General features: G+C 41.4%; 2 protein-coding genes, 3 non-coding genes and 1 pseudogene across 6 annotated transcripts in view; 4 read left to right on the top strand and 2 right to left on the bottom strand.

Annotated features, from left to right (window-relative positions):
- Nucleotides 1-4,614: 4,614 nt before the first annotated feature.
- On the bottom strand, nucleotides 4,615-4,686 carry TRNAE-UUC (transfer RNA glutamic acid (anticodon UUC)). Its single transcript has one exon. It is a non-coding gene; the product is annotated as a tRNA-Glu (tRNA).
- A 984-nt stretch (nucleotides 4,687-5,670) lies between these two features.
- LOC112813266 (myomegalin) lies at nucleotides 5,671-50,919 on the top strand. 2 transcript variants are annotated; one of them, XM_025858309.2, is made up of 8 exons: nucleotides 5,671-5,944; nucleotides 29,404-29,621; nucleotides 40,411-40,646; nucleotides 41,714-41,765; nucleotides 42,590-42,777; nucleotides 47,719-47,952; nucleotides 49,260-49,391; nucleotides 50,684-50,919. In XM_025858309.2, the coding sequence occupies exons 2-8, from the start codon at nucleotides 29,503-29,505 to the stop codon at nucleotides 50,773-50,775; spliced, it is 1,053 nt and encodes a 350-aa protein (XP_025714094.1). In that variant the 5' UTR covers nucleotides 5,671-5,944; nucleotides 29,404-29,502; the 3' UTR covers nucleotides 50,776-50,919. The 2 variants fall into 2 exon arrangements, with proteins under 2 accessions (XP_025714094.1, XP_025714093.1); XM_025858308.2 differs by having other exon boundaries at nucleotides 5,673-5,944; nucleotides 49,254-49,391.
- On the top strand, nucleotides 11,262-11,333 carry TRNAH-GUG (transfer RNA histidin (anticodon GUG)). Its single transcript has one exon. It is a non-coding gene; the product is annotated as a tRNA-His (tRNA).
- On the top strand, nucleotides 13,398-13,471 carry TRNAN-GUU (transfer RNA asparagine (anticodon GUU)). Its single transcript has one exon. It is a non-coding gene; the product is annotated as a tRNA-Asn (tRNA).
- A 368-nt stretch (nucleotides 50,920-51,287) lies between the features above and the next one.
- On the bottom strand, nucleotides 51,288-54,937 carry LOC112813317 (thymidylate synthase pseudogene; annotated as a pseudogene).
- Nucleotides 54,938-71,005: 16,068 nt separating this feature from the next.
- The window catches only part of LOC112813318 (uncharacterized), a 4,475-nt gene continuing 3,735 nt past the window's right edge, over nucleotides 71,006-71,745 (top strand). The window contains exons 1-2 of the mRNA XM_073888443.1: nucleotides 71,006-71,071; nucleotides 71,668-71,745. The exon at nucleotides 71,668-71,745 is cut by the window's right edge and continues 964 nt beyond it. Coding sequence (XP_073744544.1) covers nucleotides 71,006-71,071; nucleotides 71,668-71,745 — 144 coding nt within the window. The remainder of the gene's footprint in view (nucleotides 71,072-71,667) is intronic.

Raw genomic sequence — 71,745 nt, forward strand, 5'->3', positions numbered from 1 at the left:
ATAGTCTTGTAAGGTGCTATTATATGGATATTGTATGGATTAATCTCCTGCGGTAGATTGCCTGTCCTGGGGCAGGCTACAAGTAGGCAGTTTCTCACCTGTCTCCCTGGCGCTGGTGAGACCTGGAAATTTCCACCTTGCCTCCACCCCCTAGGATGTAACTACAAGCTATAAAACGACTTGGCAGCAATATGGAATTGGCTCCTTCATGACAGAGCAAGCCACTTGTGTTTTCTTGTCATCTGATCCCTCCAGTGTGGTGTCATGCTGTGGGATTATGGATGTGGGGAGCTGACAACACACTACACTTGCTTATGCTGTGTGTCTAAGTAATAACTACTTCAGTTCATTTGAGGTTTGGTCTCCTTACTGGTCAATTCTACAGAAGTGTGACAAGCACACCTAGCAGCTGCTAATATACTACTGGCTAGGGACTGCTATACAGCTTGACAAATGTGGTATTCAGTGTGGGGCCAGGAAGGTCACAGTGCTTTCTCAGAGAAAAGACAGAAGGGAGCACATGGGCCAGGTTAGGGGATATGAGAAGGCTTCCCAGGATGATCTCCCCCAAGTGGTGGTTATGAGCCAGGGGAGTTAAGGGCCTTTTGACTGTCCATATGTTCATGGAGAATTGGAGGTTCAGCAGTGACAAGGAAGGATTGAAAGCAGCCACCTAAATGGTGCTTTAGCTGTTGCTAAAAGTTCGTTGAGACTGAGTGGATGACCTCTTAAAACCAAAACAAGTACATGGCTGTGCTTACTGTATGGTACCGCTCCCTCCATGGCCCCCACTCCATCTGTCTCTTCCCCTTATCCTGACCTTAGGTAATAAGAAGATTCCCCACTGCTCCAAGGGGCCTCACAGACTAGTCACACCTCCTTGCTCTTCCTGAGCTCTTTGTCAAGGAGATAAAATGGTCTCCTGGCTGCTGTGTAACCCGTCAAGTGCAAGTGTTCAACTCCTTGGTCTGTGTTCCTGAGAGAGTGTGTAAATTCAAATGACAGAGTGTGGGTAAAACTTGTGGTAAAGAGAAAAAGAAGTTAAAGTTAAGAAACAGACCTCTGTGCCAAATTAATGTATAGTTGTGAAAATGTATAATTGAAATCAATGAGTTGCCTGCTTATACTACGAATGCTCTTAAAGTGTTAGAGGAGATTCTTCTGTTCAGGGCACTGTCCTGCGTAAAGGGCAAATGGGACAAACTCGCCTGACATTTACCACCAATGGGTGGCTCAAAATTTAGCATGAGTGCCTAAACCTTCTGATGGCCAAAGTTTGACTGTACAAATTGGCAAGTCAATTGATTGGCAAGTCAAAAATTTTAATCTAAACAGCTCTGATTGCAGTGCTAACGGATCTCTGCCAGCAAGAGTGACTGATAAACCTCACCAATTTTCAGTAGCTTGCTTGCCAACTCAAGTTTCTTGGGACTATGTAGATAAATCCTTCTGGCAATGCTCAATCCTTCTGGCAGCCAAAAGGAAAAAACCAAACAAACAAAAACCCTGTTTTTTCTCACAAGAACTCTTTATTTCTGATACAGAAGCCACCACTGCACACTAAACTTGTAAGTCCTGCCAAAGTTTGACCTTTTTGTTTTACAGTAAAAATTGTTCTTCCACTGTCCTCGGGCCTCCATACTTTTTGATGAGAAATCTACACTCTGGTTAAAATTTGAAAAGTACCGAAATAACATTAAAGTAATAATCTCCATTGCCTCCAAACTGAACTCTCCAAAATAAGCAGTATTAAAACATGGTGAGTATAATTTCAAAAATGATGAAATTAGAGCACTAACTGGCCGTGTTTGGCCAGAAGACCAAAGAATTCCCAAATCTCATTCTGCCAATAACCTCGGTTCCCTGGTGGATGCAAGGGTTCCTGAAGGAGATGTGCACACAAAGAAAAGTGGCAACATGTATAATATCACAATTTGCTATTTGTAGGGCTTGTGTCACAGTAGAGGGAATCCAAGTAAACTGGTCAATTCAAGGTCTTAAGAGGATTTTCCTCTGTCTAAGCACAAAATAACCTTACCCAAACTTCCCCAAATGAATCCAATGGTACAAGTCCTCTGAGAGGAAAGTGACAGAAAAAAAAAAAGGCAGATAGATGCAGGGTTGGAAGTTCCCCTTGTCACCAGCCAGCTGACAGTTTTGATGCTCAGGTAGAAAAAGGGCAGCAGTAACCACACTCTTTTGTATGATGTTTTATTATAGTGCGTCCTCAACCAGTAGAAAAGGAAGCTCAATATCTGTCCTGGTATGTGAAGAATGAAAAGAGTGTTTGCTCCTCCACTGGGTATTAAGAGTTGGGAAAGAGAGAAAGCAGATAATTTCCCCTTTTCTACATGAATATTTCCCTTTGCTTTTCTGATCTCATTCCAAGTAACAATAAGAGACATATATTAGGTAAGTCCTTCAAAAAGCCATTCCCCCCGTCATGGTCACTCCTGTGTATCATACTGGGCGAGGAAATGGGCAACAACTGGCCAAGGTAGGCCATTTTACTATTATAGCGTAATCCTCTAAAGTATGTGAGAACATGGCATAAATTCAGTTAATCTCAGGGCTACACTAAGAGGTTACACCTTCCCGTTATACTTCATTTTTTGAATTATAAATAGCTGCAGTATGGGGCACCTGGGTGGCTCAGTTGGTTAAGCAACTGCCTTCAGCTCAGGTCATGATCCTGGAATCCCGGGATCGAGTCCCACATCGGACTCCCGGCTCAGCAGCGAGTCTGCTTCTCCCTCTGACCCTCTTCCCTCTCGTGCTCTCTATCTCTCATTCTCTCTCTCTCAAATAAATATATAAAATCTTTAAAAAAAAAAAATAAATAGCTGCAGTATGGTATGTATTACTGCATAGTTGAACATAACTCATCAGGTAGTGTTACATAGTGTGCAACACGACAGCATAAGCCAACTATAGCAACGTGAATAATGTAAGATATGAAATTTTATTATTAAATTTTATTTTTATTATAATTTATTATATTATTAACTTTTATTATCACTAAATTTCCTTTAGAGAAATAAAAATATAGAAAAATTACTTATCCATTAAAGCAAATTCCCTCCACTAATGTTCTCATCAAAACAGATAAAGTGGGGGCCCCTGGTTGGCTCAGCCAGAAAAGTAAGTGACTCTTGACCTCAGGGTCCTCAGTTTGAGCCCCCCACGGGGTGTCAAAATTACTAAAAGAAATAAATAGAAAGGGTGAATACTTACCATTTACGTCGACATGGATGGAACTGGAGGGTATTATATGGAACTGGAGTGAAAATAAGTCAATCAGAGAAAAACAATTATATGATTTCACTCATATGTGGAATATAAGAAATAGTGCAGAGGATCATAGGGGAACGGAGGGAAAACTGAGTGGGAAGTTATGAGAGGGAGACAAACCATGAGAGACTCTTAACCATAGGAAACAAACTGAGGGTTGCTGGAGGGGAAGTGGGTGGGGGGATGGGGTAATTGGGTGATGGGCATTAAAGAGGGCACGTGGTGTGATGAGCAACAGATGAATTATTAAATTCTACATCTAAACAAGTATGTTGGCTAATTTAACTTAAATTTAAACAATAAACAAAATTAAAAAAATAAAATAACTCTTATCTTCCGTCTTCTTTTTAATTTTTTTGAGAGAGAGAGCTCGAGCAGAGAGTTGGGGGTGAGCAATAGGAAGGGCAGAGGAGGAGGGAGAGAGAGAATCTTAACCAGGATCCAGACCCAGCAGATAGCCCTACGCAGGGCTGGATCCCACTACCCTGAGATCATGACCCAAGCAGAAATCAAGAGTGGCATGCTTAACCAACTGAGCCACCCTGGTGCCCCTAACTCTTACCTTCCTTTAAAAAAAAAAATAAAGTGGTCATCAAAATGAAAATTAAATTATTGAAACAACTTCTCTCTGGTTTTTCAAAATCTGCTCTGCTTCCAACCACTGTTAGGTCTTCAGAAACTGTTACCTTCATTTCTTGTGTTCATTTATTTCTGCCAACACTTCCAAAGATGGATTTAGGGACCCTCTTGTGCACCACATTCCCGAAGTTCCTAAAGATGAAGTATGCCCATGAAACTATTCAAGCAACAGCTCCATATCCATAAATTTAGAATCGGGGAGACCACTGCAAACAAAAAGGCCAGGCTTACATTTTTACTGCAACTAATCTTACGTGTAAGAAAAGGTAAACACCGGAGCAGAACATGGAGTCTTCAGTTCAAGACTGCAGAGAAACTAGGCAGTTCTTCCAGTTTATTTGTCCCTTGTGGACTCAAAGTCTATGGGAAAATTAACTATGAAGAGGTTGGCTGGTGGTAAATAAAGTTTGAGATTATATTTAAAAGACTGATCATTTATAGTGTTAGTTTTAAATGGTGGGGGAATGAAGTCTCATACAGGTTTTGGGCAATTAATTGGTGCTTATAGGCTGGTGGGTAGTGTATAGGAGTTTGAAATTCACACTCCATTTCACCTAGCAGTTCTACCTTCTGGAATGTATCCTCAATAAATAGTTAACTCAATTTTCCCGCCAGTCTTGGAAAAGGGAAAAACAAACCAAACAACAGCAAAACACAACACGCTCAGTGCACTCAAACAACCCATTCCCTGACCGGGAATCGAACCCGGGCCGCGGCGGTGAAAGCGCCGAATCCTAGCCACTAGACCACCAGGGAACCACAGGTCAGCTTCTCTTTAAAAGATCCTCTGACAAGAGTTAGCCCCCTGGCTTGCTCTCTAGAAAGTCCCCTGGGTCTGCTTTTACCGTGTCTCCCGCTCTTTTAAGGAACTGTCCCCTAAGGCCATTCCCTACCCGCTTTCTCAAAGAATTCCACAGGAAAGACCGAGAGCTCGGCGGGACAGCGGTCCCGCCCCGAGGCCCGCCGGGTCCACGAGAGTTGGCACCAGTCGCCCGGCCGGGCCGCCGCTCAGAGTTGCCCTGGAGACGCGCCTTCGCGAGGCGGCCGCGTGTGGACACGACGTCGCCGGGAGGACGGGGGAGGGGGAGGCGCCCGGCTTCAGACGCCGGGGTCCCCAACATCACCCGGCGGACTCCGGGGGACGCAGCAGCCGAGGCGGCGCGGACCGAGACCGCTTTCGGGAAGGTTCGGCGGCCCCGAACTGGACCCCGGGTCTTCCCCCTACGACCCGCCGCCCCGCGCTTCCACCCTACCTCCGCCGCGGCTCTGCACGCTCGGGCCCCAACTGTTCTCTTGGACGCCGGCCTTGCTCCCGCCACACAGCCGCTCGGTCGGAAACTCGTGTGTCTTCTTTCGTTGGCCGCGGCCCTGGAGCCACGCTTCTCCTTGCGGCCCGCTTTCGGCAAACGACTCCCCCGGTACAGGCGGCGAGAAGGACTCCACTCGCGAGCCCCGCTCCGCTAACGCTTCAGGCTTTGGGACCGTTAACCTCGGGACCGGGCCTGGGCCGCCGTGGACACTCTCCCTGCGCTCTGCGCGTCAAACTAGCCTCTTCCGCGCCCGGCCTCCAGGGGCAGGGGCAGCGCCGGGCCCCCTCAGCGCGGCCCCTCTGGCCGGTGCGAGCCCTGCGCCCCTGCGTGCGGCCGGCGGACCAGCTCCGGGCGGCGTCGATTCAGTGCGTCGGGGCCGGCGACGCGCAGGTGCGCGATGCGCGCGGACGCGGGCGGCGAACTCGCGGCCCCCCCGCCCCCGCTGCCCTCGCGGCCCCGCAGCCCGCCCCCGCGGGCCCTAACGTCCCGGCCCGACCGAGCTGCCAGGACGCCCAGGCGGGAGGGACCGGGAGGAGAAGGGCAGCCTCCCCTCTCGGTCCTGCCCAGTATTAGGTTCCCAGACGCTCTGGAAGAGACAGAGAGGGAGAGGTGGAAATAGAGCCAAGGGAAGGGAAGAACTCCGTGCGATTTTCCTCATCTGAAAACCGCATGAAGAGGAAATCGGGGTCCTGGCGCTGGTGAAGGTGAGTCGAGTTCCCGTCTTCAGTGGGAGCCAAAGTCTCGGCCTGGCTACCAGTGAGTAAGCACCCCTGTTCCTTTGGCATTTGAACGTCTCCCCCTGGGCTTTCTGTGGATTCTAAGGATGCAACTGGTTAAGTTTATTTTTTTAATGCACTTACTTGAAGTAAAAGTACTTTAAAATCTCTTAGCAAAGGAAATGGTTTCTGGTTCTTTTTGAACGAGGTCTTCCAGGGTTGGGGGAAACTAGAGAAAGCAACTACAGTTGAGAATCACACTTACCCAGGAACTGCACTTCAGCCAGGTGGGTTTGTCTCTTAGGCTGGGCCCATTTTATTTTAAATGCACTGTTGGTTGAATTTAAGCTGAATTGAGGACGTTCGTGATAAATAATTTAATTATAGTTTTTAATTTAAGTACACATTTTAAAAGTCATAGAACAAGCACTTGAAGCCTACCATTTTTACAAAAATGGGAAAGAAAGATGATGTATAAATGAGAAAGCATCATAAAATGGCCTTTAAATATTGGTTGTTTCCACTAACGTTCCCTCCCCCTTGGATGGGTAACCTCTAATTCCTCTTTCTACAAAATCTGACAATCACTGCAAGACCCAGTATTCGACTTTCTAGTTCCAACCTACTCTTCCTTACACCTTTTCTCAGCGTCTCCCCCTCATCTTTTCTAATACAATAAAACTCAATTCTTACTCAGCCTCCAACTTCAGCCTCACAGTCAACTATCTGTCCAGTAAGTTAGAGACCCTCCCTGGACTTTATCTCCCTACAGAGAACAGAGAATTCCAAACCAAATGTTGTATTCATGGTCATAAATAATAGAAAATTTTGTTCTAGCCAAAGGCCTAGAAAATGAACTTTTTTTTCAATAAAAATCTTGATTCATGGTTGAGTGTTGCAGACATTTCATCTCTCCATCAGCTCTAAAGGTAACTGGAGATTTATTTTTTCTGGAAGCTGCAATAGAGGATCTTTGGCTAAGGGATCAGACATAATATGTGAAGGCATAAGTCTTACAATGAAATGAGAGATGTTAAGGGACCACAGATCTTGATTTGTATGGTGGCTACTTTGGTATGTACATATTTCAAACTGTATTGAGCTGTGTGAAAAAGTCAAGCCTAGAAGACTTGAAGACTTTACTATTAAGCTGTTTATTACTATAAACAAGTGTTTATAGTAATATAACTATAACTATAACTATATCTATAACTATATATATATACCGGCCCAGGCCCGGTCCCGAGGTTAAAGGTCCCAAAGCCTGAATATATATATATTCAATATATAGTGTGGGAGTGGCAGAAGGATACATGTATATATAAATAGAACTGAATTGAGACACCTAAAATAGACCCACCTCTGGTCAAATTATTTTCCAAAAAGAGACACTAAAGCAATTCAGTGGGGAAAGGACTATCATTTCAACAAATAGCATTGGAACAACTAGATATCTACTAGTGAAAAAACCTACAGTCCCTACCTTACTATATACGTGAAAGCTAATTTGAGTTGGATCGTAGACCAAATGAAACACACTACAACTACAGAGTTTTAGAAGAAAATATATGAGAATATTCTTATGACCCAGTGGTAGGCAAAGTAAATATTACACAAAAAAAAGTAAAAAGAGAAATGATAAGTTAGACTTTTACACCATTAAATATTAAAATGATAAATTAGATTTTAAAATATTAAACTAATATTAGTCTAATCAAGTATTAAATTAAACTTTAATAATATTTATACTTAAAATATTAAAATTATAAAATAATAAAAATATTAAAAATGTCTTCTCATTAAAGATACCATTCAGTGAAAAGGCAAATCACAGACTGAGAAAAAATATTCACAAAACATATCTGACAAAGACCCTATCTCCAGAATTTAAAATGACCTCCTATAATCAATATTAAAAACTGAAACACCCATTTTTTAAAATGGGCAAAAGCTTAAACAGACATTTCAGAGAGAAAGATATGGCCAGTAAGCACATAAAAGAGTGCTCAATATCATTAGTTGTTAGGGAAATAGATATTAAAACTGCATTGAGATACCACTGCACCCAGTAGCATGGCTAAAATTATAAAGCCTGAAAACACCAAATCTTGGTGAAGATGTGGAACAACCAGAACTCTCACACATTTTTAGTGGGAATGTGCTATAACCATTTTGGTTTTACAGTTTATCATACATTTAAACATAAATATACACCAACATCCCTTTATTCCCATAAATTCTTCACCTAGATATTCTTCCAAGAGAACTGAAAACATATGTCCAAACCGAAAAAATTATAACAAGAATGTTCATAATGTTTTTATTCACAATAGCCCAAACTAGAAACTACTCAAGTGTCCATTATCAGGACACTGGTAAACAGACTGTGGTATACCCATATAATGGGATACTATTCATCAATAAAAAGGCATGAGCTTTTGATATACTCCACAATATAAATAAAACTCAGAGGCATTATGCAGAATACAGCAGCATACACACTCCGTAATTCCATTTACAAGAATTTCTAGAAGCAAAACTAAAGTGCAAAATATCAGCACAATGATTTTCAAAAATAATGAAGAGAATAATGACAATGAGGATGATGATTCTACTGATTATGATATTACTGAGTAGCTACTAAATTCAGGCACAGCCAACAACGACAGAATGAAGTAGCTACTCTTATTATCCCCATTTTACAGAAGAAAGAATTGAGGCACATAAAGTTTAAGTTACTTCTCCAAGGCCACACAAGGGCAGAATCAGATTTATAAACCAGAGCCTGTGCTCCTGAGCACAGATTGATCAGATCTTTCTTCTCAGTTTCTGGTATTTCTGGTTTTCTCAGATGTAGGGGTGAGAAGAGAAGAGAAAAGGAAAGAGAGGGCAAAAGGAGGCAGGAGGGATAGAAACACAAAGATCTGTAGTCAACAAAGAGCAGAGCAGGAAACTATTATGAATGTTTTTACAGCAAAGGTTATAAAAATTTCTGGGAGGTTGGTGATCTGCAAGCAAGTCAAAGATTCTTTCGCCAAAGTGGCTAAGTATTGTGCTGAGGTCAGGAAATTAATCACAAATTTTAAAGCTGAAAACTAAAACATTAAAGTTTCTAGAAGAAAATGTAGGAAAATGTATTTACAGTCTTGGGCAGGAGAGATGTCTCAGAGTAAGATACCTTAACAATAAAAGAAAAAATAAATCAGATTCCATCAAAATTAATAACTTCTGTTCATCAAAAATCACCATAAGAAAGTAAAAAGGCAATCCATAGAGTAAGAAAAGATATTTGCAATATTCTTATCTGAACATGACTTAAATATTGAATGGACAGAGAACTTTTTAGAAATCAATAATAAAAGCCAAAACATTAAAAATTAGCAAAATACCAGAATAGGCTTTATTCACAAAAGATAATTTCTAAATGGACAAAAGACATAAGGAAAGATGCTTATATCATTATTTATTAGGGAAGCACAAATTAAAACCACAGTGAGATACCTTTATGCACTCACAAGAATCGGTAAACTTTTAAAGAGGAAGAACACCAACTGCTGACAAGAATATAGAGTATCTATACCTTGTTGCTGTTAAGGTAAAATCACACATTCTGGAAAACTGTTTGGCAGTTCCTAATAAAGTTAAATTTACACCCATCCCCCGACCCAGCAATTCCACTACAAAGTATATACTCGAAAAATGAATGCACATGTATAAGGGCTTTGTTCACAGTGGCCAAAACTAGAAATTATCCAAGTATCCATCAATAGCTGTATGGTCACACACAGGAATAACACTCATTAAGAACACTGTAGTAATACACTCAACAGCATGGATGCATCTCAAAAACATTATGTTGAAGGGGGGGGGGGGAAAAGCCAGACACACAAAAAAATATATTCACTTCTGTGAGTTTCAAAAACAGCCAACACTAACCTGTGGAGATAGAAATCTGAACCATTTATATCTACTTAATTATATGTTTTTGTTGAACCATTTTAAAGTAAGTTATATCATGATCATTGAACCTAAATACTTCGGCATGCAAATGACTTCACTGACTCCAATATTCCTTAATTCAGTCTTTCAATCCACTAGACTGGGGTCAGCGAACTTTTTTTGGTAAAGCCCAATAGTAAATATTTTAGGCTTTGTAGGCCATATGGTCTCTGTTGAAATTGCTCAGCTCTGCCATTGTAACACAAAAGCAGCCATAGATAATACATAAATGAGTAGTATGGTTGTGTTCCAATAAAACTTTATTTACTAAACAAGCTCTGAGTGGGATTTGGTCAGCAGGCCTTAGTTTACTGACCCCTGCACAAACTCATGCCAGTGGGAATTCCTTCAAGCTGGCTATGTGTTTTTTTAAAGATCCTAGTGGATTGTTAATGAATCACTGCCTTCTGATCCAGGCTTTCCCATGGTCACTCTGTAATTCCCCGGCACCATTCCTGAAAGTAGTCATTTCTTTAAGAAATCTTTATTCGTTTTGTAGGGAATGGTATTAAAGATAAAAACCTGGATACTGTGCATAATCATGGAACTTTGGATGATGTTGCTTTTAAATCAGTTCAGTTCACATTGCTATAGTAGATTGTAACTGAATTTATTTTACATATGTAAAATGTTCATTTGAAAATAACAGTATGATATCTGGGTGGCTTCGTGGGTTGAGGGGCCATTTCTTGATTTTGGCTCAGGTCATGATCTAAGGGTTCTGGGAGCGAGTCCCGAGTTGGGCTCCACACTCAGCCTGAATTCTGCTTCAGGAGTCTCTCTCCCTCTGCCCTACCCACCCCCCCCCTTACTTGCTCTCTCTCTAAAATAAATAAATAAATCTTTTTAAAAAACACTTTAAAAAATAACAGTGGTTTGCGACACCTGGCTGGCTCAGTCGGTAGAGCATCTGACTCTTCAGCTCGGGGTCATGAGTTCTAGCCCTATGTTGGGTGTAGAGATTACTTTTCAAAAAATAATAAAATTAATTAATTTAAAAAATAACAATGATTATGCCTGTTTGGGGCCTTGTAATTTTTTCTTTTCTCTTGGGCTCAAAATCTTGATTGCCAGTTAACAAAGTTACTTATCTAACTTGCTGCTAAAATGTAAATAAAGTCCTTTCAAAACAACAAAAAGAAAGAATGGTTTGCTTAAGCGAAGTAAGTAGGTGGGAATTGGTTGAAAAGGGCTGTACTGATGTTTCTGGGCTGATGGAAATTTTGTATAGCTTTATCTAGGTGTGGATGTTTTTACATCAAAAATATTAAAGGAGGCACGCCAAATGCCAGCGGGTCTATGGCGCGCCGTGATCGTATAGTGGTTAGTACTCTGCGTTGTGGCCGCAGCAACCTCGGTTCGAATCCGAGTCACGGCAGTATCTGGCATCTTTCTTGACAAAATTGGAAAAGTGTTTTAGCCTTGGTTTTAATCCCCTCACCACTTTTTGTGGCCTAAGATCAGGGTTTGCAGTGGCCCTGTAATACTTTGCAGTCAGGAGAACGGGAGGAAACCCGCCGGTGCGCTAAGCTGGGGTCAGGTATTCATTCGGTCTTCCAGAACCGTGCCCTACATCTGAGCATGCGCAGAACTATCCCAAAAGATTAAAGTACTATCTGTAGTTTCCACTTATGTAACGGTGTAGGCATAACCGTTTTTCTGGTTGAGATATTTCAGATGTGGATGGGGCCTTTTTAGACACTATGACAATGTGCTTTTTATGAGTTTGTATTCAACAGGGTATTTTACAATAAAATCTAATAAAACCTGAACTCAATGCCCTTCTCTACCCCTCCAACCCAATTTTTATGCTAATAGTACATATTGAAGTCTAATTCACATAGAATACAAAGCACAATCTTAAGTGCACAGCCTAATGAGGCTTGATGAAGGCCAGATACTGCTGTGACCTAGATTTGAACCATGCTCGCTGCAACTACAACACAGAGGGCTTAACCACCATACCATCACAGCACACAGCAAGGCTGCCAGCAGTTGGTATGTGCCCTTTAATATTTTTGATGCAAAAAACATTCACAACAGTTTCCTGCTTTGTTCTTGAACAACTACAGGTTCTTGCACTTTTCTCTCAGGTCCTCTCTCTCCATTTGTCCCTTTCCCCCCATTCTGATACAAAATAAAAAAACAATTCTCATCTCTCAGGATCTGGCCAGTACATCTCCACCAGCCTCTTGGGTGGTCTCCTTGTCCTCAACCATGCCTCTCCTACTTTTTTCCATTCTCCTGAAGGTTCCCTTTTGGCCCCGACCCTTTTCCTGCTCCCTCACACTGACCCCATCAACCCCACTGAAGATGGAACGCATTTGAATTGAGAGCTCGGCGCTTAAGCTGCACAGATGATACACTGTAGGTCCCTCTGTTGCCCAGCCCATGGGACACTGCAGGCTTCGGAATCAATTGACCAAAATAAAACATTTTGAAAAGAACTTCCCCCTTTTAAAAACATTTTTCTATTTCAGCTCTCAGAGTTCTTCAAAGGATTAAAAGTTTAAAGGTGACAACGTATGGGAAAAAATGACCAACCAAAGGAGAAAAGCAAAGACTATTTATACAGAACTTGCTGAAGCAAGGGCGTCAGCCATGGTCACTTGCATTTAAAAAGAGACAAAAGCTGCAGGAGGAGTGGGAAAGCTTTATAGTAGGAAAAAGGGAAGAGTTAAGGTGTACCCTCTTTGGAGGCTGTTGGCATGGGAAAGCTGTAGGTGGGTAACTAGAAACTGAGCGTCCTGTATGACTGGTTAGGGTGCATATTTGACTTTCTCTGGTTGTTCCTAAGTTGCAGTGGGGATAAAAATTAGGGAAGCTGTAAGTTATCAGATCCTGGCCATTTTGAGCCAGTTGTTCCACAGGTTTATTTTTTAGCTTCTTGGATTGTTACTAGAGTTAAAAGCCTGACTTCTTACAAATCTGCCGACTTCTAGCAGGCTGCTTCCTAGGAGGTGGCTGCAGGTGGAGGACCAGAGTTCATCAGAGTATATATATATATACACATAAACATATATGTGTGTGTGTGTACACATATATATATACGGTTTAGCCTTTGTCCCTTTGTAGTTCAGACTCTCAAATGCATTAATTCAGCAAGTCCTAATTGATTGCCCTGGGCATTCAGCTTCCCTTGGGTCCCCTCAACTCAGCCTAGTGGGTAGAGGGGTGGTGGGGTCGCCCGCCCGGATGTCTCCGGAGGTTCTGGCTTCTGAGGTTGGTGAAGGGCAAGGTGGGGCGAGGCCATTCGGGTGCCCCAGTTTCGGAATCCCCTAATGCATCGGTTTCAAACGCGACGAACAGCTTGATTTGTCACTCTAATCTCTTCGGTTTTCCAAGGCTTTGGAGCCTGCCCAATCACACAGCAGACGTTGGTAGCCATTTGCGTTTAGTGAGGGATCACTCTCTATTACAATGAAGACAGAGAGCACATCGTGTCTCTGTGGCGCAATCGGTTAGCGCGTTCGGCTGTTAACCGAAAGGTTGGTGGTTCGAGCCCACCCAGGGACGGTGAGGGCCTTTTTACATTGGTTTCTCGCGGATTCGCCTTGGCAAAGAGCAAGATACCTCACTTCCCTCTCTTCAAGTGACATAAGGGCCCCTCCTCGAGCTCCCTGACCTCCCAGAAGATCTGCCAGGAAGAAACGTAGGAAATGCGGAAGTTCCTAGAAACAAGGAACAAGAGAGGCTTGATGTAATCTGTCTTCAAGAGCGTGTATTGTGGAATGGAATCTTGTTTCTTGGGGCTAGTAACAAATTTTAGGTACCTCAATTTTTCAGCTGTGTAATAGCCTCTTGCGGGATGTGTCTGGATCTGGTAATTGCTCAATCAATAATGCTATCAGTAGAATCATGAACATTATCATTATCATCCGCATTAGTTTTGATGAAGGCATTTCTTTGTAACATTACTTAACCTTTTATGTGTTATTTTAAAAAATAAGTTGGTCTTATGATAATCAAATAATCCTGCAGTCATCATCTGTGTATCCATATCTTTTGCCATTTACAGAAGTATTTCTATAGGATAGAGTCCTGTAAATGCAATTGCTCTGTCATAGTAGTTACAGTATATTTTTTAATGTAAATAAGAAATCCTGTAAATTTACCATCCATTGTAGTGGTACCAATTTATACTTCAATTTATTTTTCTTACTAGGAGAATTCTTTTCCTCGCTAGTACAACACACTTATCTTTGATCATCAAATAAGGGGAGTGTTGTCTTCCTCACTTAACTAACAGGGAGATACAACAGATGACATGGTGGGCATTAATCAGTAGGATATCTGTGCATCTACTCCTTAACTAAACTGCCAAGATATTTTTATATAACTGTAATTGATTTCTGTGGAGACCTGTCAACCATGTGCAGAGAAGCCTGGCCAGTGTGGGCCTCTTTAATAGCTTTGTGCCAAGCAGCTTACCCAGAGGGAGAAAAAACTCACTGGTCCCAGACATTTGTCCTTCTTCCCCTCTCTCTATAAATAGCAAGGGTGAATTAGTATGTTGTCTGTATTAGGCTTCTACAGATAAACAGAATCAATATAGAACTAATATACACAACATACTAATTCATCCTTAGCACTTCAGATAGGTAGGTAGGTAGGTAGATAGATAGATAGATAGATAGATAGATAGATAGATAGATAGATAGACTGAAAGATAAGATAGTTGGATGGTTTGACTCCAAAGGCGTTCTGCTGACAAAATTTTCTCTTCTTTCAGGAAGGTTAGTCTTTCTCTACTAAGGCCTTTAACTGATTGGGTGAAGCCCACTCCACATTATGGAGGGCAATCTGCTTTGGTCAAAGTCTACTGATTTAAATGTTAATCTCATCTAAAAATGTCTTTACCAGAACATCTAGAATATTGTTTGGCCAAATATCTGGGTGCTGTGACCTCGCCAAATTGACACATAAAATTAACCATCACTCATACTATATTATTCCCTAACAGTTTTTGGCAGCTATTTCCACAAAAAGTCACATACTGAGACACATCATTGTAGCCAAGAGAATTCTGCATCTGACAGGGGCACCTTGTGTTAGAGCCATTGGTTCATGTTCCCTTGATTTTTCTGTTGAACCTCAAGAGCAGAAATTGAGCTCTATGACTTTTACATACTATGTGTAATTCTTGGACAATACTTTTTCTTTCTCATTTGTACATTGTCAATTATTTTCTCCCATCAGTGGTATCAGTGTGGAATTCTGGTTTTGCTTTTATGAAATGAACATCCAGAGAGGATCTCTGTTGGGTGGTGGTTCACAAGGATCCATTCTCTGTTGGATGGTAGATGACAAATAATCTATTCTGTGAATCCTTTATGATTGGCTCTTTGTCCTGAAGTTTTTGGTATTTTCTGGTGTTTGAGTCTACAGTGTTGAGAATCTGTTCACATCTGATCCTACACTAGATACTATGGGTCCAAAAGTGGAATACTATCTATAACAAGAATTATCTCAACACATGGTGATTCTCCCCTAAGAACTCTTGACTTTAATAAATTGCTTTACATAATGGAGATCATAGAAAAGAAAGGAAACTGAATTTCTGGTATCCATTAGTCTGTTTATGTAGTCTATACTGAAGTTACTAAATGATAGAATAATTTCACAACTGTTTAAATCAGGCTAAAGAGAGGAGGAAAATGATATGTATGTCATTATAATAAGCAATTAAGTCAACAAATAGGGCTTCTGGCAGTTATATAAACCAGGATTTAATAATTTCCAGAACTGTTAACTAGTTCATTCTTTTATTAAAAAAAGAAGAAAAATCCTCTTAAAATGGATTTTTAAAAACCAATAAAATTCAGTGAGCATAATGCAAAAGACTCTGTCTGAGAAGGCCCTACTGCACTGAAAAGGCTATCACAAAATTACATAGATTTCCAGCAGTGTGTCTTCTCCATACACTTAATGGTACATAGTTATTTCCTTTTATTTTCCTCACTGATAAGCATTTTTAATAAATGCCATTGCCTCTTTTCCTTTCAATGGTGTTATTACTTTCTACAATTAGTTCTTTTAGAATTCCCAATAGTTTTAGGAGATTTTTCCATTGTATAATTATAAATTGTTTTCTAAGGAAACTAATTGGTATAATTTGTTTTCTTCTAAAGGGTATAGACAGATTAGGTTTCTAACAATTCAAAGGAGGTACTGCCCAGATTGGTTTTTGGATCCTAATAATCACTTACATGAATTGAAAATAAGAGAAATTAAGTATTTCTTTTTTTTTAATTTTTTTTAAGATTTTATTTATTTATTTGACAGAGAGAGACACAGGGAGAGAGAGAGCACAAGCAGGGGGAGAGGGAGAAGCAGGCTTCCCGCTGAGCAGGGAGCCCATTGCAGGGCTCGATTCCAGGTCGCTGTGATCATGACCTGAGCTGAAGGCAGATGCTTAATGACTGAGCCCCCCAGGCACCCCGAGAAATTAAGTATTTCAACCAAAAAAAAAGAAATTTTACTATTTATGCTTAAATTTTCAGAGAGTATTTGGCTCCTTTCAACTTCGATAGGTAATTATTTTGTGCTTTTTCTATGTGATATTCTGACATTATTATTTCTGAGTAATCAAATGACTTTCCCCTGCTCACATCAAAATGCTGCCTGGACCACGGTCATGTGGCCATTCTAACTACTACTACAAAAAAAAAGAAAAGAAAAGAAAAAAGCAATTGCTCATATCTTATTAAGAACCTAACATGCTGGGGCGCCTGGGTGGCTCAGTCGTTAAGCGGCTCAGGTCAAGATCCCAGGGTCCTGGGATTGAGCCCTGCATCGAGCTCCCTGCTCAGCGGGAAGCCTGCTTCTCCCTCTCCCACTCCCCCGGCTTGTGTTCCCTGTCTTACTGTGTGTCTCTCTGTCAAATAAATAAATAAAATCTTTAAAAAAAAAAAAAAAAGAACCTAACATGCTAAGAATTTTACCAGTTTGTAATGTATGAGAATTTCTATTCTGGCTTGTTGTTCTTAAACTAGAACATGTGATTTAAAGTTATCACTGACTTTGGTTCAAATAACAAAACAGCTTAAACTTTAGATACTCCACAGATTAACAAGACTATTCTATTAATTAGAATAGTCCAGAACAGTAAAATTACCCTTTAATAATTTACTGGCCAGCCATACAAAAGCCATTTTACCTTTCTGAGGTGAGGACTTTTAAACAATCAATCAGTCAATTAAAAAGTTCACCTGTTAGCTACGGTTGATCAAAGTGATTCTTGAGCCTATTATCCTATTTAGGCCTCCACTGACTAGAAACTGGGTATGAAGTGCGTTCAGCACTTCTTAGGATATCTGTAATTATACTCATACTTTTTTTTGACCTGCTTCCACTAATACTCATGTGTTTAAATGTTGGTACAGAACCATTATCAGGTGGTAACATCGAATTGATGTATCAAAAAGAAACTGAGCCTCTCATGGTCAAATTAGCTCCATTTGAAGCAGAATTTTGACCAAACACTGACAGCTTAAAAATTCTGAAGAGGAAAAGATACAAATCTGATTTCAACAGATGGACTACTGGTAGGGATAACTTGTCATGTACAGTTTTTAGCTAAACTTCCAATTCTATTCAGAAAACCTCCAAATCACTGAAATTGGTTTCCTTTATGACCCAGTGAAATTGCTCCCAGGGCAGACTGCTTAGTCCTCTTACAGATTCCAGAATATCAGCTTATGGAATAAAAAAAAAGAAGGGGAAAGAGAGAGAGATCCATTATTCTCTGATTGTGTTTTCTTTTCTCCCCTCTCACCTATTTTGTTTTAATATAATTTTTTGGAGAGAGACTTTGTTTAAAGATCAGCAGTTTATGAGAGTGAATTTATGTACTGATAATTTTCTCGTTCACTTCGAATGGGAATGTAATTTGGTGCAACAGTTTTGGAAAATTATTTGACACTATCCACTTAAAGTGACCGTAAATATAAACATAGAAATAGATATAAATATAGATAGGGAAATAAGCATATATGTATATATCCTGTGACCCAACAATTCCAATTTTAGCTAAATAGCCTGGAACCATACTGCTAACCTGATAGTGACACATGTTGAAATGGTAAAATTTTGGATATATCAAGCTAAATAAAATATATTATTAAAATTATTTCACTTAGTGGCGCCTGGGTGACTCAGGTGGTTAAGCATCTGCCTTTGACTCAGGTCATGATCCCAGGGTCCTGGGATGGAGCCCTGAGTTGGGGCTCCCTGTTCAGTGGGGAGTCTGCTTCTCCCTCTCCCTCTCTCTCTGCCCCTCCCCCACTCATGCTCTCACGTTCTCTCTCTTTCTCTCTCTCTAATAAATAAAATCTTTTAAAAATTATTTCACTATTCCTTTTTACTTTTTAATGTGGCTACTAGAAAATATAAAATTACGTTGTGGCTAGCATTAAATTTCTGTTGGAGAACACTGCTTTGGAGAAAGGTATGCATATGTTCACCAAAAAGCATGTAAATAATGTTTATAATTGCTTTATTCCAAATGACTCTAATTTGGAAACAAATCAAATGTGCAACAAGAGCAGACTAAATAAATTGTGATATAATCATATGATGGAATATACACAACAATAAAAACCTATGGAAAAAATATGGATACATCTATACCATAGTTTAGAGTGAATGAAGTCAGATTATCCCCTGCGCGTGGGCGCTTGCATGTGCGCACGTGCACACACACACACATACACACACACACACACACAAACACACACAAAGCCCCAGAGTATTTACTTTCTGATTCCATTTATGTGAAAGCAAAGAACAAGCAAAACTGAATGGTAATAGAAATTTAAGGAAGGCTAACTCCGTGGACTGTTGCCTGGGAAGAGGCATGAGGAAGCTGGAAATGTAATGTACCTTAGTCTGGGTAGTGGTTACTCAGGTGGGTTTGCATTAATCAAGGAACTCTTAACTGCACGCTTAGTGTACTTTACATTTCTTATAACTGAGTAGATATCATTAAAAGGCTCCTTAATTAGCTAAGGTTTGCCAAACTGGTAATGAAATTTATTCTCCTGGGAAAGCCTAGGCTAGGATGCACAGTAGGTTCTCCTTAGGAAACTAGAGAAAGAAGAACAAATTAAACCGTAGGGAAGCAGAAGAAAAGAAATAATAAACATTAGAGCAGAAGTCAATGAAATTGAAAACAGGAAAATAGTAGAGAAAAACAACAAAGCCAAAAGCTGGCTCTTTGAAAAGATCAATAAAATTAATAAACCTCTAACCAAGCTAACCAATAAAAGAAAGAGAAAAGGCACAAATTACTAATCTAAGAAATGAGAGAAGCCATCAGTACTGATCCCATGGACATTAAAGGGTAATAAAGGAATATTATGAAAAACTCTACGGCCACAAATGTGATAACTCAGGTGAAATGGACCACTTCCCTGAAAGACATAATCTACCAAACACACACAAGGAGAAATAGATAATCTGAATAGACATATATCTATTAAAGAAATTGAATCAACAATTAATAACCTCCCAGAACACAAAATATGTTCCAAGTATTTATTATGATATTTTGGGTGTCTTCATACTTTTCGCTTTCTACTTATTTGACAACATTCTGATGACTGTCTCCCTTTTTTGAGTACACTTATGTGAGATAACTCATTCACAGTCCCTTACTTACTACTAATATTTAAATATAATTTTATATTAATCTCTGTATATAAATCATATTCTGAGATTGACACACTTCCATGGAAAGTTTAGCCCCTGAACCACTAGAAGACAACTTAGTCCTTAAATAAAGACGGTTCCAGTCTTTATTGGTATGGTTAACAAATCGATTGTAATTCTGTGTTTAAACCTCTGCTTCTGCATTCTGCTCCTCGTGCCTCACCCCCTGCCTCTGAGGGGTCTTGGAGACCCATTTTGCTTTTGCTTTGCTCCAGGATACTCTTTTGCTCACAGGAGGGACTTGGGGAATGAAGAGGAAATAGTATGTAGAGTCAAAACCCCTGAGGTGCTAGACCTTCCCTGGGCTCAGCCATTTGGCTCCTGTTAAAGGTTGCTTCTCCATCACCATTCAAGTCCTACCACAAAGCTTCATCCTCCTCTGTCCTCTAAGGACATTAGTTCTGTGACTTCCATTCTTACACTGCAATCTTATCTGTGCAATAGAGAGATTAGCTTTGCAAAATGCAGTAAACACCCTTCTTGGGAATCAAATCCAGTGTTCTGGCCATGGGACAAAAATTCTACCACTGACCCACAATGGCTGATATGACTGTCTTATTCTTAAATCACCTAATTAACATAGATTGCCTAGCTTTATGTGGTCTCCCACCCCCAAGCCTGGATTTGCACTCTCTTTTCCCAGGGGCCTTCAAAAACAGGAAAACTGTAATGACCACCACCTCACACTTGGGCCAACACAGTGCTGCATCAATATAAATCAGTTAGTTCAGAGGAAGGTGTGAAGCCACCACCTGGGTAGAACCTGTGACTAGCCAAGGGACCGAGACCCCACCTGTGAGAGAGCAGGACTGGCTGGGGCTCCCAGTCCCTTGGGGAAGGTGTGTGGATCTGATGAGGAAGCAGAGGCAGCAGGAGAGATGGCCCTGGGGCTGAACTGACATTCAGCTTTATCAAGGCAAATAGAGAAAGCCATTCAGAATTGTTCTGGAGTGTAAGATCTTATTAAATCTGTTTATTGCTACAGGGAAATAAAGCAAATGATTTTATGGTAAAATGATTATTCTGTAACCTGTGCTGTCCTGCACTGTAGCCACTAGCCCCATGTGGCTATTTAAATTTAAATTAATTATTATTAACTAAATAAAATCCAGTTTCTCAGTACTAGCCACATTTTAAATGTTCAATTACCACATGTTTCTAGTGGCCACCATATTGGAAACTGCAGACCTAGCTCATGAGGTTAGTCAGTTGCACATAAGATTTTTTATTTCAAAGTCCTGACTTCTCACTCACCATTAAATTGATTTTAGTTGATTTAGTTCATCCCTAGTATCAGCAGCTTTGGGGTCTATACTGATCACTAAGTGGTCCCTGAGCTTTGAGAGAAAGACATTCCTGTTTCCCCTGGGCTAGTAGAGAGGAACCATTCCATGCCCTGGCTACTGCAGGGCAGTGGTAAACCAGGCATGACCAGGGTCTTGCATTGATCATTCCAGCCCCAGCATTGGTTTGGTTACTCTAAAGGCTGCCTCTGCCCACAAAGGAATGCTTGTGGAAGCTCATGAGCTCTGCTTCAATGCTAACCCCTCTGCCACCCCAGCAAAGACCCCTGAAGGGTCCTGACCAGAGACTGATGGAAAATATTCTCTCATCTTCCTCTCCAACTGTGGAAGCCCATTTCAGTGTTGTCATGCACTGTAATCCAACATCTATTTTAAGTCTCACAGAACATGAATTTGGGGGCTTTGGCATACGATAGACTGGCTTGATCTTGCCTCTTCCACTAGCTCTGGCCTGTCAGTCAAATTTTGAGTTTTTTACATTTCAGCTTCCTCCTCTATAACAATAGAGATAGTATTTACTTTGAATTGCTGCAGTGAGAATTAAATTACCTATTATACTTTATGCCAATTTACATTTACAATTTAACTTCTTTTTAAAATATTTTAATGTTATTTTACATAACAGACTACCCAAATACTTTTGGAAAAGTCCAAGTATGTACCAGTAATCTATTTTTGTTGTTTGTAAGAAATCAAAAGAGGAAAATTTAATTTACCTAGAATTTGTAGACCTCCTCTTTCAGTGATGAGGGATATCTGTAGCAAACCGGCCCATACACTGCAAAAAAGTAGATAAAATCCGGTTTAAAGGAATTGTTTGAAGTCTTTGGAAGGCCACCAGTGCAGCTAGGACCCAGAGAGCCAGCAAGAGAGGTGCTCATTGGAATGAAACTAAATTTCTGCCTTTTCCCCTCAAGGCATTGGCCTGGGCAGGAATCAGAGACTGAGAAGCTGGGGAGAAAGCAGCTACTAAGAATCAGAAAAAAATAGCAACACTTTAAATAATCCATGGGAGGAAGCAAAGAGGGGGCGCTGGGAAGACCTGTAGGGCTGTCCAGCTATTTGGACTTGAGGAGTCAAGATCCTGGAGCGCCCTGGGATGTCAGCTGGATGCTTGGTAAAGGTTTCGCCCTTGTTAACCTTAAAAATAAAACTGCCAGTTATTTTACCAACAAAAATGGGTTTATTGGAGAATAGAAGAAAGTTGCAATCCACAAGCAAGCTATAGCAAAACCACTGGCAAGTCCCCCCAACAAAGAAGCAGAAAGTTATTTTATAAAGTAAAAGGGGAAGTTGGGTAGGTGTTCTAAACAAAAAGGTCTGCAGTAAACTGGGAGTTCAAAGTATAGTGGCTTTTCATTGGCTGAGTTGTGACTGTTTTGCTTTGGCTGTACTTCTGCTGGGGAAGGAAGAAAGTCTATCTTTCTACTCTTCCTCCTGCTGGGATAGTAAAGTAATAGCCACTTGCGAGGTCCTTCTCTTCCTCTTGGGTCGACCATTTAGTAGGGTGTGATACCTCCCCCTAACGAATCTCTCCACTCCAGGAGGCTGAATCTGGAGGTTTCCCGTTTCTAATTTTCACACCCTCAAGGCATTTGCAAATTTAGCTACCCACAAGGGAAGAAGCTATGAAGGCAAGCTGAGTGGGACTGAAAGAAGAGCAGTTTCAGTGGTACCATGGTGCAGAGGAAATAAATATAAATAGAAGTTCAGGACCTTCCAAAGAGAAGGAACCTCTCAGACAGCAGCCCTAAAGATCTACTGCCTCAGAATGCAGGCAAAACCAGATCTAGACTGAGACTTCCAATCAGTGCAAACAAACTGAAAGAGCTTAATCATGAGATGAATTGAGATGATTTGCCTCTGTCTCTCCCGAAAGATAACATTATCCAAAGCCTCCATAGTTTTTCACACATCAGGCCCATCATTCAATCACATTTTCCAGGGATACAAAGAAATAAGAGCAAGCAGGGGCGGGGAGCAAACAATAGAAACTGACTCACAACATGATTGAGCTATTGGACTTCTCAGATAGGAACACTAAAATATATATGTTTTAGGGTTTCAAGGACATAGATGACAAGACGGAAATTTACACTGGAGCTTAGGAATCTATTGAAAACTCAAATGGAAATCCTAGAACAGAAATATGTGATAACGAATTTTAAAAAGCAACATACGGTTTTAACAGCAGTTTGGACCCAGTTGAAGAGGAATTAGTAATTGAAAAATAGTAAGTATAAAATATCTAGTTGAAGTATGTATAAGAGCTAAAAGGAAGGGAACTTCAGAGAGGAGAGTTTTTAAAAAAGTACATGTCATGGGGCGCCTGGGTGGCTCAGTCCTTAAGCATCTGCCTTCGGCTCAGGTCATGATCCCAGGGTCCTGGGATCGAGCCCCACATCAGGCTCCCTGCTCAGCGGGAAGCCTGCTTCTCCCTCTCCCACTCCCACTGCTTGTGTTCCCTCTCTCACTGTGTCTCTCTCTGTCAAATAAATAAATAAAGTCTTTATAAAAAAAAAAGTACATGTCATGTTTTTAAAGAGCTAATGTACCTGTATTTCCATTAGGAGATGGAAATTGGATTAAAATCACTTTTGTAAAATGTGATGGTCAATTAAAAAATAACTGATGAGCTATCAAGCCAAATGTACAAGAAATCTAACAATTTCAAACAAGATTAAAAACAAAAGAACTTGTTTTGTTCTCTTTAATCAAAAGCAAACAGAAAAGTCATAGGAACATCTGGAAGAAAACAACTTATGTTATATTCATTATTAAAGGGCTAAAATACTATAATTTTCAATCTACATTTAATCCCTGACAAAATATCTTTCAAAGTAAAGGTGAAATAAAGGCCTTTCCAGATAAGCAGAATACCTTCAGAAAAGGAAATACAAAAGAGTTCCTCAGGTGGAAGTGATCCCAAGGGAAATATGGAAATGAAAGAAGGAATGAAGAGCAATGGATATGTTAAGTGTGTGAGCAAGTCAAATAAATATTACTGTCCCAAGCAATAATAATAATGTCTGTGTAATTTAAATATATTTTGAAATAAAATTAATGACAAAAACTCTAAAGGCAGGAGAGTAAATGGAATTAATATCAGTAAAGTCCTAGTGCTGCCAAATGAATTGGGGAGACCCTGGGGCCCTGGGGCCTTGATCCAGCTCATCCCAAATGTGTCGCTGAAGGTTCTTGGTCTTGTCTCAAGAAAGAATTCAAGGACTGACCTGCAACACAGCAGAAGAGTAACACAAGCAGGAAGTTTATTAAAGTGAAAAATACACTCTCAAGATAGGAGAGCAGGTGAGCTAGAGAGAGAGAAAGAGAGGGAGAGGGCTCCAGCTATGCACCCTGGGGGTTTGGTTTCAATCTTTTATTGACAGTTGTTAAATAGGGGATGGAATATTCATTAATTGGGGTGGGGATTGCTTCCAAGTAGGGTTTCTCATCTTTTCATCCTTATTTGGTCAGGGGTTTCCTGTCCTGGCACCCACCATCTTGGGCCTGCCTGGTCTGATCCAGCTTCAGTGGGGTGCTGCCAGGACAGGCCTCTGACATGACTTACTCCTTGCTGGCCTGCAGGTATCCTGTGAGAACATAACTGCCTACTCCAACACTAACATAGTCTAGAAAATATGAAAGTTCTAATTTATATTAGAGTCTTTTGTTTAGATTTTACAGAAGATATAAAAGTAAAAAAAAAATAGGTATCAGGAGGAAACTAAAAGCTGAACAATTATTTTTGTATAATTTCAACAATTTAAAAAATATAATCAATCTTGTTCTTATGTTAACCATATGTTACTGTGCTATGATTTACAAACAATACACCTATATAAAGTGTACAATTTGATGAATCTCGACAAATGTATACACCCTTATAACCGTCAACCAGACCAAACTTTATGGAACATCAACTCAGGAAGTTTCCCTCATGTAAGTTTCCAGCCATAATACTTCAAAGAAGTCACCACTCTTCTGATTTCTAGACTGTAACTCATTTTTGCCTCTTCCATCTGTTCTGGGACTTTATGTAACTGGAATCATACATGAGTAACACACAGGAACATTAAAATAACTATGTTTCAAGGGCGCCTGGGTGGTCCAGTCAGTTAAGATTTGACTCTTGATTTCTGCTCAGGTCATGATCTCAGGGTCATGATCTAGGGTTGTGAGATCGAGCCTTGCATCAGGCTCTAGGCTGGGCATAGGCCCTGTTCTCTCTCTCCCATCACTCTGCCCCTCCCCTGCTCGGTCGCTCTCAAATGAATGAATAAATTTTTTTAAAGCTGTTTTAGATATTCAAAAACGTCCTTTTGCAGAGGCATCCTTTGCTGAACATACTGTTTTGGAGGGATTTATCCATGTTATTGTGAGCATATGTCATTTGGTCATGTGTATTGCTGAATAGTAATCCGCAGAATATAAAAATATATCAGTTCCCCTGTTGATAGACATTTGCGTTGTTTCTAGTTTTTGCTTAGTATGACTAACACTGCTGTAATCATTTTGTAGAAATCTTTTTGGATGTATACATTCATTTCTCTTGGGAAATAAATAGGAGTACTATTGCTGGGTCATAGGACAGGTGTATGTTTAACTTTATGAAGAACTCCCAAAAATCTTTCCAAAGTGGTTGTGCTAGCTTACAGTCCTACTAACACCACACAGCAATATCATTACACAGTCTGTAAGGAGTTAGGAGAAGGATTAGGCAGCAATAACAACTTTCAAAATTAGTTTTTCCAAACTACCTTTCTTCATCTTCTTCCAAATCCTTTGAAAGAGGTGTGGAGATGGCCATTGTCACACCAATAAGGTTCTACTACTGGCCTATCCAAGCCTGACAGCAGAGCCACAGAGACAGTAAACCAGGGCATCCCACCCAAGTCTTAGGCTCTTAAACCCTAGATGGGAATCTGTCAGTAGTAGTAGGCAGCCAGCTAGCACCAGCTCTCAAAGTTGGCTGTTAAATCCACAGGAATCTGCCATTATTAAAAATTAAAGTAGGGGCGCCTGGGTGGCTCAGTCGTTAAGCGTCTGCCTTCAGCTCAGGTCATGATCCCAGGGTCCTGAGATCGAGCCCCACATCAGGCTCCCTGCTCTGAGGGAAGCCTGCTTCTCCCTCTCCCGCTCCCCCTGCTTGTGTTCCCTCTCTCACTGTGTCTCTCTCTGTCAAATAAATAAATAAAATCTTTAAAAAAAAATTAAAGTATATCAACTTAACAAATAAATTATATCAGGGGCGCCTGGGTGGCTCAGCTGGTTAAGCGACTGCCTTCAGCTCAGGTCATGATCCTGGAGTCCCGGGATCAAGTCCCACAGTCCCGGGATCGAGTCCCACATCGGGCTCCCTGCTCGGCAGGGAGTCAGCTTCTCCCTCTGACCCTCCCCCCTCTCATGCTCTCTCTCTCATTCTCTCTCTCTCTCAAATAAATAAATAAAATCTTAAAATAAATAAATAAATAATATCAAAAACAAAATAAATACCCAAAACACATCACTTCCTAATTATTTTACGTTTTACTATTATCTATGCTCTTGAGGTTATTTGTGTGTATTGTATTTTTTTTAATTGTGGTTAAATATGCCACAGTTGGTTAGTTACAGGAAATAATGTTGTTATGAACATGGGTGTACAAATATCTCTGAGTCCCTCCTTTCAGTTCTTTTGGGTATATACCCAAAAGTAGAATTGCTGGATTGTATGATAATTCTGTTTTTAGTTTTTTGAGGCACTGTTATACAGTTTTCCATAGGGGCCACACCATTTTACATTCCCAACAGTGCACAAGCGTCCCAATTTCTCCACATCCTTGACAACACTTGTTATTTTGTTACTTTGGTTTTTTAAATAGGAACCATCCTAATGGATATAAGGTGGTACTTATATTTATATAGTAAAAATACTATATCATATCCCAACTCTATATTCAGTGATGTCTCATTGGTAGCTTAAAATTGGCCACAGTGACAGTATTTACCCCACAGAGATAGGCAAATGCTACAAATCAGAGTTTTATCCCCTAGAGTACTTGTTGTTAGACACTTACCAACACACCAGCGAAATGGAGGCCCAGGAGGTGGGAAGCAATGTTTGTGTTTGTGTTATGTTTGTGTTGTGTTTGTGATTCTCTTCACAATCTCAGCTGCTGTGACCAAACTATTGCTTGTACTTGCCATCCATCCGCTCCATTCCATCAACTAGATTTTACTGGACTCTGTCATAGGCCATTTTCAATGGCTTTTTGGCAGCCAGGTAACTGTTGAGACCTGAGTGAAAGAATAAATAAATCTATTAGATATATAAATCAGCACCACATTGAGTATCCATATGCAAAGAGATAAATTATTTTAAGGACTTTGACAAAGTGGAAAGTAACTTGTAGAGCCAGAATGAAATGCAAAACACACATTAGCAGAGTATAATGTTGATTGAGTTTTTTTTTTTTTTAAGCAGCGCAAGAACAATAATCTACAAGTTGGGTGAAATAGGGAGTTTGAAAGGTTAAGATGACTTCTTGTTAAATGAAACCCCTACAAGTTTTCCTAATGCAAGGGAAAGAAATTCAGCATTGCATTGAGATATATTAATTATTATGGAGTGAAAAAGCAAGACATCATTATGCTAAATTTATTGGTCATTATACTCTAGTTTTTGGTCACTATGCTCTTGAGAGGGTCTAGGGGGTAAAATCTGGACAGTTCCCAAAGAGGCACAGTAAGAATCACTAGAGGCTTTGAGGTGCCTGGGTGGCTCAGTTGGTTAAGTGTGCAACTCTTGATTTTGACTCAGGTCATGATTTCAGCGTCATGAGATTGCGCCCTGCATCAGGCTTTGTGCTGGGTGTGGAGCGTACTTAAGATTCTCTCTCTCCCTCTGCTCCCCTCTCCCCCCTAAAAAAAAAAGAAAGAAAGAAAGAATCACTAGAGGCTTTAAAAAAATTGATGAAGGAAAAGCCAGAAGAATTGTTTTTATTGCAACTATCTTCAAGAAAATAAATATGTTGAGAAAATATTGTTTTGATTTTTTTCTGTACAAAAGCAAGATTGAGACTCTTGATCTTGTGGTGGTGAGTTTGAGCCCCACATTGGGTATAGAAATTACTTTAAAATTTTTGATTGGTAGTATCAGTAAAAGAGTACCCAGATATTAAAACTGGCTGGTAAGACGGGTGCCTGGGTAGGTCAGGGTTAAAGCGTCTACCTTCGACTCAGGTCATGACCCCGGGGTCCTGGGATTGAGCCATTAATCAGGATCCCTACTCAGCAGGAAGCCTGCTTCACCCTCTGCCTCTCCCCCTGCTCATGCCCCATCTCTTGCTCTGTTGCTCTCTTTCTCTCTCTCAGATAAATAAATAAAAGCTTAAAAAAAAACTGGTAAGAGAGGGGTTCTCCACTGATAGAGATTTAGGGAGAAACAGGCAGCCTTGTGTTGTGTATGGCAGGCCCTCAGAAGGCAGAGCTTTCTCAGGGTCTGTAGTGACCAACATTCTAATTCTGTGATTACAACTTGAGACATGGAACCCTGAGTCCTTCCCATGGCACTATTGTTGATGTCCCAGTGACTTCGGATTTGAGCTCTGGTATCTCAAACTTTGTTTCTGCCTTCATGACTCTCAAAACCTGTGGGTGATAAAAAGGCTTTCTGATTTCTGAAGGAACATGCCCAAGAAACTTCATCTCAACTCTAAGAATAAAAATACTCAAGTCTTGGGGCATCTGAATGGTTCAGTCAGTTAAGTGACTGACTCGATTTTGGCTCAGGTCATGACCTCAGGGTCATGGGATTGAGGCCCATGTTGGACGCTGTGCTCTGCACAGAGTCTGCTTGAGGTTCTCTTTCTCCCCCTTCCTCTGCCCCTCCCCCGACTCATGTGCGTATGCGTGCATGCGTGTGCTCTCTCTGAATAAAGAAATAAAATCTTAAAAAAAAATACTCTTACTCCAGTTTAAAGCCCATTTGACTTCATTTGTTTTTCTTTTTTTGAGATTTTATTTGTTTGAGGGAAGGGTAGGGGAGCACAGAGGGAGAGTGAGAGGAGAAGCAGACTCCCCGCTGAGCAGAGAGCCTGATGTGGGACTCCATTCCAGGACCCTGAGAACATGACCTGAGCGAAGGCACACTTAACCGACTGAGCTACCCAGGTGCCCCTCGTTTGTTTATTTCATTGTTTACTTGTTTGTTTGTTTTAACCTAAAAGACCTCTGGACCCTCCTGTTTCTCCTCATAGCACCATCTCCCCCTACTTGCTGTATCCTTCCTCCAACCCAATGGGTCATCAGGGCCCTCATGGCTCTTCAAGGGGGCACGTTGTAGGTTTCATTCTTTACCTCTTGGTAGGTTCCCCCCCTCCTTTATGCTCCTAAGGGATCCTATTTAGTAATCTAACTTTATAAACCATATTTTTGTTTTGATTCCTCTAGGTAGCTTTGGAGGAAAGCCTGGACATTGTGGAGACCCAGACACATTTCTCTTCCATCTTTCCTTTTAAAGGAAGCAGGAAGAGGGTTCTTCATGAGAAAATGCTCCAACTAAAAGCTGGAATGCAGCAGCCCCTAGAGAGGGGACCTGCTGAGAGGAGAGTGGATGGGCAGCAGACTCAGCCTGAGGAGGCAGGGTCAGCCTCTGTGTCCCACAGCAGGTAAGAGATTCCACTGTCAGAATTAAATCAGGGCTCTCACAGCAGCTTCGGGGTCTGCATCCAGGCTCTGTAGTTTAATTATAGGGCTTTCTCATAAGACATTCCTGGAAATTCTTTAGAGAAAAACCTAGAGTGTTTTTATTATCAGTTACTTTTATATTCAGAGAAATTTGGTTTTATTCTAAATAACAATGCATATACTCACCAAATATATCATCTTCATGGTGTTTGGCATTTCATAGAACTCTGCCAGTCACATTAGTAATGTCTCTTTTCTGCATTGATGAGAGCACCTAAGAATCTCCTGTTACCTCAGGAGATTTCAGGACAATCAGATTGTCCCTTGTTTCTGGAATGGCAATTTTGACAAGCTCAGTTCTTAAAATAAGCTTACAAAATTGCCAAGTAACAGCCTGTTGGCTACATTTATCACTGTTTTTAATGGCTGTTTGCTTACAACTTTTTGAAGGCATTAATATGGAGTTAATCCATTATACATTTACCTGTGAACACCAGTTACTGACATACCACATCATAACTCACTTGCTTAGAAGTTGGGGCACACCTCTGAAGGTGATAAAATTCTGCTTCATGCTCCACTGGGTCACTGTCAATATGTACCACTTAAATTTCACTGACCCAGAGCAGAATGTTAGAGCTAAAATAATCTTAGAATCAGTTCATTTTCTTTCCTCATTTCTGACCAGAAAACATTCAGGCCCAAAGATACAGTTGCTTGATCAAAGTTGCAGCCTTTGGCAGAAGTAATATTAGAATCTTGGACTCTTAATCCACAAAGCCTACACCCGCTTTGTCAAATACATTTAAAAAATTTTATATTCAGGGGCGCCTGGGTGGCTCAGTCGTTAAGCATCTGCCTTCGGCTCAGGTCATGATCCCAGGGTCCTGGGATCGAGCCCCACGTCGGGGATCCCTGCTCGGCAGGAAGCCTGCTTCTCCCTCTCCCACTTCCCCTGCTTGTGTTCCCTCTCTCACTGTCTCTGTCAAATAAATAAATAAAATCTTTTAAAAAAATTTATATTCATATGAATATCCCTTTTAAAAAAAAAAAGACTGTTTTTAGAGCAGTTTTAAATTCAGAACAAAATTGAATGGAAGCTACAAAGTTTCCCGGTATCCCCTGTCCCTGCCCCATCCATGCCCATGCATAGCCTCCGCCCCCGATATCAACATGCTGTCCCAGAGTGGTATATTTGTTACAATCAATGAACGTACATCAACACATCATTATCACTCAAAGTCCATAGTTTACATTAGGATTCATTCTTGGTGTTGTACATTCTTTTATATTTTTGACAAAAGTATAATGATACGTATCCACCATTATAGTAATATATAGAATGACTCTTCATTGCCCTAAAAAATACTCTGTGCTCTGCCTACTCATTTCTCCTTCCTTTTTAATCCCTGGCAACCACTGATCTTTTTACTGTCTGTACAGTTTTGCCTTTTCCAGAATGTTGCAATCATACACTAGGTAGCGTTTTCAGATGGTTTCTTTCATTTAGTAATAAACATTTAAGTTTCCTTCATGTCTTCTCATTCTTGATTGCTCCTTTTTCTTTAGTGTTAAATAATATTACATTTTCTGATGTACCAGTTTATAAATTCACCTACTGAAGGACATCTTGGTTGCTGCCAAAATTTTGGCAATTATGAATAAAGCTGCTACAAGCGTTGTGTGCAGATTTTTATGTAGATGTAAATTTTCAGCTCATTTGAGTAAATAGTGAGAAACACAATTGCTGGATCATAAGATAACAGCATGTTTAGTTTTTTTTTTTCCCCTTAAGATTTATTTATTTATTTTTGAGAGAGTGAGAAAGAGAGAGAGAGTACATGAGAGCGGGGAGGGTTAGAGGGAGAAGCAGGCCCCTCGCCAAGCAGGGAGCCCAATGCGGAACTCGATCCCAGGACTCCAGGATCATGACCTGAGCCGAAGGCAGTCGCTTAACCAACTGAGCCACCCAGGCGCCCGCATGTTTAGTTTTGTAAGAAACCGCAAAACTGTCTTCCCAAGTGGCTGTAGCATTCTGCATTCCCACCAACAATGATGAGGGAATCTGTTGCTCCACATCCTCACTAGTATACGGTGTTATCAATGTTCTAGATTTTTAGCATTCTAATGTGGTATCTCGTTTTAATTTGCAATTCCATAATGACCTATGATGTTGAGCATCTTTTCATATGCTTATTTGCCATTTGTGTATCTTCTTTGATGTCTGCTCAGGTCTTTTTCCCATTATTTGATTGGATTGTTCATTTTCTTTATTTAAAAGATTTTATTTATTTATTTGAGAGAGAGAGAGAAAACATGAGGTGGGGAGGGGCAGAGGGAGAAGGAGAAGGAGGATCCTCGGCTCCCCGCTGAGCAAGGAGCCCAACGCAGGGCTCAATCCCAGGACTCTGAGGTCATGACCTGAGCCAAACGCAGATGCTTAACTGACTGAGCCACCCAGGTGCCCCATTCATTTTCTTTTTGTTGAGTTTGGGGGGTTCTTTGTATATTTTTGCTAATAGTCCTTTATCAGATATGTCTTTTGTAAATATTTTCTCCGTGTTTGTGATTCTTATGCTCTTGACCATGTCTTTTGCAGAGCCAAAGTTTTTAATTATAATCAAGTCCAGATTATTGTTTCTTCTATGGATTGTGCTTTTGGTATTTGTATCTAAAAAGTCTTCACCAAACTCAAGATCATTTAAACTTTCTGCTTTTTTATCTTCTAGGAGGTTTATATTATGTGTTTAACATTTAGGTCTGTGATGTATTTTGAGCTAATTTTTGTGTTACCTTTGCTCCTCTCTCAAAGATCAACTATATTTTTGTGGGTCTGTTTCTAGGCTGTCTATTCTGTTCCATTGGTTTGTTCATTCTTTTACCAATATCACACTTTCTTGATTACTAATAACTTTATAATAAGTCTTGAAGTCAGTAGTGTCAGTCCTCTGAATTTGTTCTTCTCTTTGGCTATTCTGGTTCTTTTGCCTCTCCATAAACCTTAGAATTGGTTTATCAATATCCACAAAATAACTTGCTGGGATTTTGATTGGGATTGCTTTGAATCTTTGCATGAAGTTGGGAAGAACTGACGTCTGACAATATTGGATCTTCCTACCCATGAACATGGAATATCTCTCCACTTACTTAGTTCTTTTTACTTTTCTTTCATCGGTGTTTTGTCATTTTCCTTATATAGATCTTGTACATATTTTGCTAGATTTTTAAATAAGTATGCCATTTGGGAGATGCTAATGTAAATGGTATTGTTTTCAGTTTCAAATTCCACTTGATCATTGCTGGTAGATAAGAAAGCAACTGATTTTTGTATATTAACCTTATATTCTGCAACCTGACTTCTTAATCACTTTATAGTTCCAAGAGTTTTTTGTCAATCCTTTCAGATTTTCTGCATAGACAATTGTGTCATTTGCAAACAAAGACAGTTTTATTTCTTCCTTTCCGATCTATAAACCTTTTATTTCCTTTTTGTGTGTGTCTTATTGCATAATCTAGGATTTCCAATGTAATGTTTAAAAGGAGTAGTGAGAGGGGACACTCTCACCTTGTTTCTGATCTGAGTGTAAAACTTCTAGTTTCTTACTACTAAGTATGATGCTAGCTGTATGTTTTTTGTAAATTTTTTTTATCAAGTTGAGGAAATTTTCCCCTGTATTCCTAGTTTGCCAAAAGGTTTTCTTTTTTTTTTTTTTCAATCATGAATGGGTGTTGGATTTTGTCAAATGCTTTTTCTGCATCTATTATGTGATTTTTCTTCATTAGCCTGTTGATGTGATGAATTACATCAATTGATTTTCAAATATGGAAATCAGCTCTACATTATCTGGAATAAATCTCACTTGGTGTGTTGTATAATTCATTTTATACATTGTTGGATTCAATTTACTAATGTTTTGCTGAAGATTTTTGTGTCTGTGTTCATGAGAGATATTGTTCTATAAGGGTTTTTTTTCTTCATCTGGTTTTGATATTAGGGCAATGTTAACCTCATAGAATGAGTTGGAAAGTACCTCCTCTGCTTCTATCTTCTGTAGAAAGACTGTAGAGAATTGGTATAATATTTTTCTTTTTTTTTTTTTTTAAAGATTTTATTTATTTATTTATTTGACACAGAGAGAGAGACAGCAAGAGAAGGAACACAAGCAGGGGGAGAGGGAGAGGGAGAAGCAGGCTTCCCGCGGAGCAGGGAGCCCGATGCGGGGCTCGATCCCAGGACCCTGGGATCATGACCTGAGCCGAGGGCAGACGCTTAACGACTGAGCCACCCAGGCGCCCCGGTATAATATTTTTCTTAAACATTTGGTAGAATTTACTGTGAACTCATCTGGACCTGGTGCTTTCTGTTTTGGAAGGTTATTAATTATTTTTTTAAATTTTTATTTATTTTTTAAAGTAAGCTCCATACCCAGCATGGAGTCCAACGTGGGGCTTGAACTCACAACCCTGAGATCAACACCTGAGCTAAGATCAAGAGTCCGATGCTTAACCGACTGAGCCACCCAGGCATCCCGGGAAGGTTAATAATTATTGATTCAGTGTCTCTAATAGACATAGGTCTATTCAGATTGTTTATTTCTTCCTGTGTGCACTTTGGCAGATTGTGTTTTTCAAGGAACTGGACCATTTCATCTAGGTTTTCAAATTTGTGGGCATAGAGTTGTTCGTAGTATTTCTTTATTATCCTTTTAGTGTCCATCAGCTCTATAGTGATCCTCTCTTTTATTTCTGGTATTAGTAATTTGTGTCTTCTCTCTTTTTTTCTTAGTCTGGCTAGAGGCTTATTGATTTTATTGACCTTTTCAAATAACCATATTTTTTAAATGAAATTACCTTAAAAAAATTTTTTTTGAGAGAGAGCATGCATGAGCAGGGTGTGGGGGTAGGGGCAGAAGGAGGGGGAGAGAGAGAGAATCTTAGGCAGGTTCCATGCTCAGAGTGGAGCCCAATGCAAGGCTCAATCTCATGACCCTGAGATCATGACCTGAACCGAAATCAAGAGTCAGATGTTTAACTGACTGAGCTACCCAGGCGCCCCTACCTAAATACATTTTAACTGTCATTGTGATAAATATTATTTATTATTGGGAAACTGGCTGAGAATAAATAATAGACCTATTAGAATCCAGAATAATAAATATATTCCAGAAAAAGGCCTTGTCTTAAAAGTAGAATAGCCTTGTTTATCTCGAGACCCCTGAAACTCAGAGCAAGAGGATACTGATGGTACTGATAGTGAGAGTTTGGAGCCAAAATTTTTTAATAATGGTTTTTCCACCAACTAATGATGGGAGCTCAGGTATATTTCTCCCCATTCCAGCTTTATTGAGATATTATTCACACATATCAGATATAGTTCTTACTCTTTGTGGGTCTCAGTGTCTTCATCTGTAAGATAAGATGAGGCCCCTTCCTGCACTAGTATTTTCTACATCTTGATGGACTGGGACGTTAAAAGGTCTATTAACTTAGTAGTTGCAGCCAGGACCAAGCCGTGGCCCCTGATGCACAGCTATGTCCATGTGTGTGCGTGCATGTATGTATATTTTGCAAGAAACACTGTGCCAACATTATATCCTGAGATCTCAGAGCTAAAGAACAGATGGGAGGAGCATCTTCTTGGTTGGAAAAAAAGAGTTCTTACTCTTAGGGGAGAAGTGATGGGGGGTAACCAAAGTTGTTGTGAAAGAAGTTACAGGAAATTAAGTGTCAAAAATCTAGAAATAGCAAGACTGAAACCACTAGATCAATAAAATATTAGTCAGAGTTTTTTGTGCACATAAAAATAGTTTATACCTGGGAGCTCTCAAATTGACAGTGGAATGAGGCTCAGAGATATATTGTTATAAGACAGCTTATATAGTGAGAATGCAGAGGTTGTCTGTTAGTTTCAATGACTGATTATATCATTAGAGTTTTCCTAATGATTGAGGGTTGGTTAAAAGTTACCACCTCATGCCAATTTGGGGGGACAGCTTGAATTCTTCATCCATGATTTTCAGAGACATATGCAAGAAGTGACCCAAGGTAATATTTACTTTTTTTGCAGAATAAGCCAAGTTAAGTTTGGATTCAGTAATTTTCCTAAAAGCATAATCAAAGTATCATTGTCCTTATCTATTTTAAAACCTGTGTTGTTATATATAGAAGCCCAGTCTCCATCATTTGAATCAAACCAAAGTGTGTGATTATAGAATGAGTCTAGAACATGCCTTAAAATAGGTCCAGTACCATGTCTGTACAAAGTTTTCTATGTATAGGGACAGATTCCCAGAAATGAAGTTTGCAGTGGTTATGGGCTATCCTATGGCTTTCAAGCTTCCTCCCAGTACCAGATTAGTTGGCCATAAGTATTAGTTAAATGGCCAAGAGATGGTTACCAAACCTTTTTGTAAAGTCATTTTCCTGTCATCCAAGCATGTATAGGAGCAGGTTCTAATATTAACTGGAGTCTTCCTGAGCATGTAAGTGGGTACATAACCAACAATCATTTTGCTTAGTAAAGGAGGGTATGCATTGAATGGTAGGCCTTAGTGGGGAGAGAAAATCCCTAACAGAAAAAGGAACATGACTGTGAATGTTTTGTGTCAGTTTGTAAAGCAGTAATATCACATTAATTGTTATAAAAATGAGTCCTGGAAAAAGATAAGGGATCTAGCAGAATCTTTTTCTGTGGTCTTCGGTGTAAGCTATCCAATTTGCCTTGTTTTCTGCTTCGAGGGAAGTTTTGTTTGTTTTTCCTGAAAATCCTTAATTTTAAGTTAGCCATAGGTTGACAAGCCCAAGAATTGAGGAGCAGGGGGGTTCTCTTTAGTAGAGAGACACGGACCCAAAGTTCAATACCCTATAATTTAACTGCTGTGTGAAAAAATAGAGCCTGGTAGAGCCCTTTTCATCGAGGTATAAGTGTTATTTTTCACTGATATCTCTTTCAGAACACACAGCCTCTAGGTTCCAGTGTAGGAAGTATGAAGTTTTCATCTATTGAATATAAGCTTTTGAACATTGCATCCATACTTTAAAGTATTGTGTCGTAATAGAATTTACCAGAGCAGGATGTGCATGGGGTTCTATCATCAAAGGCATGAGTTGCCTGGTGATAAATTCATAAGGTGTTAATTTATGTTTCCCAAAAGGTGTCGACTTCTTTGTCTTAAGGGCTAAGGGTAACACTTTAGGCCAAGGTACTCCTGTGGTTTCAGTCACTTTTGCCAGTTTTAATCTTAGAATATCATTGGTACATTCAACCTCCCCTAAAGACCGAGGATGATAGAGACAATGATAGTGCCATAATGTTGGAATAACCTTGTTTAATTGTTTTATAATCTGTCCAGTTAAAGTGAGCCCTTTATCACTTGAAATTTCATTTGAGATTCCCCAAAATGGAAAACATTTTCTAGTAATTTCTCTGCTACTGTGGTGTCATAAGCTTGCCCACATGGGAATGCTTGTACCCATATAGAAAATAAACATACCACCACAAGTACATATTGATAGCCCATAGAAGGAGAGAATTGAAAAAGTATAATTGAAAATGTTCAAATGGTCCAGATATGGGGGAGCAGCCCCTAGGGTTAGTTTAATGATTTTACCCAGGTTATATGATTGACAGGTTAAACATTAATTATAAACTCATCATGCTAGTTGAGAGCAATCACCCACGATTATTTTTTCATAATTTGAGACATTTAGTCAGTTCCATGGTGGGTAGTCACTTGAAGCGCTTGCAAGAGTGGTAACTGAAGGATTCAGGAAGGACCCTCCAGTCACATGTGCCTTCCAAAGTCCTCTTCTTATGATAAATTTGCATCCTTCTTGGTGCCACTTTTGTGATACAATTTTTTGCCTGTTACACAAATTGTCTTAAGTAATCGGATTTGTATGTACAGTGGGCCATAGATTGCGGAAATTCAGGAAAATGCCTTTATCAAAAGGTTTAATATCTATCCCTTGGCCATTTTATGGAGTTTATTTAAAGTTTTGGTACATTAGGAATCTCTTGAGTAGGAGCCTTAGCATGAAAGTTAACCATTGCATTTCCCTGGTATTCAGGGTCTGATGGGAGGGTATGAGCCTCAATTTCTATGATAACAACTTATGAGGATAATAATAATGTAGAGAGGAGGTCAGCAACCTGAGCTTCTATTTTATAGGTGTACCACTTGATTTTGAAAATCTTTCTTTCCAGGGGCAGTTGGCTGGCTCAGTGTTGGGGGTTGTGGGTTTGAGCCCCACGTTGGGTGTAGAGATTACTTGGAAGGAAAAAAAAAATCTTTGTTTTCAGAGCATACCAAAGTCATGAACTACTCTGAAGGCATACCTGCTATTGGTGTAAATATTTACCGTTTTTTCTTTTGTCAGTTTACAGGCTCCAATGAGAGCGAACAACTCTGCAGGTTGGGCTGAATTAAGTAAAGAAAGGGCTCCTCTTCCTAAAAACTCATGTTGTTGAGTGACGGCTTGATATTTCCTTCAGAATTTTTGGCAGAGGAGACATCAACGCAGAGTACTAAATCTGGATTGGCTAATGGGGTTTCTTGTAAATCTAACCTAGGAATTTGATTTGAGGAGACCTAGTCAACAGTTATGAGTCTCTCCTCTGTTAGGAGGGTAGCAGAATTTAAAGAGTTGCAGGAATCCAGCTCCCTGCTCAGCGAGGAGCCTGCTTCTTTCTCCCTCTCCCACTGCCACTCCCCCTGCTTGTGCTCTCTCTCTCAAATAAAAAAAATCTTAAAAAAAAAAAAAAAAAAGAAATGCAGGAAAGAATACTGAGGAGGCAAGAGTAGAATCTCACAAAATGTTGTCTACTAGCTGAGAAATGGTGTGTATGCTCAGTGTTTGGCAAACTTTCTACAGCGTAAGGAACCTGTAAATTTAATTCATTTCCCTGAACAATTTGGGTATGTCCTGGCCTTTGGATGCAACTGTAAGCAATAATAGGCTGTAGACCTATTTTTCCCCTCATTTTTTTGAGTAAGGACTCCCCAAACATGATTATTACCTTCCTGAACAAACAACATAAAGGTTTAGGATAGTCAGGAAGTCCCAAGGCAGGATTCTGTAAAGCCCATTTAACTTCAGTAAATGCTTCCTCATGTTTGTTTTCCAAAGAAGAGGTTCTTGAGTGTTGTGCATAGAGTGGAGAAGCTAACTAGGCAATGTCAGGGGCCCAGGATTGACAATATCCTGCAAGTCTGAGGACATTCCCATTTCATAGAGCTCCCCAAGTGAGTAGAGGATCTTTCTTAGGGGCAAGGGTTTTCTGCATCAATGGAAAATGCATAGGATCCCTGAGAGGACATTTAGGGCAGGAACACAGTGAGAGATGAGTGGAGGTTTGTAAGGATTCTGTTTCCCATAATTGGAAAAAATGTTTACTGAGATCCTCTTTTGGGTTTGGCTGTGTACATAAAATGACTAAAATACTCCCAGCTCTGCAAGAGCTCTTAGTCTAGGAACCGGCAGCTGCCTATGATATGAGAAATGTTGGTCAGAAATATGAATAAAGTATAGCATGGTCTAAAAGGTTCAAATAGGATCTGATGCTACCTGGGGAAAGACTTGTCATGATCCCCATTCTGGCTCCTTCTAACGCCTGGATTACCTGTCCTAGACCAGTACCTTGGGGCCTCAGGCATATTTCAGCTTCTCAGGAAACAACTAGCCCTTGTGATCCCTGCTGGCTCAAAGTCTCCAAGGGAAGCTGGTGAAATCGGAAGCCATGGGGTCCACTCTGGCACAGCTACAGAAGCACAGAGGATGTCAAGTTGGTCGGATGCATTCACCATTACCAGTTATGAGTGATGATCTGTCCTCTTTCTGATAAGACAAATGCTTTACTGGCATTGCTCTACTCATCCCAACATTTAAAATAAAGTTCAATCCTGATCACATTTCTAAAAAGGCAAAGTAGTCATTTTACCCTCACTTTGCAGATGAAGAAACTGAGGCACAAAGTAGACAATGACTTCCCAAGTTTGCAGCGGGAAGGTAGAACACACTGGGGCTACAATCTGGGCCTGTTGCTCCCTGCTCCAGCCAGCCAGCCACGTTGCCTCTCTCAGGAACAAGATGACCCAAAACCTCCTCTTCCACTCTCCTCTGTAACAAATAGTCGTCATGTTGGCCAGGATATTATGGGACACTAAATTAGTTCACATCATTTTTTGGAGATCATTTTTCAGATCATTCTTCTGAACTCTATGAGCAAAACACTGTGCTGGTTCATTACACGGGAGCATATAGAAGTGGCAGAATACAGTGGTTAAATTAAAGGAGCTTGAAGATGTCCCACCAGTGGAGCCTTGGCTCTCTACAGGAAAGACGCAGATAGGTCCATCCTGGTGAGAGAAGAATGCTGCTGCCTAGAACAGTGGTTTTTTTTCTCACACGATGGTTTTCCTTTCAACTTTCCAGTTAACGCCTGGCTTTGTTTACTGCATTGAGATGGTTTATAAACTGAAGAGAGCGACCGAGAGCAGATTTTAAAGCAGAACTAGAGAAGAAAGTCTGGTTCCATTTTCAGAACTATGGGGCTGGGGAAAGACACGTTTAGAAGGGGTCTTCCAAGCAGAAGAAAGCTTTGTTTCCCTTCCTTCATTCCCTTTACCACATTCGGGTCATGAAACATGTGCTATATAATTCAGTGTAGGGGATTTTGTGGTGAAGTTCTCTTAAGTGCCTTCTGCTGAAGTACCATACCCTATCATGATGTCACCTCTTTCCCTACTTACTGTTTCTTTCCCACTTTAGGAAATACCATTCCTTGATCCAGGATCAGGCTCGAGAGTTGACCCACCTGAGGCAAAAGATGAGGATGGGGAGGGCTTTCTCTTCCCTTCTCATCCAGCATGTCAGGAATACGGTGAGAGCCTTTGAGGAGCTCCTTAGCAGCAGCAGAGTTGACCGCTACATGGAACAGCACTTCCGTGAGCAGCTGACCAAGGGGAGCCAACTGGCAGAGAGCCTTACTAGCAAATTCAGCACAGGTAAGCTGGCCCCAGGGCTCAGGAGGACCTTCAGTTCCTCCCAAGGACCCAAGGCTCAGACAAGCCCACATTCACCTACAAGTGATTTTTCAATCCGACGTCCTGCTTTGTAGTCACCATCTTGGAACCACGGTGGAGTCAGGACTGGCTGGTGAGGAACTATGAGGAGAAGCACACAGGAATGGGGATGCCAGGATGATGACCAGCTCCTTTATCTCTCAGGGAATATGGTCGCTAGGGCAAAAGGCATCTCTGGGGGAGTGATAGCATTTCTCTGAAACTAATGGGGGCAGGTGGTTGCTGTGAACAGAGCCCTGAATTAGGATCTGGAGACCCTGGCCCTAGCCTGTATGTGTTTGTCACTAGCTCTGGCCACGTTCATGCGTCTCTTGATTTCTGTTTCCTCACCTAAAAAAAATTAGGTCAAATAATACCGGCATGATTGTTCTAAGGATCAAATCAACAATATTAATCAGTGCATTTCAAAAAAATGATAAAAGAATCATGCTGATTTGGGCATGGTTTAGACACTGTATATACTACTACTGGTGGTGGGAAAGTTAGTTATTTCAGGTGCCTTTTTCATAGAATATTCCCTAGAGCACCTGAGGGCACATAGTAAGAGCAGGCTTGAGGCCACTCTGTGGCCTACCTCAGAGGTAGGACAGGGAGGCCTGTCACCTCTACAGAGACAGGAGTAGGTTCTGCATGAAAGCTGTGACAAGGGCACACAGATGTGGGACCGGGAACCAGCTTTGTGGCAGGACTTGGAGGCTCCGGTTGAGACAAGTGTCTCATGGCCTGTAGGAAAAGAGACATTTTTAGCTTTTGACTCTGACCCAGGACAGAGCAAGTAGAGATGATGATCTCTGTCGCGGGCTCAGGAAAGCCTGCCAGGCAAGTTCTCCAAAGTCTCAATCCAACGTCTCCTGAGAAAATTCAGAGCATCCTGGACTGGAAAATCAAGCAGTCACATCTGATCCCAGAGAAAATTCAGTGTCAATCTGTAATCTGGGGAATGAGACCTACTTAAATTATAACTTGTCCTTTTTGAATCTGGTTTTCAGGTGACTGTACAAGTGAGAAGAATCAAGCAAGACAGATGCGGCGGACCCTCAGGTAACTCCCAACTTTCAGGGGCTGTGAAACATATAATGTGGTGAAGGATTTAGAAGCAAGGGACAGAAGCTCAAAGAAGCAGGAGTTTTCACACCCCACAAAAAGCAAATGGCTGATTATAACATCAAATCAGTATGTGTCCCTAGTGATGAAGTGGTCTTGTTTCCTATTTTTTTTAATTTATTATTATTTTGGTCCCATTCTCATATTAGTTCACCAATTTAGCAATACAAGCTGCTCTAAACTAACTATTCAGTCTTAGGAGTCTCCTGTATCCCCAGGGGCCCCCTCTGATTTCCCCTAGATCTTTAAAGACCAGAGTGAGATTGTATCTGGTTTCTTCAATGGTGACCCCAGAGGTGCTGGCAGATGTTAAATATCTGGCAAATTTTCCTCGCAAAAAAAAAGAAAAAGACTTATACTGTATGACAGTACTTTGGGAAGGAGGTCTAAAAACTACAAGACACCTGGGAGACCACATTGCCTCGGGAAGCAGTTTTAAATAGGCGACAGCACATACTACTGAACGCATCATAGTCACGGAGTCGGCTGAACTCTCAAGGACATCTGGTTGTCTTGTGAAGGAGCCAGGAGCATTATTGAAAGGGCTGAATGGGTCTTCTCTCTTCCTCAGGATGTTTGTGGCCAAGGCACTGCGCAGCTGTTGTTTTCCCCTAGCCCCCACTCTCCACCCCCAGACAGAAACCAACTGTTTGGCTTCTCCTCCGAAGGAACAGTCTCCTTGACTTGTCCTGTGAGCCACCAGATCATTACAGCCGTGTCATTCAGGTGACCTTTATTTTTCCTCTTTCTTACCCCACCAGTCTCTTAAGGGAAATGCATAAGAAGGGTAAAGTGACAGAAGTCCTAAGGACCAGGCAGGAGGCCCAGCCCCATACTCTGCCTCAGATCCACTCCAGCAACCATGGCCAGTCTGCCCCCCATATGTCCTCCAGCAGCATCTCCCCACTTCATGAAGAGCAAGAAGAACGCCCTTCAGTGGATGTGGCCAGTGAGTACCCTTACCGTGTCCTGTTGCTAAGTGCTTGCTCCTTTGTCTACACCAAGAGTAGGTATCTTTACAACCAGGCCCTGCAGATCCACTGTGATGTCCCTGGTAGAGCCTGGGCCCAGGACTCAGCGCCAAGCATAGGCCCCAAAGGGGTCAGGTAGCTCTTTTCCATTCCTAGACCCACACGGCCTCAGCCACCAGACCCCCTCTGGCACGTACATGGTGTTGGACTTGAGGGGAGGAGTCATGAGTTGGGAAGGAGAAGGGGCAAACGCTCCCTCATCACTGCAACCCAATCATGTCATCTTGCAGGTCATGGCCATGAACATCACTAACATTGGGCCTCTGATCTTGAAATCCTTGGGGTAAACAGTCATGGTTCCTATTTTCTGTTTACCACTACATATTCTTTCTCATTTGTGGATTTCCAGATCCCATCCATCATTCTAATAATTCAACTATACTGTCCTCTGAACCCTCATTAACTGGGATGTGTCTCGGGTTCAGGCTGAATCCATCACCAGCCTGCCCCTCCCCAGAATCCCCCAAGGAGAGCCCTTGGGTAGCCACGGTGGAGGGTAGGTGGAGGAGAGTACATTTAAAATCAAACCTTCATTTTCTTCTGCTCAGTTTTCTCTTTAACTTCCCTCCCGAGAAAAGCATTTCTATTTTTAAGGAACCACAGCAATCAAATCCTGGTGTGGACAACACCGAGAAACCATCCTTCGTTTCTGGGTATATCTGATTTTTTTTTTTTTTTCTGAATTGACTGTTTTAGGCAATGAATGAACCATAATGGGTTTGACCTGGTACTATTCCTGTTTCTCATTTTACCCTGAGGATCAGAGCAACATAGTGTTTCCCTGAGGATTATAGAAACCAAGGAAAGAGAGGAAATTCACATGGATTGAGCACATATTTAATGCTCACATTATTGACTATTTTACATCTCTTGCCTCATTTAATCGGCACAAGCATCCACCTCGTAGGTGCTGGTGTCCCAATTTTACAACACAGCCGAGGACACTGAGGCTCAGCGAAGTCAGGGAACTTACTGAAGAGCGCCCAGCTTGGGGGTGCCATCCACCAGGAGCCTGCGTGACTCGAAAGCTCAGACTGCCCGCTGCACTGCAGCCTGAACAGCCAGGGACAGAGCAGGGAGGGATTCACCTCTTCCCACACCTCTTTTGCTGGGTTTCTGGAGCCAGTGTTGTCCCCACTCCACTCTTTGTGACAAAGGTCTAGCCTCTGCACATGAGACAAGACCCTATACACACTGCACTTTCACCCAAGAATTTATAAATAAATGGGCTGCCCTTGATATGTATATGATCTCCTCCAAGGGGCCACTGGGGTTTGACTTACATCCATGAACTCGGTTGCCCAAAGGCACTTGACTCCACCTCATTGCTACCCTGAGAAACAGTAGAAGGGCAGACTCCACTTCCCCTCACCTGCAGTTCCTGCCACGACTTGTAGGAATGGTCACACTTGAGATGTGGCCTCTGAGGTGGCATCAGCTTTATGTTCTGCCACCTCTAGCTTTTCTGAGGGAGACTGAAGCCCTTTTTTCCATCCGAAATCAATATCCTCTCAGAGGGGCAATGGCTTATCACTTGCTCCTCCTCTGCTTTTTGAGCCAAAACTTCTAGAGTAGTTAACAAAAAGTGTGACTGGCGTGGCAGCTTCCCTGTGAGGAGAAATTCTCCTCACAAGAGGCTGTTCTCCGTTGCTTTCTGTGTACAGTGTAGGGCATGTTTTCTGTGTTGTGTGGCCAGGGGAGACATGAGAATGCTGATCGCTGTTACTGATGGACTTGGACCTCCTATGGCCTTGGTTGAGAGTAAGCTGGTTTTCTGGAGAGGGTGGTAAAGGAGGTTTGGAAGGGGCTGGGAATCCCCTTTTGGTTGAGTTCTTACATTGTTGGGCATCGTGCTGAAGGCTTATGTAGTTTACCTTCCTCTTTATTCCACAGTGATGCTAATTACATCTGGTATTAGGTTATACCATCCATAAAGGAAGGAGAAGACCCACTGGATATTGATTTAAGTGCACAATTCCTTAGGGGAACTTGACTTGGTTGAAGGGAAGTAAGGACTTCACTCCTACCTGCTCAGAGGAGAAACTTGTTACTCTGTGGCCCTTGATAATAATCCTTAAAAGGGAGCTGACTCATATTTTTAGTTGAATTATGGCCCTGCCACCCAAGTGGGGTTTTTTCACAAAGGGAGACAGCAAAAGGCATAGCCAGGTCTCATAGCATCATTGATGCTATGTATTTTTGGGTCTACAATCCCCCATGCAGAAATAACCCTGGCATTCTTTGGACAGGAGTCAGACAATCTAAACTATATTTAAGAATTATTTTTACAGTCTCGTGAGCCATTCTGGGTGGGATCCAAATCACCACTTGCCTTCCTCTGAGACTCCCTCAGCCTCAGTAGGCATCCAGAGTAGGAGGCAGGAGGAGTGGGAGGCACCAGGAGCGTCACCCTAACCCTGTTTAAGTTCTCTGTACATTGGTTATTAATGGAAGCCATTTTCTCTTTCTCTTCCTCCTCCAACAACCCCCAATATAGAACAGTCTCATGAAGGGCATTGACTGTTTGGTGAGTATATTACCTGTTCACAGACCAACAAAATGCATCATCTCCTTAATCTCATGATTTCTAAGATGGGCAGTTGAGTTCTGCTCCTGGAGGAGATATTTGTGCAGTACCTCTTGGATCATTCCAGCATTGGGAATCATGGAGGGAGCCAGGAGAAGGGCCCTTGTAGTTTTCTTGTGCATGTACTGTAACCCTCAGATACTACATCCAACCACTACTTCTTTGTTTTCCCTTTTTTTTAAATTCAAGTATAGTTAGTATACAGAGTTATATTAGTTTCAGGTGTACAAGAGAGTGATTCAACAATTCTATGAGGCGCCTGGGTGGCTCAGTCAGTTGAGTGTGCGACTCTTGGTTTCAGCTCCGGTCATGATCTCAGGGTCGTGAGATTGACCCCCATGTCGGTCTCCATGCTTGGCATGGAGTTTGCTTAAGATTCTCTCTCCCCCTTTTCCTCTGCCCCTCCCCCATGCTTACTCTCTCTCTTTCTCTCTTAAAAAACAAAAACAAAAAACAATTCTGGGGGCGCCTGGGTGGCTCAGTTGGTTAAGCAGCTGCCTTCGGCTCAGGTCGTGATCCCAGGGTCCTGGGATCGAGCCCCACATCGGGCTCCCTACTCGGCGGGGAGCCTGCTTCTCCCTCTCCCACTCCCCCTGCTTGTGTTCCCTCTCTCGCTGTGTCTCTCTCTGTCAAATAAATAAATAAAATCTTTAAAAAAAAAAAAAAAACAATTCTGTACATTTCTCAGCACTCATCATGATAAATCTACTCTTAATCCCCTTCACGTATTTCACCCATCCCCCCACCCACCTCCCCTCTGGCAACCACCAGTTTGTTCTCCATATTTAAGAGTGTGGTTTTTTGTTTCTCTCTTTTTGTGTGTTCATTTGTTTCTTAAATTCCACGTATGAGTGAAATCATATAGTATTTGTCTTTCTCTGACTGATTCCACTTAGCTCCTTCCATGTTGTCACAAATGGCAAGATTTTGTTCTTTTCTATGGCTGAATAGTGTTCCATTGTATATAAATACCACATCTTCTTTATCAATTCCTCTGTGGGTGGACACTTGCTTCCATAATTTGGCAATTGTAAATAATGCTGCAGTAAACATAGGGGTGCATGTATCTTTTCAAGTTTGTGTTTTTGTTTTCTTTGGGTAAATACCCAGAAGTAGAATTACTAGATCGTACTGGTAGTTCTATTTTTAATTTTTTGAGGAACCTCCATACTGTTTTGCACAGTGGCTGCACCAGTTTGCCTTCCCACCAACAGTGCAGGAGGGTTCCCCTTTCTCCACATTCCCACTCGCCAACACTTATTTCTTGTGCTTTTTACTCTAGCTATTCTGACAGGTGTGAGGTGATATCTCATTGTGGTTTTGATTTGCCTTTCCCTGATGATGAGTGATATCGAACATCTTTTCATGAGTCTGTTGGCCATCTGTATGTCTTCTTTGAAAAAGCATCTATTTGTGTCCCCTGCCCATTTTTTTATTGGATTATTTGGGGAGTTTTGGTGTTGAGTTATATAAGTTCTTTATATATATATATATATGTGTGTGTGTGTGTGTGTGGATATTAACCCCTTATTGGATACATCATTTGCAAAATATTCTCATTCAGTATGTTGTCTTTTTGTTTTGTTGAAGGTTTCCTTCACTGCACAAAAGCTTTTTATTTTGATGTAGTCCCAATAGTTTAATTTTGCTTTTGTTTCCTTTGCCAAAGGAGATGTATCTTGAAAAATGTTGCTATGGCAGATGTCAAAGAAATCACTACCTGTGCTTGAGGTCTCTGGTATCTGCTTTAGTCTTCATTCCGTGGATTACTGTATTGGTTTTTTAAGGCTGCTGTAACAAAGTTTCACAGACTGTGTGTTTTAAAACAACAGATGTTTGTTCTGTCCAAGTTCTGGAGGCTAGAAGTCTGAAATCAAGGTGTCATCAGGGCCATGCTCCATTTTCCTTGCCTCTTCCTAGTTTCTAGTGGTCTCTGGGAGCCTCCCTTGGCTTGTAGATGGATCACTCCAGTGTCTGCCTCCTGACTCCCTCGTCATGGGGTCTTCTCCCGCTGTGTGTCTCTTTATCTGTATCTCCTCTCCTATTCTTATAAGGACATTAGTCATATTAGATGAAGGTCCACCCTAATCCAGTATTGTCTCATCCTAACTCATTACATCTGCAAAGACCCTATTTTCAAATAAGGTCACATTGTGAGGCTCCAGGTGGACATGACTTTTTGGAGGACACTATTCAACCCAGTATGATTATCTTTAAAACACTTTATTTCTGACTTCCCATTGGTTCTTCCCTCATGTTCCTTTCTGGACAGGTGTCACCCCAGCCATTCCTGCTGATTCAGTTTCATTGCTCAGCAACCATCCAGATGCCAGATCTGCCCAGCGCTCCCATCCTCTGAGAGGCACCACACAACTGAGCAGGACAGCAGACCCAGGGCACCAGGGCAACAGTGGCCCATGGGACGAGATGAGGCCTCAGAAAATGAATGCATCTGGGCATCTATCCTCCTCCTCCTCTTTGTACCGGCCCGACTCCAAACCCTCTGGTAAACACAAAGGAGCAGATGGCGAAGTAGAGCCCATTGATGGGAGTGGATACATTCTTTCAGGGCTCAAGGATTTTTTTTATTTCTGTTAGATCCTGATTCACAGAACTGGGTGAGATGAAGGGGGCAGTATCCTGTGGCACAGCCAGAGAATGAGATGCCAGCCCAGTGCTGGTCCTTTCTAAGTGCCTCTCCCATTCCCCCTACAGAGGGATTCCCTCTAAGCAGGAGAATACAGGAAGTTGGGGGCATTCTGAGGTACTCCACCGAGAGGAGGAGTTGCTTCACATTCATGTGCTCCCTTTTCTCTGTGCTATAATCTTCCTAGGCCTAGGTTGAGACTGTTCTTAGAACTCCCAGCTCCGGCTTACATGGGAAAGGTCTTCCTTAGGTCAAGAGCTATTTATTGCAGGATGGGAGACTATTTCTATAGGTACACACTCACGCGCTCTTTGTATGCAACTATAAGTCAGTCTTGCCTCTCAAACTTTGCTATTGAGTTTAGAGCCAGGCATCGTGGCCACCAGTGACTAGAGGTGCAGCCATGAAGAGGAATGGCTTAAAGCACCTCAGTTTCTAGGACCCAGACAGTATAACAATAAGACATTTGAAATTCTCAGAGAAAAACCTGGCCTTAAGCAAGGTGTCCTGGTAAATGAAGCCCATTCTTCCCCCTTCCCTTTGTGCATCCTTTGCCTTCCTCAGAGGTGCCCCCTTCTCTCCTGTTCCTCCTTCAGGTCCTAACACCTCCCCAGGTCCTTCCTTGTCACTCTTCACCAAAAGTGGTTAAAGAAAACACTCAATATCATTCATTATTCACTGCCTGATTTAATTTCATATGCATTTACCTTAGCCTTTCTATTAGTGGGTAGATGTTAAAGATTTTCAGTCATGGATCCTCAGGTAGGATAGGTGTGCGGTTAGAGAGAGAGGCCCTCTGGATCGCTACCAAAGGAGGCAGACTAACATTCTCACTGTTAGGCCCATCCTACCTGGAGGCCTGTAGCAGATTCTAACCCTTGTTTTCCAGCCCAGTGTCCATCTCCCTCAGATGTACTCGGCCTCTATCTGGGAGGAGGCCCTGTGGGGTTTCCTTACAGAGGGCCATCTTGTATTTGAAAGCCCAGGAGTTCTTTAAACAAAGTTGCCTGGTGCTTCCTGGGTGCCCAGGTGAGAGAAAGAAATTGACAGAAGTACAGGGATGGGCAGGGATCTTGCACAGAAGTTCTGGGCAGGCTCCATACTGCCCACAAGTGGTTGGCTCCCCCCATCTCTTACCTCTCCCGTGTCTTGGTGGGAAGCAACAGGGGCTGACCTACTGGAAAAGAATCTTGTGGAGATCCAGAACCTGCGCCAGCGCCTGGAGGAGTCCATCTGCCTCAACGACTGCCTGCAGGAGAGGCTGGAACACGTGCTCAGCTGTGCTGACAAAGGAAAAAGTAGGAAAGGCAAAAAACTGGTTCTGCCCACAGCTAGAGTCTCAAAGGGCACATAGGTTCCCAGTTAAAAGGCACGTCAGTGTGCATGCAATACCCTAGCCTTCCTCACAATCTGCCCAAAGAGGGAAGCAAGGGCAGGCTCTGTTGTCCCCACTTTATAAATGAAGGCACTGAGTGTTCTGCCCCAGGCAGGGCTAGGTCTCATGCTCAGGGCTGTCTGACACAGTGCCCGTTCTTGTAACTCCCAACACTACCTGCTGATGCACCTGGCTTATGGCCTGACTGGCACGCGATAGAACTGAGACTTCCGGGATGCCCCCCTTCAGCAGGGGGAGGACCACATCCCACTTTCTTACCACTGCCACATGCCCTGGATACCACCTGCCACTGCCCATATGTGAAAGGCCCATATTCCCAGACTTTCCACAGGATGCTGTCACTCGGAGGCCAATACTTGCATATCCCTTCTCCCTTGCCAAGCTCAGAAGAATGGCGGCCAGGGCCCCTACAACATCCCAGTAGCAGCTAATTCATGGGCAAGACTGTCCCACAGCTGCAGCCATTGCACATGAGTGTGTGGCCCGCTATAGTGTGACTCGGCCACACCACACCGTTGTGCCAGTGCATGAAAACCCCCAGGCTTTCTGTGTGGCTAAGGCTCTAACTTTGGTGGTTGCAGAGAAGTATATCTTTGAGAGCATCTGTTTCCCAGAAGTATGACTTGTCTGGGTTTTTTAACTCCCTCTGACAGTATCCACATCTGGCTTCCATGGGTAGAACCCGGAGTCTGTGCCTCAGCTCTACCACAAGAAATGGGCCTTTAGGAAAGCAAACTGGAGTTTTCAGGCTTACAGAGGGCAAACCCCAAACCTGGCCACTTCCGTGTCCCCCCTTTCCACAGCAGTACCCAGCTGCAGAGACAAAGAGAAGAGGGTGGAAAGTACAAAAATTGCCCAGACCCACATGGGCCAAAATTGCAATAGTTATTCTCAGTTTGGATAAGGCTGCTGCTTAGAAGGTCCGGACCTCCCATCTACACATCCCTAGCAACGTAGGAGCAAAGGGCTCTGGGAAATTCACATCTCATGTATTAGTCCCTTGCTCCAGCTTTGCAGGTAACAGGAGTCACCAGCTGTGAACTGGATAGCAGCTTGGTGCGCTCTCCCTCCCTTTCCCACTTCCAGCTGAGTGTGAATAAGGAGGGAAAGGAATGTCAGTTTGTTTTGAGTAGTCAATGAAGAGTTCCCTATGTCCCTGCAGACATCACTGGTGCTCTGTCTCTTCCTCCCTAGGCACCACACGGTCCGCTCCAGGTGTCTCCCTTGCAACCCCTCATTCATTTGTTCAGAGTCACTCTTCCGGCTCTGCTCAGGACGTCTTGTGACATATGATGTCTGGACGGTCTAGAAGAATGTTCTCCAGAACTTCTCCAGCCCTATCCAACAACATTCTTGGCTGTGAACTTGGAGGCATCGACATCGACCTTTAAATGAATGGATCAAATTAATAAATTCTTATTTAAAAATTATTGTTTACATGTATTGAATGCCTATAAAGAGTAAAATTTGTGAGGAAAGAATAAAACCCATAATGGCCAGAAATTCATAGAAAAGGTTAAAGGAAAATGGGTTTTCTCTATTAGCTATTTCTTTATTATTATTATTTTTTTGCAGAACACTTCTTTATTACAGCAACACATAAAGCAAATATAACTTTAAATGTTTATGAGCACAACTGTACATTATTACGACTGCTGGTTTACTCAGTTTGCTCAAATTTGGAGAAATAGCTTATATGTAATTCTTGAAATTCACTGACCTTCTTTATAAAAATGTGGGATTGAAATGCATGCACACATTTTTAAGAGTATATAAATTTTCACTCTACTGACTTTATTCCCAATCTCGGCATTTTCACACATCCTTGGTGAGTTAACCAAACTCAAGGCCTTTTGTTACTAAGCGAACCGGCAAGGTTATGTGTGCCAGGGGCAACATCCTTAAAAGTTAATGAATAGTAACTGCTGGTCACCAATAGATTTTTGACCTAATTCCTTCTTCCTTGAGGGCAAACGAGCTTTCACCTGGGCATTCAGTCCAACCCCTAAAGACTGAGGATCCTTCAAACCCCTCCTTAGAAGTACTTCATTAAATAGCCATTTCCATTTTAATAGTAGGGTGAGGATTATACTCCTCAATCTGGAAGTATTCAGCCTTGAGGCATCGATTGTCTCAACTTTTAGAAGCATTTTGAGGTTCTCAGCAGCTCCACGTGATTCAGGTAAATATGTGCATCTCCCAAAGTAATTATGAAGTTAGCTGGCTTCAGGCCTGTGCTGTGTGAGACCGTGTAAATGAACAGGGCCTACACAGCTGATGATGAAGGGCTCACCCAGGCCCATGGCTCGAGACCTGTGGCAAACCTGGCAGGACAGCTCACCATTCACCGCATAGAACCGGCACAGGGCGTGGCGGGGAGGCAGGGCCAGAAGAGGAAGAGCCTTTGGATTCCAGCCACACAGGATGATTCTTCTGTCACCAGGGTTGGTTTGGATTGCGTCAGTCGCCTTCCGCAGTTGGTCTACTCCTTGACCCGAAGAACCTGAATTCTTATTTTTGTATTTGGCTCTAAAACACCTCTAATGAAAGCCTGACCTGGAGTTAGTTTTCTCCTTAGCATCGGGTTTATGGACCCGTGCAGTCACTGGTCTCCCAGGTGCATCCTCTAGCCTCCTTGAAAGCTGTCTTCACCTGGAGGACTTTAGAGGATGCACTGGAGGGAAGCCAGTCCAGAAATAGATGCAGAGGGCAGGGTTTCAAGACCTAGAACATCAGATGCCTGAGGTCTCCTTACCTCTGATAGTCTGTCCCTCTCTCCCAGGGAGAGCCAACAAACACTTTAACTCTGGGGCTTCAGGGAAAACTATACACACGGGAAAGTTCCCTCAAAGAACAGTGGACAATTGAAGACCAGCATTCAAGAGGAGAGCCTCAAGAGGTTCATTCTCAATGAGTGCCAAGAAAAGGGAATGGGGAAGAAGTGGGCTTCCAACACTCCACCTGAACCGCTGCTACAGGTTCAGCGACCTTTGAGGTCAGAGGGTACAATGACAGGGAGAAAACTAGCTCAGGTGTGTCTGAACAGCCTGTAAAATGGGTAACTGGATTCAGGGAAAGGAGAGCAATGGAGGCCATGAGAAACAACAGAAGAATGAATAAATGAGAGAGAAGCACTTTGGAAAACACATGCTATGTCAAATTTGGGACCAGATTGCAATTCTACTTAGTTGTACTATTACAATGACCAGGTCACATGCTATTTTGAAGAAGTCAAGGATTGAGACCAGTCCACCAGCCAGAGTCACAGAGCCTGCCCTCCACCCACTACATATCCAGGGAGCCATAAACTATTTATTGCTTTGCGACCTGCCTTTTTAGCTCATCATAACACCTCTGAAATTCTTCCTTGTTGTTGCATATATTAGTCATTAGTTTCTTTTTATGGTTGAGTACTATTTATTATATGAATATCCCACAATTTGCCCATACCCACATTTGTGTCCTTCTACTTTCCATCTCCACCCCAACCGTCCCCTTCCTTGTCTCCTTAATGCTCTATGCACCATCTCATTGTCATTCTTTTTTACTTTGCCTTTGTTATATCAAGTTTTCAGTATGGCAAAATGCAACTCATCGAATCTTGAAGGCATGAAAAATAGGGGAGTTAGCTATAATTTAGCTTTGGATAAAGGGAGTCCATGGGCCAGTTTTATAAAAACGCACAAAGAGGGGCACCTGGGTGGCTCAGTCAGTTAAGTGTTTGCCTTTGGCTAGGGTCATGATCCCAGGGCTCCCTGCTCAGGGGGGAGTCTGCTTCTTCCTCTCCCTCTGCCTACTGCTCCCCCTGCTTGTGCTCTCTCTCTCTGTCAAATAAATAAAATCTTTTTAAAAAAATGCACAGAGATGCAGGAAGGTAAAATAATAATTATTAGGATAGTCATGGCCCTAAGGGAGAGAATGATGTGCTGTCAGAAGGCAGAGCATTATCTTTGTGCTTTAGTGGGAAAGAAGGTACATTCAAGGAAAGGTGAGATTAAGGAATTTAGGTTCCCAATTTTGGCTGCTCCTTACATTCACCTGGGGAGCTTTAAAAATGGTATCAAACCTTATTAGAAATTGAGACTTATTTGACCTGGGATGGAGTTTGGCCTTGAGAGTTTTAAATTCTGCACAGATGATTCTAACAAACAGCCAGGAATAAGAATTGCCTAACACTGCAGATAAACCAGCTACAGACTGCCCCAAAATGGGCAGCTCCTTCACAGCAACATTGAAAATCAGGCCATTTATGCAATTTGCATACGTACGTACATACCTTGATAATGCCAGCACCACTCACTGGCTCTCAGCTTTAAACAAACTGAGTCATAAAGTCACTTCATCATGAGGGGGATCAACTGAATTAACAGTTGGCAATACTATTTGTAATCAAACATTAAATACAAATGTTAAACTACTGTATTTGATTGCTGATCATCTACTATGTTATTTTTATAGTCAAGAGAAACATTTCTAATATATTATCAAAAACAGCATTATAGTCCACTTTTAAAAAAAATTAGACCTACATTCTCTCATCTTAAAATGGGAGAGCTTGAGAAGATGGATTTGGTATACTTCCAGTATTAATATTCTAATAGATTAAATATAAAGAATCTTTTAAAAATCTGGATCTACTTTCAGTTGATAGAAGTCAAAGGCATGTATACAAAGAGTACTTTAAAAGTGGCAGTCATCATTAAAGTTAGCCATTATCTTCTGGGCAGGGAGATGCTCCTTAGTATTTAGAGACAGATAGTCTGGGTGCAATTCCCTGTTGCACCCTCAAAACCTGAGCACCTGAGCAAAGAAATTATTTGGTCTCCCTAATCTTCAGCTTCTTTTCTGGTATACTATGCATAATAATAACACTTCCTCAAAAGTTAATGGGAGATTTCAGGGCACCTGGGTGGCCTAGTCACTTGAGCATCCAACTCTTGGTTTCAGCTCAGGTCATGATCTCAGGGTCATGAGATCAAGCCCTGCATCAGGCTCCTTGATGAGTGAGGAGTCTGCTTGAGGATTCTCTCTCTCCTTCTCCCTCTGTCCCTCCCCCTGCTCACTCTCTCTCTCACAAATAAATAAATAAGTCTTTTAAAAAAAAAGATGTTAATGGGAGATTTATTTTTTTTTAAAGATTTTATTTATTTATTTGAGAGAGAGAGAATGAGAGACAGAGAGCATGAGAGGGAAGAGGTCAGAGGGAGAAGCAGACCCCCTGCTGAGCGGGGAGCCCGATGTGGGACTCGATCCCGGGACTCCAGGATCATGACCCGAGCCGAAGGCAGTCGCCCAACCAACTGAGCCACCCAGGCTCCCCTTAATGGGAGATTTAAATGAGTTAATGTTTGTACTGGGCTTAGCATAGTACCTGGTACACAATTGCTCAATAAGTCTATTATTGTGATTGTTCTTATTGTCATTGTCAATAACATCACTGAAGGGCATCATGTAAGCACAGGGTTTTAACTAGGACTTGATCATTTTTTAAATAAAAGACTCAATTAGAATGTCTTTTTCCAACACAATGGCAGGTCCCATAGTAACTGGAGAAGAGAGTTCAGAAATGTGTTTGAGACATTTCACAATGCAATAGCACTATGTAGCTAGATGTAGAGCAGAGTAGAGTAAGTAAGACAACAACTTTCAAAAGTGATTTTCCCTGGTCTTTCTTTCTTCACTTTTTCATAAACATTTTGCTGCACATGTGGAGGCACCTGGGATCAAACATGTGGTACCAGCAGCCTAGCAGCAAAGCCATAGAGATAGATACTCCAAGGCATCCTCCTCAGTCTCCCGCTTCAACCTCAGTTAGAATGGAGAGACAAGGTGGGTCAGATAGGTCCCTCCTGTGCCACACTTGAGCATCCCTTGATGATCTCAGCCGCATGTGCACCACTGCATGTGCAGGTCATGGATTACCCACCAGATACCTAAGGGCCAGATTTTACCATGCTCTATAGAAAGGTCACATTCATGGGCCATATACAATGGCTTTATGGCAACCTCCAGCCAATCAGTCAAAATTCCTCCTGAGCCCTCTCATGTTCAGTGTACTGGTAACCTGAATAAAAGAATAAAAAAAAAATCATCAGATGTGCCAATCATCATCAAAATGTGTGTCCACTTCTATATTCAAGGAGACTTATTGTAAACTGACCTTATGCAGCCAGAATGAAATGTAAAACCAACAAGTATAAAAATAATATTCGTACCGAAAAAAAAAAGGCAAAAACAAAAGCATCCCACAGGCAGAGGTGGTAGTGAGAGATGAGACATTAGGAGGTCAAAACTGACCTCAATTTAAATGAAACATCAATATATTCCACTGTGAGGAAAAGGAAAATGGTATTGGAGTATATTAAGAAGAATATCAAAAGTCAGGGGGAGAAAACCTTCTACCAAATTAACTAGTCATACCTCAGTAGAATACTATATTTGTTTTAGTTACTATTTTTTTTTTTTTGAAGAATGTGAGCATTTGAAAACTGGAGAGGACTCAAAGAAGAAGAAGAAATATCTAAAACTCTTTGATTTTTTTATTTGAGAAAGAGCCATAAAATCTATTGTAATTAAAAGGGAATGAGGAGGGGCGCCTGGGTGGTTCAGTTGGTTAAGCATCTGCCTTCAGCTCAGGTCATGATCCCAGGGTCCTGGGATTGAGCCCTGCATCGCATCAGGCTCCCTGCTCAGCAGGGGAGTCTGCTTCTCCCTCTCCTCTGCTCATGCTCTCTCTCTCTCTCACTCTCAAATAAATAAAATCTTTAAACGGGGGAGGATGAGGAATGACTTTATGACAGTCCTCAATAAAGGTAGGGGGGTGGGAATATGTATGCCTTGATATTGTACTTATATACAGAGGATTGAACAAGCAGCAGTATTTTAGGTTTTTAAAGGTGGTTGGTTGGCAGTTTTGGCAGAAAGGTATAAAAAGACTGCAAATGGCTGCTAAAATAGGCAATGCCCAGAGTGTAGACTTTTAGAGCAGGCTGCATTGGGTGTTGGTTTAGCTAGACAACCAAAGGGCAGAGCCTCTCTGGGTAAGAAGCTCTCCTTATATTCTATATTGCTTGTAACTCCAGACAGTTAACTGGGAATTTTGTTGGAGCTTGGACTACAAGCAATGCCTCAGGCGTTAAACTCTGGCACACTGAGCCTCCCTCTCTGTGATCAAGCACTCTCAATTGTCCTGGTTGCTAATGAAGCTTCTCATTATGCATAGGATTCTCCAGAGACTATCTCAACAGTAAATATCCTCCTCCCCACTCAATTAAAACACCATTTGTTTCCATCTTCATTTAATCTACTTTTTTCTTTCTTCTCACACTCCTCTGGATGGTCCTCACCCTCCTCCCTTTCTCCATGGCAGCGTCCTCTCCATAATTAGTTGGTACGTTTCCCCCTTGTTAAAAGATCTGACAGTGATCATGCCATTGTTCTATCTCCCATGAGGGGCTGCCCTTATGATCTCATCCTCCTCTGGGGGGGGATTTTTTTGACTTTTTATCAGTCATGATATCTTTCAGCTCACTGAGGTGGCTTAGCAGAAAGCCTAGAACTATGGAGATCCAGACTAATCTCCATCCTCTCTTTCACCAAGAGGAGAAGACAGTAACAGGATACTTCATGAAGAAATGATCCATATGAAGAGCTGAGATCACCCAGCAGTTAGAGCAGAGGAAAAAAAAAAGGAGGGAGGACAGAAGAAGCCAAAGATGTACTGGGGAAGCAGTGTTTTCTTTGTTTACCAAATCAGTTGGGACATTCTTTCACGAAAACAGGGACACTTACCATTGAAAGACCTGAACAAAGGACTTGCATGCTTCAGCTGAGTCACTCTTGTTGCAATTAGGGCTTTGGGGATCTTCATCTCAAGTTGTTTACTTAATAGTGGGGCTTTTCCTTTGCATGAAAATTTCCTGGGGAATTTGTCTGAAATGTGGTTACTTGGGCTGTATCCCCAGCTATTTTTTAAAATTCAAGGATAATTAATACAATGTTATATTAGTTTCAAGTGTACAATATAATAATTCAACAATTCTATACATTTCTCAGTGCTCATCATGATAAGTCTACTCTTAATCTCCTTTGCCTATTTGACCCATCCCCCTACCCACCTCCCCTCTAGCAATCACCAGTTTATTCTCTATAGTTAAGAGTGTTTTTTTCCCTTTTTTCTTTGTTCATTTGTTTCTTAAATTCCACATATGAGTGAAATCTATAGTATTTGTCTTTCTCTGACTGATTTATTTCACTTAGCATTATATACTGTAGCTCCATCCATGTTGTTGCAAATGGCAAGATTTTATTCTTTTTATGGCTGAGTAATGTTCCATTGTATATAAATACCACATCTTCTTTGTCCATTCCTCTGTGGGTGGACACTTGCTTCCATAATTTGGCAATTGTAAATAATGCTGCAGTAAACATAAGGGTGCATGTATCTTTTCAAATTCGTGTTTTTCTTTGGGTAAATACCCAGAAGTAGAATTACTGGATCGTACTGGTAGTTCTATTTTTAATTTTTTGAGGAACCTCCATACCGTTTTGCACAGTGGCTGCACCAGCTTGCCTTCCCACCAACAGTACACGAGGGATCCTTGTTCTCCACATCCTCACTTGCCAACACTTACTTCTTGTGCTTTTTATTTTAACCATTCTGACAAGTGTGAGGGAATATCTCATTGTGGTTTTGATTTGCATTTCCCTGATGATGAGTGATGTTGAGCATCTTTTCATGTATCTATTGGCCATCTGTATGTGTTCTTTGGAAAAATGACTATTCATGTCCTCTGCCCATTTTTTTATCGTATTATTTGGCTTTTTGTTGATGAGTTGTATAAGTTCTTTATATATGTGGATATTAAGCCCCTTATTGGATACATCATTTGCAAAATCTTCTCCCATTTAGTAGACTCTCTTTTTGTTTTGTTGATTTCCTTCACTGCACAAAAACTTTTTATTTTTATGTAGTCCCAATAGTTTAAATTTTGCTTTTTTTCTTTTGCCAAATGAGACATCTAGAAAATGTTTCTACAACTGAAGTCAAAGAGGTCACTGCCTATGTTTTCTTCAAGGGATTTTATGGTTTCAGGTCTCACATTTAGGTCTTTAATCCATTTTGAGTTTATTTTTGTGTAGGGTATAAGAAAGCAGTACAGTTTCATTCTTTTGCATGTAGCTGTCCAATTTTCCCAACACCATATACTGAAGAGTCTGGTTTTTTTTTTTTCTCCCTGTATATTCTTGCCTCCTTTGTTATAGATTACTTGACCATAAAAGCATGAGTTTAGGGATGCCTGTGTGGCTCAGTTGGTTGAGCATCTGACTCTTGATCTCGGCATAGGTCTTGACCTCTGGGTCATGAGTTCAAGCCCTGCACTGGGCTCCACACTGGGCATGGAGCCTACTTTAAAAATAAATAAATAAAAACATGAGCCTATTTCTGGATTCTCTATTCTGTTCTATTGATCTATGTATCTATTTTTGTTCCAGTACCACATTGTTTTGGTTACTACAGCTTTGTAGTATATCTTGAAATCTGGGATTGCAATACCTCCAGTTTTGTTCTTTTTCAAGATTGCTTTGGCTATTCAGGGTATTTTATGTTTCCATACAAATTTTAGAATTATTTATTTTAGTTCTGTGAAAAATGTTGTTGATATTTTGATAGGGATTGCATTAAATCTGTATATTGATTTGGGTAGTATGGACATGTTAACAATAGTTATTCTCCTAATCCATGAGCATGGAACATTTTTCCATTTGTTTGTGTCATCCTCAAATTCTTTCATCAACATTTTATAGTTTTTGGAGTATAAGTATTTTGCCTCCTTGGGTAAGTTTATTCCTAGGTATTTTATCCTTTTTAGTGCAATTGTAAATAGAATTGTTTTCTTAATTTTTCTTTCTGCTACTTCATTATTAGTGTATAGAAATGCAACAGATTTCTGTATATTAATTTTGTATCCTCCAACTTTACTGAGTCCCAGTAGTTTTTTGATGGAGTCTTTAGGGTTTTCTATATACAGTAACATGTCATCTGCAAATAGTGAAAATTTTAATTCTTCCTGACCAATTTGGATGCCTTTTCTGTCTTTTTCTTGTCTGATTGCTGTGGCTAGGACTTCCAGTACTGTGTTGAATAAAAGTGGTAAGAGTGGACACCCTTGTCTTATTCCTCATCTTAGAGGAAACGTTCTGTTTTTCACCATTGAGTATGATGTTAGCTGTGAATTTTTCATATATTCCCCAGATATTTTTAACAAGCACACCAATGACTATGATGCTGGGGTTGGGAGCTTTCTCTGCTGATGTTAATTTGAACATCCAGGAACTCTCCTGGTTGATGCTTCCTTCTCTATTTTAGATGTGAGCAGAAGAGGCTGAAAGAGGAGAGTGAAATCATCCATTAAAGTATATGTGATATGTGATGAAGCTGGTATTGAAATTTTGAACTGCTTTATGGGGCGCCTGTTTGGCTAGCTAAGTCAGTAGAGCATGTGACTTTTGATCTCAGGGTTGTGAGTTCAAGCCCCATGTTGGGTGTAGAGCTTACTTTAAAAATAATAATAAATAAATGAAAATATCAAATCTTGGACTGCTTTTCCTAAAGCCATGCTTTTATTTCTTCAGCACAGACCCAGGACAGCATTTGTTTGGAAATATGATTAGGACTGGACATCAGTAAAAGTCAGTTATTCCTGATAACTGTTATTTATCCATTCCACAAATATTTACTGAATGTTTTATGTGGCAGTTTCTTGTGGAGGCACTGGGGATATGGGGTGAACAAGGCAGACACAGGGCCTGCTCTCAGGAAGAGGATCTTCTGGCACAGGAGCCTGATGTCTTAGAGACAAGCACATCACTACATTTTAATTATGGCTGTGATAAATTTTACTTAGTGCTTGTGTTCCTTGATCCCATTGTATCAGCCACAATTGAAAACTGGCTGAGGACTATAGAATTGTGATGAAAGAATTGTCCCAGGAAAGACTCTTTGTTTTCACAGTGGAAATACCTATGTTTGACCAAGGTGCCCTGAAATTTAGATATGGGTTCCTTGGGGTGTGTTATGTGCTTTGGACAGAGAAGCTTGAGGCCAAGGTTTATGTGGTGACTCTGTTGCCATCTAGTAGTGAGGGAGCTTGGGAAAATCTCTTAGTCTCCGGGTCTGTTTTCCTCATCAGTAAAATAAGGTTATTGTTTTTGTTCTTCGAGGTCTTTTCCCACTCTGTTTTCTCTGAGTCCATGGGGCACCGAAATGTGTATTAAACATGCCCTCGGAACTGCAGCTGGAACCTGACTGTGGCTTCTACTGTGTGTGTTTCCTCTAAGAACCTAAGCTGAGCCAATGCCCTGAGAGCCAGAACTAAGAGAACAAGTGGAAGAAAGTCAGCAAGTTTGGAGGGTGAAAATTATCCAAAGAAAGTCAAGATAATGGCAGAGCATGTGGTAGCCAATGGTGGAGAGACTAAAGATGTTCTTTGGGCTGGGTTCAAAAAAATCAGGGGACACTGAGGAATGCCTGTATCATCATCAGACTCCTCAAAGAGCATCCTGAGTGAAGCAGTGAGAACTAGGAGAGTAACTTACCCCCAATGAACCTGTAAAAGAAAAACATCCCTGGTTTCTCTCCTCTTTAGTCCTACTTCACTTCTGACACCAGCTATATGAATTTTCCACACATCAAGTAACTCTGCAACACCAGTTAGGTGTCCTACAATTTAACTCAATTCTGACACTGTCTACCTGGAGATAGTGTTAGATCCCACAGGTTAAGAGTTCAGTCCCACCAGATTGCCTCCCTCCCATTTCAGATGCCAATCACCAGTCCAGGTTATTGCCTGTGCTTCCCACCAGCTATAAACCAGAGGTTCCCAGAACCCCTTCCTTGGGTTCAATTAGCTTGCTAGAGTGTCTCACAGAACTCAAGAAAACAGTTTACTTACCAGGTTAATGGTTTGTTATAAAAATATATATATAACTCAGAAACAACCAGATGGAAGGGATGCATAGGGCAAGGTACACAGCTTCCATGCCCTCTCTGGGCTCCCAGCACCTCCATGTGTTCACCACCTTGGAAGCTCACTGAACCCTGTAGGTCAGGAATTTTTGATAGAGGCTTCATTACATAGGCAAAATTGAGGAAATCATTGGTGTGGGTGATTGATTCAACCTCCAGTCCCTCTCCCCTCCCCAGGGGTAGGAGGTAGGACTGAAAGTTCCAACCTTCTAATCACAATTAGTTCCCCTGACAACTAGCCCTGAGGCTTGTTATGAATAACAAAAAACACCTTCAAAAACTTAGAAGCATTGGGCTAATTTCTCAATAACCAGCAAAACTCAACCAAGATGAAATAGACAATCTGAAAATCCTGTAAAGATTGAAGTACTTTGTAGTTGAATAACTCCCAATAAAGAAATCTCCAGGCCCAGATGGTTTCACTGGAAAAGTCTATGAAACGTTTAAAGAAGTAACATTAAGTTTCCACAATCTAATCTGGAATATACAGGAGAAAGGAGCACCTTCCAACTCATTTTATGAGGCTAATATTACCCTAATACCTAAACCAGGCAAAGATAGTACAAAAGAAAACTATAAACCAATAGCCCTCATGAATTTAAATGCAAAAATATTAGCAGATTGAATCCTGCAATGTATAAAAAGAATTATACATCATGACAAAGTGGGATTTATTCCAAGTGTACAAAGTTGGTTCAACACTAAAAAATTAATTGATATAATTTGTGGTGCCTCTCTTTTGAACAGATGGGAGCCCCCAGATGTGGGGCGATGATCAGGTGGAAGCCGGTGGCATGGCATGGGCAGTGAAAGGATTCACCCAAGGCAGAACAAAGGAGATAGAAATTTATTGAATATACTGGCAGGGAGCCGTGGGCAAGACAGCAAAGGAGAGACCATCTGCCACAAGGCTGCTGTTTTTAAAGAGGGAAGAGGAGGAGGTATGGCGACGAATGGAATTGTCTCCTTTTTGGTTACTGTGCCTAGTTGTAAGTAGGCCATTGGTTAGTTAGTGCCTGTCTGTTAGTTAGATGGGCCTGTCTGTATTCAGCCCGGTGGTTGCTGTAGGCCCTTTTGCCGTGATCACATTTCCATTGCTCAAGTCTGTTGTCTAAAGCGGCCTCTACATAATTCACTGTATCAACATGATGAGGGAGCAGAAGGCAAGCTGAGGACAAAGCGGAAGCTGGCACCCTGCACCCCCCCTCCCCCATGTGGTATGTGTGACATTCCTCAGGCACTCCGGGCTGCCCTAAAGGAAAAACAAATGGTTAACTGATAGAGATCACAGTCTTGCAGGACAGGAGTCTCCCTCAGTTTACTTACAAAAGCCTTAGCAATAGCTTCCAGAAGGAAATGTAAATAAAATTGAATTTCTTCTAAACCTAAAGCCCATTGACAAGGACGTGTGAAAGGCCGAATGTAGCATCCCTCCAGGAAGCTCCCAACTGTCTTCCTGTTAGTGCCTCGTTAGAGGGAAAAACAGCCTTGCCTTGACAATAACCAGGCCTCTAGTATCCTGAGAGTCCTTAGCATAGGACAGTCCTTCTGGACACTCCTTTTGTCCTCACCTCCCCAACTCCTGAGTATATAATCAGCCACTCCTCAAGACCCAGGGCAGCAGCTCTTTCTGCCCACGGGTCCCGTCCCTGTGCTTTAATAAAACCACCTTTTTGCACAAGAGACATCCTAAGGATTCTTTCTTGGTCATCAGCTCCGGACCTCACTTATATTCTAAAACTTCATCAAACAGGCTAAAGAAGACACAACATACTATTACACCAACTGACGCAGAAAAAGTATTCAATAAAATCCAATACCATTCATGAATAAAACTCTCAGATAAATAGGACTAGAGAGGCACTTCCTCAATTTAATAAAGAGCATTTACAAAAAACCTACAGCTAACATTATACTTAGTGGTGAAATACTGAATGCTTTCTGATATAATTTGGTGTTTGGGTCCAAGAGTGAAATGTCAAGTAAGAATTCTTGAGATGTTTTCGATGCAAAAAGGTGGTTTTGTTAATGCATGGGGATAGAACCCATTGGGCAGAGAAAGATGCCTTTTAAGTGTGAGCAGTAACTGATTATATAGGGCTTTTTATCCTATGGAGGGGGAAGGTGACATTAGGGCTCCAGGAAATTGAGTCTATAGGTTCCTGGAGGTCTGACTATTCTCAAGATTGTGCTTTTCTTGTAAATCATTAAGACAGTTACAAACTGATGGAGTTTTAGGTCCTGTATGACTGTGATCTTTATAAGTTGACCATTTGCTTTTTCCTTCCTTTGTTCTTGGGCAGTTGTGAGTGGCTGAAATATGTCACATCTATCCCACGCCCACCTTGAGAGGGGGAGGTGGTATGTGGAGTGTCAGTTTGCCCTTTACCCTCAGCTTGCTTTTTGTTATCTCATCACTTTCCCCCAAAGATTAGGAACAAGAAAATGATGTCTGCTCTCAGGACTTTTATTCAATATCATACTGCAAGTTCTGGCCACTGCACTAAGGCAAGAATAAAGAAATAAAAGGCATATAGATTAATAAGAAAGAAAGAAAACTGTCCCTACTTGCAGATGACATAACTGTCTATATAGAAAATTCCTAGGAAAAAACAAACCTAGAACTAATAAATGAGTTCAACAAGATTGCGGGATATGAGATCAACACACAAAAATCAACTGCATTTTGGATGCCTGGGTGACTCAGTCGGTTAAGCGTCTGCCTTCGGCTCGGGTCATGATCCCAGGGTCCTGGGATAGAGTCCCATATTGGGCTCCCTGCTCAGCGGGGAGCCTGTTTCTCCCTCTGCCCCTCCCCCTCTCCTCCCCTCTGCACCCCCCTGCATTTGTGCTTGCTTGTGCTCTCTCTCTCACAAAAAAAATAAAAATCAACTGCATTTCTATACACTAACAAAGAATACATGGAAATTATTTAATTGAATTTAATTGAAATTTAAAAACAATACAATTTAAAATTGCTCCAAAGAAAATTAAATACTTAGGTATAAATCTAAGAAAGCAAATAAAGGATTTGTATGCTGAAAATTATAAGATACTAATGAAAGAAATTGAAAAAAACTAAATAAATGGAGAGATATACTGTGTTCATGATTGGACATCTCAAGATAGTAACGATGTCAACTCTCCCCAAACTGATCTATAGGTTTAGTGTAATTCCTATCAACATCCCAGCAAAATATTTTATAGATATAGATACGCATATTAGAAAACTTATATGGAAATAACAGACTCCTAAATAGCTAAAATAATCTTGAAAAAGAAGAAAAAACTGGGAGGAATCATTTTACCTGATTAGGTAAGTTATTATATAGGGTTATCATAAAGTTATAGTAAGCAATACAGTGTGGTGTTGGTAAAGGGATAGAAAGATAGATCAATGGAACAGAACAGAGAACTCACAAATAGACCCACACAATTATGTCCAACTGATTTTTTTATGAAAGTGCAAGAGCAATTCAATGGAGGAAGGATAGCCTTTGTCAACAAATGATGCTGGAGCAATTGGACATCTACTGGCAAAAAAATGTGCCTCGCCTTAAACCTCACAGCTTAAACAAAAGTAATTCAAGATAGAGCACATGCTTAAAAGCAAAATGTAAAATTATAAAACTTTTATAGAAAAGTAGGAGAAAATGTTCAAGGTTTAGGACTAGGCAAAGAATTATTAATCTTGGCACTAAAAGCATGATCCATAAAATGAAAAACTGATAGACTGGACCATATAAAAATTAAAAACCGTTGCTCTACAATAGACTTTGGGGGTTTTTTTGTGTTTGTTTGTTTTTTCTAGATTTTATTTATTTATTTATTTGACAGAGAGAGAGACAGGGAGAGAGGGAACACAAGCTGGGGGAGTGGGAGAGGGAGAAGCAGGCTTCCCGCTGAGCAGAGAGCCTGACACAGGGCTCGATCCCAGGACCCTGAGACCATCCCAGGACCCTGAGACCATGACCTGCGCCAAAGGCAGACGCTTAGCGACTGAGCCACTCAGGTGCCCCTGCAATAGACTTTGTTAAGAGAATGAAAAGACAAGGAGAAAATATTTGCAAATCATATACCCACAAAGGACTAGTGTCTAGAATATAAAAAGAATTTCAAAACTCAGTAGTAAAATAACAAACAACCCAATTAGAAAATGGAAAAAGATAAGAACAGATATTCCACCTGGAAGGATATAAAGACTTCAAATAAGCACATGAAAAGCCAGTCAACACCACTAGCCATTAGGCAAAGGCAAATTAAAACCACAATGAGATATCACTCCACATCTATCTGGAATGGCTAAAGTTAAAAATACCAAATGTTGGGGTACCTGGGTGGCTCAGTCCTTAAGCATCTGTCTTGGGCTCAGGTCATGATCCCAGGGTCCTGTGATCAAGCCCCACATCCGGCCCCCTGCTCAGCAGAGAGCCTGCTTCTCCCTCTCCCACTCCCCCTGATTGTGTTCCCTCTCTTGCTGCATCTCTCTCTGTCAAATAAATAAATAAAATCTTTAAAAAAAAATACCAAATGTTGTTATAAATAACTTCAATGTATGTATGCTCCTATAAAATTGTTAAATTCTGCTTAAATATGTAAATAGATATTAAATTAAATAGAGTTAGATACTCTATTTTGGCTTCCTACTAAAGGTAAAGCTCATGACAGTCAAATAAATGTTCAAATTCTAAACTTGCCTCATCCTGATTTGACTGATAATCAACCCTAATGATAATCCTTATATAATATTTTTTAGCAATTAAGCATAACCAATAATAGCTAAGGTCAAGTAATATTTATTATGGTACAATTGTCAAATATTCTGTTATAAAGTTAACTTTTACTAACAGAGCATTCTACTCAGATCACTCTGGTATGAACATGCTATTTGACTAAAGGTCTGAGAGTATTAATTTTTAGCCATATAAATAGCAGCTTTCTTTGAGGGAACCTATCTTCCCTTCATTCAAAGGGCTCTACGATTGTGAATCTGATGAGGATGTGTGGCTACTGTGATTCAAGTCAGACTTATGTTCGCTAGAACGAAAATGTTTCTGCTTTTACAGATCAAGTAAAACTCTAATAGACTACCCATCTATTTCAGATCTAGAGACACTGATGAGTTAATGACAAAGAGTGCTGAGACATTCTGATTAGTTCTTCAGGTCTGGGATCCATTGTATTAACTGTGATCACCTTGTCCTTGGGAATTAATTGTTGTCACGTGACACTCAACTCCATCTTCTATTATCTCCATTAATCTCAGGGATCATGGTTCAATGGCAGCAGTTCCCACTGTCCTTCCCAAAACAGCCACCACAGAGTCCTTGGAGGATGCAATACTTCTTGAATGTACTTCCCACAGCCTTCTTCAAAATAGTGTTATTCTTGATCTTTCCAGAGGCTATAGATAGGGGTGAATGAGCTTGTAATACATGATAAATCCTCTCTAGCATCCTGATCTCCCTAAACCTTTGCATACTTTCCTCTGTAATATACCAAAGAAGTTCTGGCACTTGGACTTCATTTACAATAGGCCACTTTTTAGTGCAAGTTTTCAGTCAACCAAGCAAGTGAACAGTGAAAGCCTCTTGAGTAAATGTCTTGCTACTGCATGCCATGAACTTGTTAGGGGTTAGTTGGACAGTTAGGTAGTCAGGGCTAGGGTCCCCAACAGGAAAATATGGAGTCTGGACAGCAAAAATAAAACAGCACTAACATCCTGTTTTACAGCTTAGATACAGCCACACCAGCATTGCTTTGCAACCTTTGCAAAAATGACTTCTGCAAAACATCCTAAAATAAGTCAATTAACCACAAAGCATTTGTCAATGTCACGGGCAAGGGGCAGTTAAGACATAAGCCCCCAGATGTCAGCAAAAAATACTATCAGCACAGAGACATTAACCTAATCTGTAGACAGATACATGACCAGAGCCCTGATTGGCATGACTCGGCACACCCTGATTGCTTAAGATAGTTCCGCAGAAGAGCTCATAAAAACACCTAAACTTGGGAACTCCGAAGGCAACCCTCTCAGGCTCCCTCCCTCTCCAGGAGCTTTATACTCTTGCTCAATAAACTTTGCTCTGCTGCCCACCACTCTTTGTCTGGTCTACCTCTTCATTCTTGGAAATGGCGTGACCAAGAACTGCGGGCAGTGAAGGCAGAGAATTCCTGCAACAAACTGAGGATGTTCCCTGACATCAGGATCCTTAATACCTTCAAATCTAATCAGGTCTAAGACCCAATTCCAGATAATCCAGTACAAATTCTGGATTATGTAAATTTATGTTCTTCTAGAACCACTTCACTTTCTATAATTCAGTTCTAACCAAGAATGTCACCACAACAATGTTAAATACAATAGAACAATGGCACCTCACAAAAAAATAGGACTGGGAACTTCAGCAAATTGGATCTCTGCTACTGTGTTACTTTCTTGTGCCTACATACACACACACACCTTACTCCCTCCTGCCCATATATTGGATCAGGCATTTGCACTAACCAGTTTTTCAAGTATTTAAAAATAGAGCTACCCAATGACCCAGCAATTGCACTACTGGGTATTTACCCCAAAGATAGGAATGCAGTGATCCGAAGGGGCACCTGCACCCCAGTGTTTATAGCAGCAATGTCCACAATAGCCAAACTATGTAAAGAGCCCAGATGCCCACTGACAGATGAATGTATAAAGAAGATGGTGTACACAATGGAATATTACTCAGCCATCAAAAAGGATGAAATCTTACCATTTACATCAACATGGATGGAACTGGGAGGTATTATGCTGAGCAAAATAAGTCAATCAGAGAAAGACAATTATCATATGGTTTCATTCATATGTGGGATTTAAGAAACAAAACAGGATCATAGTGAAAGGGAGGGGAAAATAAAATAATATGAAATCAGAGAAGGAGACAAACCATGAGAGACTCTTAACTATAGGGAACAAACTGAGAGTTGCTAGAGGGGAGGGGGTGGGGGGATGGGGTAACTGGGTGATGGGCATTAAGGAAGGCACTTGATGTAAAGAGAACTGGTTGTTATGTGCAACTGATGAATTACTGAACTTTACATCTGAAACTAATGATCACTATATGTTAACTAATTGAATTTAAATAAAATAAGTTTAAAAAACTTAAATCAGATGACAAAAAGCCCTAGGGGTACTTGGGTTATGCAGTCATTGGGCTGCTGACTCTTGGTTTCCACTCAGGTCTTGGTGTCCGGGTCATGGGATCCAGGCCCTGACTCAGGCTACACGCTCTGGGTGGAATCTGTTTAAGATTTTCTCTCCCTCTCCCTCTGCTCCTCCCCTCCAGCCCGCCTTGTTCTGGCCTGCTCTCCCTCACTTCAATCAATCAATCAATCAATCCCTAACAAACCAGTGGAGTATTAGTGGATATAACTGAAATATTTTAATCTGGAGCTCTAGAAATAAAGGTAAAACTTGTCTACAAAGTAGTTTTCTTGTATTGCCAGAATTTGGCACTTTGTAACTGTGTATCCTTCCTTGGAAGGCAGGCTTGGTGTGCTCAAAACTTGTTTCCAACTCTTGCTTGCTTCAGCAACCTTAGACCTATTTACAGGGTTCCTTTGGGGCCCTCCAGGGACGCAAATGATGTCTTTTATATTTCTTGCATTTTCAAGCAAGAGTTTTCAGAAAAGAGTACATTAAAGTCTTTCAAAAAAATAATTCTATCCAATTTCTGAAAGGACATTTTTTTCTTTTTTTCTTTTTTCATCCAAATATAACTAACATAGGGTGTTACATTAGTTTCATTTTTCACATGTGAGGCAACCTCTCCACTGTAGTGTCTCCACCCCTTCCTGAATACAGAGCTTTGTGCTGTGTCCAAATTTAGGGCATGTGATATGCAAAATTCAGCCAAAAGCAATGTCTTCAGAAAGAACTAAGGCAGTGCTTCAGCCAAATGAGAACTCAGTACTGCAGAGGCCCCCGCTTAGGGGCTATATTGTCTTTCCCTGGAAGCAAGGGGGATTTTCACATCCTGGATTCGGAAACCCACATTTCAGTCAGGACTCCCAATTTGGAACAAAACACAAATTGAAAGTTTTTATCCTTTGGACGTTGGAGCTTCTGGAAGCTTCAGAAGCTGGGGGACTTGCACGCTCTGAGGCTCGGGAGAGCTCCTTACAAGCCAAGAGCAGGGGGACTCCTTCCCTCCCTGTCTTTCTCTTCCCTTTCATTACATTGCTCTGCCAGGTCATTCCTCTCAAGCTGCAATGACTCTGCCTTGCCTTTCTTTCAGAAATAGAGGATCCCTTTGGCTTCTGTCACTTTGTGGGGTTTTTTTGTTTTTTGTTTTTTTGTTTTTTGGGGTTTTTTTAAATCAAATTTTAAGTCAACCACTTTAATCAGGCCTTCATGTTTTAAACAGCTCCACAGCCAAGGCTGAAGGTCTCAGGGCATTTGGCTGTCTTAAAAAGGTGAACATTCCACCGAAGTCAGTCCTTGATTAGGTGCTTGAATTGGACAGAAGACCAGCCATGAGACCAAGTGTTAATTACTCATATATCACAGGCCACTACCAAGGGCAGGGCCAAAGTCCAGGAAACAGACTGCCATGTTGGCTCTACTTTCTCTTCTTTTGACTTTGTATTATTTGTTTTGATGTAGATAATGATGTTTTATAAGGGTACAACTGTATTTCTAGCTTTTCAATACCTGCAGCATCTATTTTCTTGCCTTGTATGTATGTATATATGTGCATATGTATAAATGTGCATGTGTATGTGTGGATTTATGCTGACCCAGAGGTCACCAAATGAGAAATTTTTCTCAGGATTAAAGGAAAGCATAACAGACAGAAGCACCCTTAAGTCAAATGAATTTTCTTCCCTTGGTTCGTTCTTCTTACGGGGAAGTATCCAGAGAGAAAGCAGGCAGTAATGCTTTTGTGAAAGACCTTCATGTATCCGTCTTCTCAAGGGTCTCTACAGAAATGTAAGGAAAAAATATCAAAAGCATCCTTATCCTCCTCTAGGATTCTGGAAATAGAAGCTCAAGCACTACCCCACTTTGGGGAGAGGCACAACTGAGTACAAACTACAAGCTGCCTGTGTCTACTTGGACTCATACTGGAGCCAGGACCAGCTCAAGGCCAGGACAAGATAAGACTAAGCACCATCATCACAGGGTAGCCACCTACCTGAGAGCATCAACACAGACAATTCTGGAAAGCTCTTGAAAACTTCCCCCTTCCCTTTGAAGAATTTTCTACCTGCTCCCCTCATCCTCCCACCACCAGAAAGGATTCTTCACCTTTTGCTGGGCCAGGACCGTTTAAGATCCCTGCAGGGCACAGAGAGTCAGGAGGGCAGGAGCTAAGGGGTGCTGCACCTGCACCTCCCTGAAGGGTGTCTCCTGGGCTGGGGGGTTCTAGAGCTCAGGCTGGCCCTGGACCCGCTGCCCACCAAAGCCACCAGAAGGAGTCCAGAGGGCAGGTGGTGCTGGAGGCATGACAACCTCATCGTGTTCCTACAAGCACAGGACACGGCTGGCCTGCACCATCTGGGAGAGGCAAGTAACACTCGGCCTGCCCGAAGCTTCTCTAGCAGCCTGAAGGCAACAGGTGTCTGGTTCCTGAAGGGACAAGAGGGGCCTCCTCCAGAGGACGATGTCCCCCCCTGGCCTTGGAGGAAAGGTCCTGCGGAGGCTGGTTTTGAGGGACATTGCCCAAGGAAAGGAGCAACAGTGGCCCAGCCAGTTCTCTTGAGATGTCTGCAGGGTACTTTCAAACATATCTATGGAGAGAGAGAAAGGAAATGGGGGCAAAACGTAACTGATGCACTTAGCTGAGGGATACAGGACGTTACCACTCCTGCAACTTGTTTTGTATGTTTCAGCGTTTGTTGGTTGTTTTTTGTTTTTTGTTTTTTTAAGTTGACTGGAAGTTCCAAGTTCTCTTTAGATGGAGATTCTGAAATCTGAAAGTGAAACCTTAGGTTTCTGAGGTGAGAGGAGTCTCTGTTCAGGCTCACCGGGCTCTCCTCTCCCGGCGTGGGAGTTAACACGGACCCTGAGGCCTGACCTCCTCGGCATTTAGGGACTGCATGCAAAACAGCTTTCTCTGACTGGGAATTGAAGCCGGGCTGCGGCGGTGAAAGCGCCGACTTCTAGCCACTAGACCACCGCGGAGCTGCTCACGGCCTGTTTTTAAGGGATACAAGTACCCTCTGCCTTAAGCGGTTTCCTGTC

This window comes from Callorhinus ursinus, unplaced genomic scaffold (assembly GCF_003265705.2).
Source record: "Callorhinus ursinus isolate GAN/ISIS: 27379988/994484 unplaced genomic scaffold, GSC_fseal_2.0 scaffold90, whole genome shotgun sequence".
Lineage (NCBI taxonomy): Eukaryota > Metazoa > Chordata > Mammalia > Carnivora > Otariidae > Callorhinus > Callorhinus ursinus.

Excerpts from the sequence above, each read along its gene's own strand:
- LOC112813266 (XM_025858308.2), top strand. The coding sequence starts at position 29,503 with ATGCTCCAACTAAAAGCTGGAATGCAGCAGCCCCTAGAGAGGGGACCT. Across the intron at positions 42,778-47,718 it reads CCCTTCAGTGGATGTGGCCA|GTGTCACCCCAGCCATTCCT; the intron begins GTGAGTACCCTT and ends CTTTCTGGACAG. Across the intron at positions 49,392-50,683 it reads CTGTGCTGACAAAGGAAAAA|GCACCACACGGTCCGCTCCA; the intron begins GTAGGAAAGGCA and ends CTTCCTCCCTAG.